Source organism: Corvus hawaiiensis, chromosome Z, assembly GCF_020740725.1.
Source record: "Corvus hawaiiensis isolate bCorHaw1 chromosome Z, bCorHaw1.pri.cur, whole genome shotgun sequence".
NCBI classification, from domain to species: domain Eukaryota; kingdom Metazoa; phylum Chordata; class Aves; order Passeriformes; family Corvidae; genus Corvus; species Corvus hawaiiensis.
This window is the reverse complement of record NC_063255.1, coordinates 26,856,566-26,925,375: the sequence shown is the minus strand read 5'-3', so window position 1 is coordinate 26,925,375 and position 68,810 is coordinate 26,856,566. Positions and strand designations below refer to the sequence as shown.

The following is a 68,810-nucleotide window of genomic DNA, read 5'->3' as shown; positions in this document are numbered from 1 at the left end:
GCTCCTGAGGGACCTTCAACCAGACTTCCCTAAATGCCTACATGACAGTGCTCGCCACAAGTGCCCTTGCATCCCCTGCCAAGCATCCCCTCCCTGCACCCAAGGGCTTTAGACAGTGCAGCAGGTGACACTTTTGTCTTTTGGTCTCTTGGTTTGTGTGTTTGCTAGGAGGAGAAGCCCTGTTTATTTTCTCTTTCTCCAGCAAGCAAAGGTGCTTTTGCTCAACCTTTCCTGCCCTTTTCCAGCACTGGGAGAGATTCTGATCCAGTTTTAGTTCTCCATGTCTGCAGCAGCAGTAGCAAAGGCATCGCTGTGGAATACCTGCTTTTGCATTTCAGAGCTGTGGAAGACTAAAAGCCGGGTTTTGCAGAGAGAACGTTGCTTGCTGAGAGTAGCCAGGGTGGAATATCTAGTTCAGAGCAATATGCAGTACTGTTGAATTAGCCCATTTTACTTTAGTTGGATGCACTTGGAATGCCATTGCTATCCAAGGTTATGATTGCTCCTTAGTAGAGCCGGTTGTAGAGCTGAAGAGAGATAAGGTTAGAAATGATAGGTAACTGCCTGTCCCTCACGCTACAACCTGTCCACAGAGCACAGAACCAACTGCAGGCTCTCCTCTGGCTCCCTCTGCTCCTGGAGAAGAGGCCGAAAAGGAGCAAAATGTCCTGAACTCTCCAGCCGTGGTCAGACGCGAACCTGAACGTCGTGAGCCAGTAAGTGCCAGTTCTGGTTGGTGCTGTCTTTAGAGGAAATGAGAGCTGCAAGTTTCTGAGCGGCCAGCACTTGCTGGTGGTGGCCGAGGATGCTGAGTGCTGGAGTCGTGCCAGGACCTAGGGATTCCCCCCAGCCAGTGAGAGCTGGAACATGGCCTTTGACCTGTCATGTTTAGGCCCCAGCTTGCTGGGATTCCAAGAGGGGCAAACGTGAATCATGAAGGCTCCCCTGTCCCCAGAGGAGGGAGTGGTCAAAGGACACCGCTCTCAGCCTTGCCAGACACGTAGGGGACACGGTGGCCTGGAGAGACGTGTCCCACTCCACAGGCTGGCCAGGTAGCTGCTGGCACAAAAGCTGTTGATGTGAGCACACAAGTTCTTTGGGGTGGTTTGTCGACATGAGCTTCTTGGGTGGGCCTACCTGGGAGTATTTCAGAGACGCACTGGGGACGGGGAGCTGCTGCTTGAAGTCAGGGACTTTGGTGCCTTTGTTGCCAGGTTGTTCTTTCGCCTCTTCAGGCAGAGCAGTCAGGAGCAGAGCTGACAGGGGCTCTGAGTGCGCCTGTGGTTTTGCTTGTGATAAGCTGCAAAGAGATGGTTGTGTTGTCCATGGACCTGTGTGAGGCCACTGTTCTCCCGTGTGGCAAAAGAAACAAAGTGCGCAGTTGGGAACCCTTCTTCCGTGGCAGAAGTCAGAGGCTGCCATGTTTCTGCAGCTACTTTCTGTTGTGAAGTCCGCTTTTAAAACTCCATTTGAAAACTGCATTGGAGCTTTGAGCTGGGCCAAAGCTGCAGCGCTACGAGTGCTGACTCGTAGGGCAAAGAACAGGAAGGAGATCTTGAAGTTCTGGCTGCTGTATTTGAAGTCAAATGTGCAACTTTGTGCCTGGGGAGCTGCATGGGAGAAAAGGAGCCAGGGGCGCCGGTCCACAGTAGCTGAACGTGAGCCAGCGTGTGCCCAGGTGGCCAGGAAGGCCAAGGGCATCCTGGCCTGTGCCAGTAATAGTGGGGCAGCAGGAGCAGGGCAGTGACCGTCCCCCTGTGCTGGGCACCGGTGAGGCCGCAGCTCGAGTGCTGGGTCCAGTTCTGGGCCCCTGTGAAGAAGCAAGACCTTGAGGGACTGCAGCGTGTGCAGAGAAGGGCAAGGGAGCTGGGGAAGGGTGTGGAGCCCAAGTCCCATGAGGAGGTGCTGAGGCAGCTTTAGGCTGGAGAAAGGGAGGCTCCTGAGGGACCTTCAACCAGACTTCCCTAAATGCCTACATGACAGTGCTCGCCACAAGTGCCCTTGCATCCCCTGCCAAGCATCCCCTCCCTGCACCCAAGGGCTTTAGACAGTGCAGCAGGTGACACTTTTGTCTTTTGGTCTCTTGGTTTGTGTGTTTGCTAGGAGGAGAAGCCCTGTTTATTTTCTCTTTCTCCAGCAAGCAAAGGTGCTTTTGCTCAACCTTTCCTGCCCTTTTCCAGCACTGGGAGAGATTCTGATCCAGTTTTAGTTCTCCATGTCTGCAGCAGCAGTAGCAAAGGCATCGCTGTGGAATACCTGCTTTTGCATTTCAGAGCAGTGGAAGACTAAAAGCCGGGTTTTGCAGAGAGAACGTTGCTTGCTGAGAGTAGCCAGGGTGGAATATCTAGTTCAGAGCAATATGCAGTACTGTTGAATTAGCCCATTTTACTTTAGTTGGAGGCACTTGGAATGCCATTGCTATCCAAGGTTATGATTGCTCCTTAGTAGAGCCGGTTGTAGAGCTGAAGAGAGATAAGGTTAGAAATGATAGGTAACTGCCTGTCCCTCACGCTACAACCTGTCCACAGAGCACAGAACCAACTGCAGGCTCTCCTCTGGCTCCCTCTGCTCCTGGAGAAGAGGCTGAAAAGGAGCAAAATGTCCTGAACTCTCCAGCCGTGGTCAGACGCGAACCTGAACGTCGTGAGCCAGTAAGTGCCAGTTCTGGTTGGTGCTGTCTTTAGAGGAAATGAGAGCTGCAAGTTTCTGAGCGGCCAGCACTTGCTGGTGGTGGCCGAGGATGCTGAGTGCTGGAGTCGTGCCAGGACCTAGGGATTCCCCCCAGCCAGTGAGAGCTGGAACATGGCCTTTGACCTGTCATGTTTAGGCCCCAGCTTGCTGGGATTCCAAGAGGGGCAAACGTGAATCATGAAGGCTCCCCTGTCCCCAGAGGAGGGAGTGGTCAAAGGACACCGCTCTCAGCCTTGCCAGACACGTAGGGGACACGGTGGCCTGGAGAGACGTGTCCCACTCCACAGGCTGGCCAGGTAGCTGCTGGCACAAAAGCTGTTGATGTGAGCTCACAAGTTCTTTGGGGTGGTTTGTCGACATGAGCTTCTTGGGTGGGCCTACCTGGGAGTATTTCAGAGACGCACTGGGGACGGGGAGCTGCTGCTTGAAGTCAGGGACTTTGGTGCCTTTGTTGCCAGGTTGTTCTTTCGCCTCTTCAGGCAGAGCAGTCAGGAGCAGAGCTGACAGGGGCTCTGAGTGCGCCTGTGGTTTTGCTTGTGATAAGCTGCAAAGAGATGGTTGTGTTGTCCATGGACCTGTGTGAGGCCACTGTTCTCCCGTGTGGCAAAAGAAACAAAGTGCGCAGTTGGGAACCCTTCTTCCGTGGCAGAAGTCAGAGGCTGCCATGTTTCTGCAGCTACTTTCTGTTGTGAAGTCCGCTTTTAAAACTCCATTTGAAAACTGCATTGGAGCTTTGAGCTGGGCCAAAGCTGCAGCGCTACGAGTGCTGACTCGTAGGGCAAAGAACAGGAAGGAGATCTTGAAGTTCTGGCTGCTGTATTTGAAGTCAAATGTGCAACTTTGTGCCTGGGGAGCTGCATGGGAGAAAAGGAGCCAGGGGCGCCGGTCCACAGTAGCTGAACGTGAGCCAGCGTGTGCCCAGGTGGCCAGGAAGGCCAAGGGCATCCTGGCCTGTGCCAGCAATAGTGGGGCAGCAGGAGCAGGGCAGTGACCGTCCCCCTGTGCTGGGCACCGGTGAGGCCGCAGCTCGAGTGCTGGGTCCAGTTCTGGGCCCCTGTGAAGAAGCAAGACCTTGAGGGACTGCAGCGTGTGCAGAGAAGGGCAAGGGAGCTGGGGAAGGGTGTGGAGCCCAAGTCCCATGAGGAGGTGCTGAGGCAGCTTTAGGCTGGAGAAAGGGAGGCTCCTGAGGGACCTTCAACCAGACTTCCCTAAATGCCTACATGACAGTGCTCGCCACAAGTGCCCTGGCATCCCCTGCCAAGCATCCCCTCCCTGCACCCAAGGGCTTTAGACAGTGCAGCAGGTGACACTTTTGTCTTTTGGTCTCTTGGTTTGTGTGTTTGCTAGGAGGAGAAGCCCTGTTTATTTTCTCTTTCTCCAGCAAGCAAAGGTGCTTTTGCTCAACCTTTCCTGCCCTTTTCCAGCACTGGGAGAGATTCTGATCCAGTTTTAGTTCTCCATGTCTGCAGCAGCAGTAGCAAAGGCATCGCTGTGGAATACCTGCTTTTGCATTTCAGAGCAGTGGAAGACTAAAAGCCGGGTTTTGCAGAGAGAACGTTGCTTGCTGAGAGTAGCCAGGGTGGAATATCTAGTTCAGAGCAATATGCAGTACTGTTGAATTAGCCCATTTTACTTTAGTTGGAGGCACTTGGAATGCCATTGCTATCCAAGGTTATGATTGCTCCTTAGTAGAGCCGGTTGTAGAGCTGAAGAGAGATAAGGTTAGAAATGATAGGTAACTGCCTGTCCCTCACGCTACAACCTGTCCACAGAGCACAGAACCAACTGCAGGCTCTCCTCTGGCTCCCTCTGCTCCTGGAGAAGAGGCTGAAAAGGAGCAAAATGTCCTGAACTCTCCAGCCGTGGTCAGACGCGAACCTGAACGTCGTGAGCCAGTAAGTGCCAGTTCTGGTTGGTGCTGTCTTTAGAGGAAATGAGAGCTGCAAGTTTCTGAGCGGCCAGCACTTGCTGGTGGTGGCCGAGGATGCTGAGTGCTGGAGTCGTGCCAGGACCTAGGGATTCCCCCCAGCCAGTGAGAGCTGGAACATGGCCTTTGACCTGTCATGTTTAGGCCCCAGCTTGCTGGGATTCCAAGAGGGGCAAACGTGAATCATGAAGGCTCCCCTGTCCCCAGAGGAGGGAGTGGTCAAAGGACACCGCTCTCAGCCTTGCCAGACACGTAGGGGACACGGTGGCCTGGAGAGACGTGTCCCACTCCACAGGCTGGCCAGGTAGCTGCTGGCACAAAAGCTGTTGATGTGAGCACACAAGTTCTTTGGGGTGGTTTGTCGACATGAGCTTCTTGGGTGGGCCTACCTGGGAGTATTTCAGAGACGCACTGGGGACGGGGAGCTGCTGCTTGAAGTCAGGGACTTTGATGCCTTTGTTGCCAGGTTGTTCTTTCGCCTCTTCAGGCAGAGCAGTCAGGAGCAGAGCTGACAGGGGCTCTGAGTGCGCCTGTGGTTTTGCTTGTGATAAGCTGCAAAGAGATGGTTGTGTTGTCCATGGACCTGTGTGAGGCCACTGTTCTCCCGTGTGGCAAAAGAAACAAAGTGCGCAGTTGGGAACCCTTCTTCCGTGGCAGAAGTCAGAGGCTGCCATGTTTCTGCAGCTACTTTCTGTTGTGAAGTCCGCTTTTAAAACTCCATTTGAAAACTGCATTGGAGCTTTGAGCTGGGCCAAAGCTGCAGCGCTACGAGTGCTGACTCGTAGGGCAAAGAACAGGAAGGAGATCTTGAAGTTCTGGCTGCTGTATTTGAAGTCAAATGTGCAACTTTGTGCCTGGGGAGCTGCATGGGAGAAAAGGAGCCAGGGGCGCCGGTCCACAGTAGCTGAACGTGAGCCAGCGTGTGCCCAGGTGGCCAGGAAGGCCAAGGGCATCCTGGCCTGTGCCAGCAATAGTGGGGCAGCAGGAGCAGGGCAGTGACCGTCCCCCTGTGCTGGGCACCGGTGAGGCCGCAGCTCGAGTGCTGGGTCCAGTTCTGGGCCCCTGTGAAGAAGCAAGACCTTGAGGGGCTGCAGCGTGTGCAGAGAAGGGCAAGGGAGCTGGGGAAGGGTGTGGAGCCCAAGTCCCATGAGGAGGTGCTGAGGCAGCTTTAGGCTGGAGAAAGGGAGGCTCCTGAGGGACCTTCAACCAGACTTCCCTAAATGCCTACATGACAGTGCTCGCCACAAGTGCCCTTGCATCCCCTGCCAAGCATCCCCTCCCTGCACCCAAGGGCTTTAGACAGTGCAGCAGGTGACACTTTTGTCTTTTGGTCTCTTGGTTTGTGTGTTTGCTAGGAGGAGAAGCCCTGTTTATTTTCTCTTTCTCCAGCAAGCAAAGGTGCTTTTGCTCAACCTTTCCTGCCCTTTTCCAGCACTGGGAGAGATTCTGATCCAGTTTTAGTTCTCCATGTCTGCAGCAGCAGTAGCAAAGGCATCGCTGTGGAATACCTGCTTTTGCATTTCAGAGCAGTGGAAGACTAAAAGCCGGGTTTTGCAGAGAGAACGTTGCTTGCTGAGAGTAGCCAGGGTGGAATATCTAGTTCAGAGCAATATGCAGTACTGTTGAATTAGCCCATTTTACTTTAGTTGGAGGCACTTGGAATGCCATTGCTATCCAAGGTTATGATTGCTCCTTAGTAGAGCCGGTTGTAGAGCTGAAGAGAGATAAGGTTAGAAATGATAGGTAACTGCCTGTCCCTCACGCTACAACCTGTCCACAGAGCACAGAACCAACTGCAGGCTCTCCTCTGGCTCCCTCTGCTCCTGGAGAAGAGGCTGAAAAGGAGCAAAATGTCCTGAACTCTCCAGCCGTGGTCAGACGCGAACCTGAACGTCGTGAGCCAGTAAGTGCCAGTTCTGGTTGGTGCTGTCTTTAGAGGAAATGAGAGCTGCAAGTTTCTGAGCGGCCAGCACTTGCTGGTGGTGGCCGAGGATGCTGAGTGCTGGAGTCGTGCCAGGACCTAGGGATTCCCCCCAGCCAGTGAGAGCTGGAACATGGCCTTTGACCTGTCATGTTTAGGCCCCAGCTTGCTGGGATTCCAAGAGGGGCAAACGTGAATCATGAAGGCTCCCCTGTCCCCAGAGGAGGGAGTGGTCAAAGGACACCGCTCTCAGCCTTGCCAGACACGTAGGGGACACGGTGGCCTGGAGAGACGTGTCCCACTCCACAGGCTGGCCAGGTAGCTGCTGGCATAAAAGCTGTTGATGTGAGCACACAAGTTCTTTGGGGTGGTTTGTCGACATGAGCTTCTTGGGTGGGCCTACCTGGGAGTATTTCAGAGACGCACTGGGGACGGGGAGCTGCTGCTTGAAGTCAGGGACTTTGGTGCCTTTGTTGCCAGGTTGTTCTTTCGCCTCTTCAGGCAGAGCAGTCAGGAGCAGAGCTGACAGGGGCTCTGAGTGCGCCTGTGGTTTTGCTTGTGATAAGCTGCAAAGAGATGGTTGTGTTGTCCATGGACCTGTGTGAGGCCACTGTTCTCCCGTGTGGCAAAAGAAACAAAGTGCGCAGTTGGGAACCCTTCTTCCGTGGCAGAAGTCAGAGGCTGCCATGTTTCTGCAGCTACTTTCTGTTGTGAAGTCCGCTTTTAAAACTCCATTTGAAAACTGCATTGGAGCTTTGAGCTGGGCCAAAGCTGCAGCGCTACGAGTGCTGACTCGTAGGGCAAAGAACAGGAAGGAGATCTTGAAGTTCTGGCTGCTGTATTTGAAGTCAAATGTGCAACTTTGTGCCTGGGGAGCTGCATGGGAGAAAAGGAGCCAGGGGCGCCGGTCCACAGTAGCTGAACGTGAGCCAGCGTGTGCCCAGGTGGCCAGGAAGGCCAAGGGCATCCTGGCCTGTGCCAGCAATAGTGGGGCAGCAGGAGCAGGGCAGTGACCGTCCCCCTGTGCTGGGCACCGGTGAGGCCGCAGCTCGAGTGCTGGGTCCAGTTCTGGGCCCCTGTGAAGAAGCAAGACCTTGAGGGGCTGCAGCGTGTGCAGAGAAGGGCAAGGGAGCTGGGGAAGGGTGTGGAGCCCAAGTCCCATGAGGAGGTGCTGAGGCAGCTTTAGGCTGGAGAAAGGGAGGCTCCTGAGGGACCTTCAACCAGACTTCCCTAAATGCCTACATGACAGTGCTCGCCACAAGTGCCCTTGCATCCCCTGCCAAGCATCCCCTCCCTGCACCCAAGGGCTTTAGACAGTGCAGCAGGTGACACTTTTGTCTTTTGGTCTCTTGGTTTGTGTGTTTGCTAGGAGGAGAAGCCCTGTTTATTTTCTCTTTCTCCAGCAAGCAAAGGTGCTTTTGCTCAACCTTTCCTGCCCTTTTCCAGCACTGGGAGAGATTCTGATCCAGTTTTAGTTCTCCATGTCTGCAGCAGCAGTAGCAAAGGCATCGCTGTGGAATACCTGCTTTTGCATTTCAGAGCAGTGGAAGACTAAAAGCCGGGTTTTGCAGAGAGAACGTTGCTTGCTGAGAGTAGCCAGGGTGGAATATCTAGTTCAGAGCAATATGCAGTACTGTTGAATTAGCCCATTTTACTTTAGTTGGAGGCACTTGGAATGCCATTGCTATCCAAGGTTATGATTGCTCCTTAGTAGAGCCGGTTGTAGAGCTGAAGAGAGATAAGGTTAGAAATGATAGGTAACTGCCTGTCCCTCACGCTACAACCTGTCCACAGAGCACAGAACCAACTGCAGGCTCTCCTCTGGCTCCCTCTGCTCCTGGAGAAGAGGCCGAAAAGGAGCAAAATGTCCTGAACTCTCCAGCCGTGGTCAGACGCGAACCTGAACGTCGTGAGCCAGTAAGTGCCAGTTCTGGTTGGTGCTGTCTTTAGAGGAAATGAGAGCTGCAAGTTTCTGAGCGGCCAGCACTTGCTGGTGGTGGCCGAGGATGCTGAGTGCTGGAGTCGTGCCAGGACCTAGGGATTCCCCCCAGCCAGTGAGAGCTGGAACATGGCCTTTGACCTGTCATGTTTAGGCCCCAGCTTGCTGGGATTCCAAGAGGGGCAAACGTGAATCATGAAGGCTCCCCTGTCCCCAGAGGAGGGAGTGGTCAAAGGACACCGCTCTCAGCCTTGCCAGACACGTAGGGGACACGGTGGCCTGGAGAGACGTGTCCCACTCCACAGGCTGGCCAGGTAGCTGCTGGCACAAAAGCTGTTGATGTGAGCACACAAGTTCTTTGGGGTGGTTTGTCGACATGAGCTTCTTGGGTGGGCCTACCTGGGAGTATTTCAGAGACGCACTGGGGACGGGGAGCTGCTGCTTGAAGTCAGGGACTTTGATGCCTTTGTTGCCAGGTTGTTCTTTCGCCTCTTCAGGCAGAGCAGTCAGGAGCAGAGCTGACAGGGGCTCTGAGTGCGCCTGTGGTTTTGCTTGTGATAAGCTGCAAAGAGATGGTTGTGTTGTCCATGGACCTGTGTGAGGCCACTGTTCTCCCGTGTGGCAAAAGAAACAAAGTGCGCAGTTGGGAACCCTTCTTCCGTGGCAGAAGTCAGAGGCTGCCATGTTTCTGCAGCTACTTTCTGTTGTGAAGTCCGCTTTTAAAACTCCACTTGAAAACTGCATTGGAGCTTTGAGCTGGGCCAAAGCTGCAGCGCTACGAGTGCTGACTCGTAGGGCAAAGAACAGGAAGGAGATCTTGAAGTTCTGGCTGCTGTATTTGAAGTCAAATGTGCAACTTTGTGCCTGGGGAGCTGCATGGGAGAAAAGGAGCCAGGGGCGCCGGTCCACAGTAGCTGAACGTGAGCCAGCGTGTGCCCAGGTGGCCAGGAAGGCCAAGGGCATCCTGGCCTGTGCCAGCAATAGTGGGGCAGCAGGAGCAGGGCAGTGACCGTCCCCCTGTGCTGGGCACCGGTGAGGCCGCAGCTCGAGTGCTGGGTCCAGTTCTGGGCCCCTGTGAAGAAGCAAGACCTTGAGGGGCTGCAGCGTGTGCAGAGAAGGGCAAGGGAGCTGGGGAAGGGTGTGGAGCCCAAGTCCCATGAGGAGGTGCTGAGGCAGCTTTAGGCTGGAGAAAGGGAGGCTCCTGAGGGACCTTCAACCAGACTTCCCTAAATGCCTACATGACAGTGCTCGCCACAAGTGCCCTTGCATCCCCTGCCAAGCATCCCCTCCCTGCACCCAAGGGCTTTAGACAGTGCAGCAGGTGACACTTTTGTCTTTTGGTCTCTTGGTTTGTGTGTTTGCTAGGAGGAGAAGCCCTGTTTATTTTCTCTTTCTCCAGCAAGCAAAGGTGCTTTTGCTCAACCTTTCCTGCCCTTTTCCAGCACTGGGAGAGATTCTGATCCAGTTTTAGTTCTCCATGTCTGCAGCAGCAGTAGCAAAGGCATCGCTGTGGAATACCTGCTTTTGCATTTCAGAGCAGTGGAAGACTAAAAGCCGGGTTTTGCAGAGAGAACGTTGCTTGCTGAGAGTAGCCAGGGTGGAATATCTAGTTCAGAGCAATATGCAGTACTGTTGAATTAGCCCATTTTACTTTAGTTGGAGGCACTTGGAATGCCATTGCTATCCAAGGTTATGATTGCTCCTTAGTAGAGCCGGTTGTAGAGCTGAAGAGAGATAAGGTTAGAAATGATAGGTAACTGCCTGTCCCTCACGCTACAACCTGTCCACAGAGCACAGAACCAACTGCAGGCTCTCCTCTGGCTCCCTCTGCTCCTGGAGAAGAGGCTGAAAAGGAGCAAAATGTCCTGAACTCTCCAGCCGTGGTCAGACGCGAACCTGAACGTCGTGAGCCAGTAAGTGCCAGTTCTGGTTGGTGCTGTCTTTAGAGGAAATGAGAGCTGCAAGTTTCTGAGCGGCCAGCACTTGCTGGTGGTGGCCGAGGATGCTGAGTGCTGGAGTCGTGCCAGGACCTAGGGATTCCCCCCAGCCAGTGAGAGCTGGAACATGGCCTTTGACCTGTCATGTTTAGGCCCCAGCTTGCTGGGATTCCAAGAGGGGCAAACGTGAATCATGAAGGCTCCCCTGTCCCCAGAGGAGGGAGTGGTCAAAGGACACCGCTCTCAGCCTTGCCAGACACGTAGGGGACACGGTGGCCTGGAGAGACGTGTCCCACTCCACAGGCTGGCCAGGTAGCTGCTGGCACAAAAGCTGTTGATGTGAGCACACAAGTTCTTTGGGGTGGTTTGTCGACATGAGCTTCTTGGGTGGGCCTACCTGGGAGTATTTCAGAGACGCACTGGGGACGGGGAGCTGCTGCTTGAAGTCAGGGACTTTGGTGCCTTTGTTGCCAGGTTGTTCTTTCGCCTCTTCAGGCAGAGCAGTCAGGAGCAGAGCTGACAGGGGCTCTGAGTGCGCCTGTGGTTTTGCTTGTGATAAGCTGCAAAGAGATGGTTGTGTTGTCCATGGACCTGTGTGAGGCCACTGTTCTCCCGTGTGGCAAAAGAAACAAAGTGCGCAGTTGGGAACCCTTCTTCCGTGGCAGAAGTCAGAGGCTGCCATGTTTCTGCAGCTACTTTCTGTTGTGAAGTCCGCTTTTAAAACTCCATTTGAAAACTGCATTGGAGCTTTGAGCTGGGCCAAAGCTGCAGCGCTACGAGTGCTGACTCGTAGGGCAAAGAACAGGAAGGAGATCTTGAAGTTCTGGCTGCTGTATTTGAAGTCAAATGTGCAACTTTGTGCCTGGGGAGCTGCATGGGAGAAAAGGAGCCAGGGGCGCCGGTCCACAGTAGCTGAACGTGAGCCAGCGTGTGCCCAGGTGGCCAGGAAGGCCAAGGGCATCCTGGCCTGTGCCAGCAATAGTGGGGCAGCAGGAGCGGGGCAGTGACCGTCCCCCTGTGCTGGGCACCGGTGAGGCCGCAGCTCGAGTGCTGGGTCCAGTTCTGGGCCCCTGTGAAGAAGCAAGACCTTGAGGGACTGCAGCGTGTGCAGAGAAGGGCAAGGGAGCTGGGGAAGGGTGTGGAGCCCAAGTCCCATGAGGAGGTGCTGAGGCAGCTTTAGGCTGGAGAAAGGGAGGCTCCTGAGGGACCTTCAACCAGACTTCCCTAAATGCCTACATGACAGTGCTCGCCACAAGTGCCCTTGCATCCCCTGCCAAGCATCCCCTCCCTGCACCCAAGGGCTTTAGACAGTGCAGCAGGTGACACTTTTGTCTTTTGGTCTCTTGGTTTGTGTGTTTGCTAGGAGGAGAAGCCCTGTTTATTTTCTCTTTCTCCAGCAAGCAAAGGTGCTTTTGCTCAACCTTTCCTGCCCTTTTCCAGCACTGGGAGAGATTCTGATCCAGTTTTAGTTCTCCATGTCTGCAGCAGCAGTAGCAAAGGCATCGCTGTGGAATACCTGCTTTTGCATTTCAGAGCAGTGGAAGACTAAAAGCCGGGTTTTGCAGAGAGAACGTTGCTTGCTGAGAGTAGCCAGGGTGGAATATCTAGTTCAGAGCAATATGCAGTACTGTTGAATTAGCCCATTTTACTTTAGTTGGAGGCACTTGGAATGCCATTGCTATCCAAGGTTATGATTGCTCCTTAGTAGAGCCGGTTGTAGAGCTGAAGAGAGATAAGGTTAGAAATGATAGGTAACTGCCTGTCCCTCACGCTACAACCTGTCCACAGAGCACAGAACCAACTGCAGGCTCTCCTCTGGCTCCCTCTGCTCCTGGAGAAGAGGCTGAAAAGGAGCAAAATGTCCTGAACTCTCCAGCCGTGGTCAGACGCGAACCTGAACGTCGTGAGCCAGTAAGTGCCAGTTCTGGTTGGTGCTGTCTTTAGAGGAAATGAGAGCTGCAAGTTTCTGAGCGGCCAGCACTTGCTGGTGGTGGCCGAGGATGCTGAGTGCTGGAGTCGTGCCAGGACCTAGGGATTCCCCCCAGCCAGTGAGAGCTGGAACATGGCCTTTGACCTGTCATGTTTAGGCCCCAGCTTGCTGGGATTCCAAGAGGGGCAAACGTGAATCATGAAGGCTCCCCTGTCCCCAGAGGAGGGAGTGGTCAAAGGACACCGCTCTCAGCCTTGCCAGACACGTAGGGGACACGGTGGCCTGGAGAGACGTGTCCCACTCCACAGGCTGGCCAGGTAGCTGCTGGCACAAAAGCTGTTGATGTGAGCACACAAGTTCTTTGGGGTGGTTTGTCGACATGAGCTTCTTGGGTGGGCCTACCTGGGAGTATTTCAGAGACGCACTGGGGACGGGGAGCTGCTGCTTGAAGTCAGGGACTTTGATGCCTTTGTTGCCAGGTTGTTCTTTCGCCTCTTCAGGCAGAGCAGTCAGGAGCAGAGCTGACAGGGGCTCTGAGTGCGCCTGTGGTTTTGCTTGTGATAAGCTGCAAAGAGATGGTTGTGTTGTCCATGGACCTGTGTGAGGCCACTGTTCTCCCGTGTGGCAAAAGAAACAAAGTGCGCAGTTGGGAACCCTTCTTCCGTGGCAGAAGTCAGAGGCTGCCATGTTTCTGCAGCTACTTTCTGTTGTGAAGTCCGCTTTTAAAACTCCACTTGAAAACTGCATTGGAGCTTTGAGCTGGGCCAAAGCTGCAGCGCTACGAGTGCTGACTCGTAGGGCAAAGAACAGGAAGGAGATCTTGAAGTTCTGGCTGCTGTATTTGAAGTCAAATGTGCAACTTTGTGCCTGGGGAGCTGCATGGGAGAAAAGGAGCCAGGGGCGCCGGTCCACAGTAGCTGAACGTGAGCCAGCGTGTGCCCAGGTGGCCAGGAAGGCCAAGGGCATCCTGGCCTGTGCCAGCAATAGTGGGGCAGCAGGAGCAGGGCAGTGACCGTCCCCCTGTGCTGGGCACCGGTGAGGCCGCAGCTCGAGTGCTGGGTCCAGTTCTGGGCCCCTGTGAAGAAGCAAGACCTTGAGGGGCTGCAGCGTGTGCAGAGAAGGGCAAGGGAGCTGGGGAAGGGTGTGGAGCCCAAGTCCCATGAGGAGGTGCTGAGGCAGCTTTAGGCTGGAGAAAGGGAGGCTCCTGAGGGACCTTCAACCAGACTTCCCTAAATGCCTACATGACAGTGCTCGCCACAAGTGCCCTTGCATCCCCTGCCAAGCATCCCCTCCCTGCACCCAAGGGCTTTAGACAGTGCAGCAGGTGACACTTTTGTCTTTTGGTCTCTTGGTTTGTGTGTTTGCTAGGAGGAGAAGCCCTGTTTATTTTCTCTTTCTCCAGCAAGCAAAGGTGCTTTTGCTCAACCTTTCCTGCCCTTTTCCAGCACTGGGAGAGATTCTGATCCAGTTTTAGTTCTCCATGTCTGCAGCAGCAGTAGCAAAGGCATCGCTGTGGAATACCTGCTTTTGCATTTCAGAGCAGTGGAAGACTAAAAGCCGGGTTTTGCAGAGAGAACGTTGCTTGCTGAGAGTAGCCAGGGTGGAATATCTAGTTCAGAGCAATATGCAGTACTGTTGAATTAGCCCATTTTACTTTAGTTGGAGGCACTTGGAATGCCATTGCTATCCAAGGTTATGATTGCTCCTTAGTAGAGCCGGTTGTAGAGCTGAAGAGAGATAAGGTTAGAAATGATAGGTAACTGCCTGTCCCTCACGCTACAACCTGTCCACAGAGCACAGAACCAACTGCAGGCTCTCCTCTGGCTCCCTCTGCTCCTGGAGAAGAGGCTGAAAAGGAGCAAAATGTCCTGAACTCTCCAGCCGTGGTCAGACGCGAACCTGAACGTCGTGAGCCAGTAAGTGCCAGTTCTGGTTGGTGCTGTCTTTAGAGGAAATGAGAGCTGCAAGTTTCTGAGCGGCCAGCACTTGCTGGTGGTGGCCGAGGATGCTGAGTGCTGGAGTCGTGCCAGGACCTAGGGATTCCCCCCAGCCAGTGAGAGCTGGAACATGGCCTTTGACCTGTCATGTTTAGGCCCCAGCTTGCTGGGATTCCAAGAGGGGCAAACGTGAATCATGAAGGCTCCCCTGTCCCCAGAGGAGGGAGTGGTCAAAGGACACCGCTCTCAGCCTTGCCAGACACGTAGGGGACACGGTGGCCTGGAGAGACGTGTCCCACTCCACAGGCTGGCCAGGTAGCTGCTGGCACAAAAGCTGTTGATGTGAGCACACAAGTTCTTTGGGGTGGTTTGTCGACATGAGCTTCTTGGGTGGGCCTACCTGGGAGTATTTCAGAGACGCACTGGGGACGGGGAGCTGCTGCTTGAAGTCAGGGACTTTGATGCCTTTGTTGCCAGGTTGTTCTTTCGCCTCTTCAGGCAGAGCAGTCAGGAGCAGAGCTGACAGGGGCTCTGAGTGCGCCTGTGGTTTTGCTTGTGATAAGCTGCAAAGAGATGGTTGTGTTGTCCATGGACCTGTGTGAGGCCACTGTTCTCCCGTGTGGCAAAAGAAACAAAGTGCGCAGTTGGGAACCCTTCTTCCGTGGCAGAAGTCAGAGGCTGCCATGTTTCTGCAGCTACTTTCTGTTGTGAAGTCCGCTTTTAAAACTCCACTTGAAAACTGCATTGGAGCTTTGAGCTGGGCCAAAGCTGCAGCGCTACGAGTGCTGACTCGTAGGGCAAAGAACAGGAAGGAGATCTTGAAGTTCTGGCTGCTGTATTTGAAGTCAAATGTGCAACTTTGTGCCTGGGGAGCTGCATGGGAGAAAAGGAGCCAGGGGCGCCGGTCCACAGTAGCTGAACGTGAGCCAGCGTGTGCCCAGGTGGCCAGGAAGGCCAAGGGCATCCTGGCCTGTGCCAGCAATAGTGGGGCAGCAGGAGCAGGGCAGTGACCGTCCCCCTGTGCTGGGCACCGGTGAGGCCGCAGCTCGAGTGCTGGGTCCAGTTCTGGGCCCCTGTGAAGAAGCAAGACCTTGAGGGGCTGCAGCGTGTGCAGAGAAGGGCAAGGGAGCTGGGGAAGGGTGTGGAGCCCAAGTCCCATGAGGAGGTGCTGAGGCAGCTTTAGGCTGGAGAAAGGGAGGCTCCTGAGGGACCTTCAACCAGACTTCCCTAAATGCCTACATGACAGTGCTCGCCACAAGTGCCCTTGCATCCCCTGCCAAGCATCCCCTCCCTGCACCCAAGGGCTTTAGACAGTGCAGCAGGTGACACTTTTGTCTTTTGGTCTCTTGGTTTGTGTGTTTGCTAGGAGGAGAAGCCCTGTTTATTTTCTCTTTCTCCAGCAAGCAAAGGTGCTTTTGCTCAACCTTTCCTGCCCTTTTCCAGCACTGGGAGAGATTCTGATCCAGTTTTAGTTCTCCATGTCTGCAGCAGCAGTAGCAAAGGCATCGCTGTGGAATACCTGCTTTTGCATTTCAGAGCAGTGGAAGACTAAAAGCCGGGTTTTGCAGAGAGAACGTTGCTTGCTGAGAGTAGCCAGGGTGGAATATCTAGTTCAGAGCAATATGCAGTACTGTTGAATTAGCCCATTTTACTTTAGTTGGAGGCACTTGGAATGCCATTGCTATCCAAGGTTATGATTGCTCCTTAGTAGAGCCGGTTGTAGAGCTGAAGAGAGATAAGGTTAGAAATGATAGGTAACTGCCTGTCCCTCACGCTACAACCTGTCCACAGAGCACAGAACCAACTGCAGGCTCTCCTCTGGCTCCCTCTGCTCCTGGAGAAGAGGCTGAAAAGGAGCAAAATGTCCTGAACTCTCCAGCCGTGGTCAGACGCGAACCTGAACGTCGTGAGCCAGTAAGTGCCAGTTCTGGTTGGTGCTGTCTTTAGAGGAAATGAGAGCTGCAAGTTTCTGAGCGGCCAGCACTTGCTGGTGGTGGCCGAGGATGCTGAGTGCTGGAGTCGTGCCAGGACCTAGGGATTCCCCCCAGCCAGTGAGAGCTGGAACATGGCCTTTGACCTGTCATGTTTAGGCCCCAGCTTGCTGGGATTCCAAGAGGGGCAAACGTGAATCATGAAGGCTCCCCTGTCCCCAGAGGAGGGAGTGGTCAAAGGACACCGCTCTCAGCCTTGCCAGACACGTAGGGGACACGGTGGCCTGGAGAGACGTGTCCCACTCCACAGGCTGGCCAGGTAGCTGCTGGCACAAAAGCTGTTGATGTGAGCACACAAGTTCTTTGGGGTGGTTTGTCGACATGAGCTTCTTGGGTGGGCCTACCTGGGAGTATTTCAGAGACGCACTGGGGACGGGGAGCTGCTGCTTGAAGTCAGGGACTTTGATGCCTTTGTTGCCAGGTTGTTCTTTCGCCTCTTCAGGCAGAGCAGTCAGGAGCAGAGCTGACAGGGGCTCTGAGTGCGCCTGTGGTTTTGCTTGTGATAAGCTGCAAAGAGATGGTTGTGTTGTCCATGGACCTGTGTGAGGCCACTGTTCTCCCGTGTGGCAAAAGAAACAAAGTGCGCAGTTGGGAACCCTTCTTCCGTGGCAGAAGTCAGAGGCTGCCATGTTTCTGCAGCTACTTTCTGTTGTGAAGTCCGCTTTTAAAACTCCATTTGAAAACTGCATTGGAGCTTTGAGCTGGGCCAAAGCTGCAGCGCTACGAGTGCTGACTCGTAGGGCAAAGAACAGGAAGGAGATCTTGAAGTTCTGGCTGCTGTATTTGAAGTCAAATGTGCAACTTTGTGCCTGGGGAGCTGCATGGGAGAAAAGGAGCCAGGGGCGCCGGTCCACAGTAGCTGAACGTGAGCCAGCGTGTGCCCAGGTGGCCAGGAAGGCCAAGGGCATCCTGGCCTGTGCCAGCAATAGTGGGGCAGCAGGAGCAGGGCAGTGACCGTCCCCCTGTGCTGGGCACCGGTGAGGCTGCAGCTCGAGTGCTGGGTCCAGTTCTGGGCCCCTGTGAAGAAGCAAGACCTTGAGGGACTGCAGCGTGTGCAGAGAAGGGCAAGGGAGCTGGGGAAGGGTGTGGAGCCCAAGTCCCATGAGGAGGTGCTGAGGCAGCTTTAGGCTGGAGAAAGGGAGGCTCCTGAGGGACCTTCAACCAGACTTCCCTAAATGCCTACATGACAGTGCTCGCCACAAGTGCCCTTGCATCCCCTGCCAAGCATCCCCTCCCTGCACCCAAGGGCTTTAGACAGTGCAGCAGGTGACACTTTTGTCTTTTGGTCTCTTGGTTTGTGTGTTTGCTAGGAGGAGAAGCCCTGTTTATTTTCTCTTTCTCCAGCAAGCAAAGGTGCTTTTGCTCAACCTTTCCTGCCCTTTTCCAGCACTGAACGAGATTGTGCTAGACTTTTAGTTTACAAGGTCGCGGTTCTGGAAGATGCTGTGTTTTTCATGAGAACACGTAGTTTGGGGCAGGGACGTTGGTGCAGAAGGAGCTGTTCTGGTGGCCGGCCAGCCAGTAGTGCCTTGCATATCACTTTCAGGTTATCAGCCCCTGTTCATTTTCGCATCCCAGGGGATCAGAATGTGTTGTATTTCAGGTATGGGATTTTTCAGCAGGAAATCAACGCCCTTGCATTCTGGCTGGTCTTCAGAGATCAGAGGGGCTGGGATGGGCCTCATTTCTGATTGCAGCCACTTTAACATTGTCAGTCTGGTTGAGTCCAAGAGAAGAACTTGCCCCAGTTCAGATGCACAAAGAGTGCAGTTCCCAGTGCAGTGCCCTGGGTCTGATCGCATTCCTTAAGGACCTTACTGCTCCAGGTTCTCCAAGAGTGAGGTTTATTGAGGCAACAGGAGAGCAAGTTCAGGATTGCCGCTGATCAGGGCACTGCCTACCGAATGTTGTTGTGTGTAGTGATGGAAAGTATAGGAAAAGTGAGATGATAACAGTGAGATAGATCTATCTATCTATCTGTCTATCTAAATGAAACTCCCTGGCTCTGCTCCAAGGCAATTGGAGGTGCAAACTCACCTAAAGACATCCTTTCAGGAGAGGAGGAGAGACATGTTCCATCGATCGATCCCGAGCAGGCAGAGATGTTTCCCCCTCCAGAGATGGTTGTTTCTTCCCCTCAGAGGTGTTTTCCTCCCCCTGTTTATCCTTTAAAGTTTGGTCTGTCCTATGGGTGTGGAACAATCCCAGCCTCTTGTTGGGGTTTGGTGACTCTGGTCAAACATGCATTACAGGACACATGGTTTCCTTCATTGGCATCCTGAAGGGTGTCTAAGTTAATTTGTTAATAGGGCCTTATGAGGGTCTCTGTTACTGCCGGTCAGAATTCTCAGTTGACAAAAAAGGGAGGACAATAAACACCTTGGTCCTCCTCCATATACTGAGGTGGCCATAGAGGCCCTCTGACCTCCATTGGAGGGTCTTTGTGCGCATCCTCATCTCCTGAATAATCCAGGATCTGTAACAAGAGTGTAGATGTCAGAAAGGCAGGAATGGCAGTGCAGGCCTGAAGAGAACATGAACTCCAGAAGTGTCTCTCACAAGGAGCAAGCTCACACAGGAAGCCACCTGCAGAGCCAGGGTGGGGCTGTGGGACAGGGCTGGGTGTCAGTCACTTCTAAAAAACAAACAGGACACGGCAGAAGAGGAGCGAGGTCCTCAGCAGAGCCTTGAGAAATGCCCCACGTTCCCTGTCAGATGCCTAAGAGTCTGTTGGAGCTTCAGTCCCAGATGGACCCTGATTGTATTGCCAATGTCACTTTGGAATCTGTGCCTCCCCATGGGCAGAGAAGGACCCAGGAGAGCAGCAGCACATTGCTTTGGGAATGTGTGAGCCCATCAGTCTTTGAGTCCTTCCCCACAAATGTTTTATGGGAAGTTGAAACCCATCTTCTCTTGCTTTCTGTGCAGCTCCTTCTAGAGAAAGAGCATGAGCAGATTGCTCTATCAGAGTTGCCATGCCAGACTTGGGGAGAGCTGTTCCCAGCCCGAGAGCAGCTGGAGCAGCTCAGGCAGCAGGTGGAAGAGCCACAAGAGAATGGCCAGGTGAGCCTGACTAGCCAGGTGAGAGAGTGAAGGGCAGGAACGGGGACATAAAACGGAGCTCTTGGGACTGAGGAGGCCAGGAGTCCCACAGGCACTGAAAGCACAGAGCCTTGTCATCTGCAGAGACCAGCCCTGGGACGGGAGGGTTCCAATGGAAGCAGAGCTGGGTAGGGAAGCAGAAGGGAGTGGCTGAATGAATGTGATTTTGAGGCCAAAAGAGGAAAAAGCTGAGCCTGATGGCAGCTCCCAGTCACTTGCTCTGCATTTGTGTGTACAGAACATCAAGGCAGAGCCACAAGCAGAGCTGCCCGAAGCCCAGAGTGACATCAAGGCAGCGAAGAGGAGGAACAAGGAAGACATCGGAATCATCCAAGAGAAGAATCTCCATCAGCAGAGGGGCGATCTACAAGACCAGGTGAGTGTAAGAGTGGAAGCCACTCCACTCATGAAATATCCTCTCTCTTGTTTTTTACAGAACTTCAACAAACAGCTGCAGGCAGAGCTGCAGGCAACTGAGACTAGGTTAAGAGCAAGGGAGAAGAGACTGGATGGAAAAACAAAAGTAGCCCGAGAGAAACTGAATGTCCTCCTTCAGGAGCAAGAGGCTCTAGAAAAGCAAGTGAGTGAAGCAGAGATAGCCGCTGCAGTCACCAAACTGGTGGTTTCTGCCCTTCCTACCTTTCCTCTGCAGAGCAGCAGGCGGGCTGGGTGATGTCTCTGAGTGCCATCCTGCTGTGGTCTCTATCACAGCCACTCTGAAGGACACGTCCTGGGCTGCTGAATCTCAGCTGCTGCCCTGGACAGTGCGACTAGTCCTTTGGCCTGTTGGCCAGCAGTCATCCAAATGGATTCCTGCTGGCCTGTTCCTGCTCTCCTTGTTTCTTGAGGTGTTTTTGCAGGTCAACTTGGTGACCCTGATGGATCTTGAAACAAGCTGTCTGTATCCCTTGTGAACCTGTTCTTTCCCTTCCCTCACAGTCTGTGACCCATGGCTGACAGGGATAAGCTGTAGTGTCTGACTGCTTTGTTCTGTTTGACTTGAGGTGGAAGTGTTGACATCTCACCTGGCAGCCTGCAAAGACTTCCAGCAAGTGATTGGCCACAAAGAGCCCCAAGGCTGGTGTGGGGCACAGGAGCTGTCCCAGCCAGACCTGCTGCAGCTTGAGCCCGTCCTGAAGATGGCTGAGGAAAAGAGGACTCAATGGGAGGAGGTAGAACATTAGAACAAGGAGGTGCAAGTGTGTCCATAGCCCTTGGAGGGGGAAAAGAGTGCTTGGGAGGAAGTGGAATAGTCATTGCGGCAGTCATCCTTCAGAAAATCCATGAAAATGGAACATGAATCTGGCCATGAACTCAAGTAAAATCAGCCTTTGGTTTTGACCCATCTGGTTTGAGAAGTGGACATCCAAAAAAATCCATTTTAAGAGCCCTGCATGTGGCTGACAGCATCTTCCTATGGGCTTGCATTTGAAATGTGATCCCAGGGCCATCTCTGCCAGCCACACTTTCTGACACAAACTCATTTCTTGTCTCAGATCTACACAGGCTCTCTCATGGAACCTGCTCCAGCAGCAGCAGCAGCATTGTCTAAAGGAGCCTTTGCACCCCAGCCTGAGAAGTGGAGCCTGGGCAGTTTGCTCAGCTCCAACACTGACACAGCTTCTTCCCATCAACAGGAGATGGAGGATGACTCCCTGGAGCTACTGAGTACGTCTTGTGTATTTCTTGTGTGAGGGACAGTGTATTGTGTGCATGTGTCAGCATAGCTGTGCCAAATGTTCCTCCGCAGTTTGGCGTCACAGGGACATTTAGGACTCCTCACAGGAACTGCTGCAGAAAATCAGTCTCCGTGCCAGCAACGTGTTCTGCAGAGCTGCCTGGCTTGTTGCTGTTGCTGTTGTGGTTCTTGTTGCTGTTGTTGTTGTTACCCAGATGACCACAAAAGGCTCAGAGCCCCAGACAGTGGGGCTGCCTTTTGTATCTCCTGGAAGGTGGCATCTCTGCTTTAAAGTGAGCATCTTGCACTTTGTTTCCCTCAGGGAAAATGGTGAGCATGGAAAATCCGGTGATGAAATACACTGAACTGGAAAATATCGGCAGCGGGTGAGTCCAACCGCAGTTCCTTCTACAAAACCATGGGCCGGGTGTTCTGCTGCTGGAATATCTACCAAGTGTGAAGTCAGGCAAGCTGCAAACATGTTCAGACACTGGGGTTAGATTGGCCCATCCCTCAGTGCTGGTCAGAATTTGTAAGTGTGGTCAGAAGGCATTGTCAGAGACATCTCCATGCTGCCACGGTCTTGCCTGCAGCAAGGAACAGGAGCTGGAAGATCTCCTGTCTCTCAAGTGTGGGACAGCTGTGTGTTAATTTCCTTAGCATTTTTGTATGTCTCAAAATCATACGGCCACACTAATGAAAGGAGAAGAATCTTGCTTGCCTGAAAGAGCAGCCTACCCCCTGGTAGCTGTCAGATAACAGTTCTCAGGAACAGTTCTTTCCAAGAGTTTGCTGAAGGAAATACTCGGTGGTCAGGATTAGAACCACACAGTTTAGAAACTGAAACTCAAGATGAAAGAATAAGCTCTCTTTTTGAGCTGAGGCACTAAAGCCCAAAGCTTCAGGAACAGGCCCAGTGCCCATGCACTTGAGAGGAAAATGCATCATGTGCCCTCTGGCAGACCCCTCATGCCTCCTGCAGGTTTTAGGCACTTACAGCAGAGATCTCCTGTCCGGGCTGGCTTTCACTCCAAGATCTAAACGGCTTCTCCTTTCTTTGCTGCTGTTTTGTTTCTAGGGGTTTCGGAAGTGTTTGTAGAGCATTCGACAATGCCACAGGAGGAGAGGTAAATGTCAACAGTCCCTGCAGATTCTGCAGCTCTTGAGGGCTTTCCCCTCTGGTGTGAGTTGTGGCTGGAGCTTTGGGTCACCGGGAGAGCTGTGCTGCAAAGGCACAAGAAGCACAGACTGGTGCCAGCCTGCAAAATACATTTGGGACAGTCTTTGTCCTTCTCAGCTGCCAGAAGGAAGGCAAGGAGAGCAGTGGTTCCTTTTGGAGAAGGAAGTGCTCACTCGCTCTCAGTGGCTAGAACAAAGGTGGTGCCTTAGAGCATCTCACTGCTTTTTTGTGGCTACAGCTTCAGAGTCCTGAATTCTCATTTCTGGCTGCCAGCAAATACATCTGAATCTTACTGGTAGTTCCTTAGCAACCTGCAGTGCTGCACTTGGGAACTGCACGTAGGGAGGGATCTGCAAGACGTCCCTAAAAGCCCTAAGCCCTGCTTATAGCCCAGGATGTAGCCATAGAGTAGCAAGGCTTGGATTACTTCTCTGGATCCCAGGCAGAGCAGCAGAGAGTGTGGGCAGAGCTTTGTGGGTGGTAGCTGAGACACCATTGATACCAAGTGGACAAGGCAAAACGTCAGTGGCCATGTGTCCTGTTTCTGGCCCCAAGGGAGCGGAGACATGGGCTGTTGGAATGTCAGTTCCTAATTACTCCAGTGTCTAATCACAAGGCACTTTGGCACAGCTTGGCTGTGTCATTCCAAAATCACTCGCTCCATGTGCATTGTGGTCTCGTGCCACCAACTTCTCAGGTACTGATTGTCATTGTCATTGTCATTTTAGGTGGCCATAAAGAAAATTAATCTCCAAGGACTGACCAGCAAGGAACTAACTGTCAATGAACTCATGGTCATGAAGATGAATAGGAATCCCAACCTGGTCAACTATTTAGACAGGTGAGTGGTCGTGGTCTTATCCCATGAATGTTTGTTTACCTACTGCAAGCATGAGAGGTCAAAAGCCCACTTTGGTCTGTGGCAGAAAATAGAGCCATTAATTACTGATCAATTATTATTTCTCTACTCATCTCCAATGGATGGGAAGAGAGTGCATTTTGTCTGCATTAGTCTTCCCTGGCACACATAGTTTGAAAATTCTTCAAAAGCCTGGACCAGCGCTATCTTACTAAGTCAATACCCTCTAAGTTCACTGCCACCACGTTGTCTTGGGGCTTGATTTTTCTCAAGAGTCTTAAATGCTGATGAACCATCCGAGAGAGGATTTCCCTTGGATTGCAGCCCCTCTTTTCCATTGCTGTGCATGCCAGGAAGACTAGGTGCTTTTTTTCCATAAAAAACACACAGCTGTGTGTGACAGCTTTTTATCTGGGCTGTTAGTAAACTGCGTTTTTCACTTGCTGGCCATCTAAGACATCTCCTTTTTCACAGCTGTGCTTTTCTCCTTGACACAGCACAGACTGCAATCACTGCACAGCCTAGAGGGAACGTCTATTCCTTTGAGTCTGTCCTCGTTTCAAAGGGACCTGGAAACAAGAATCAATCGTTGTCTGTTCCAAACAGTAGCGTAGCCATGCACGTTCATTTCCATAGCCTGGTTTCCTTCTTTCAGCTACCTTGTGGACGATGAACTCTGGCTGGTGATGGAGTACATGGATGGAGGCAGTCTGCGCGATGTCATCAGCAAGACCTACCTGTCTGAAGATGAGATGGCCGCCGTCAGTCGGGAGGTCAGGGATCCCACCTGTGCTTCCGAGGGCTTGGGCAGGATTGTCTGGGAAACAGGGGCTGAGAACTGGAGTGGTTCCATGTGCCAAACTTTGCTTCTGTGTGGCTGCTATGCTATGGGGAAGCAGGTGAACTGCGTGGCAGTGTGCCTGCACTCACTGTACTCTGTTCTTGTACTCTTATCTCCTGCTGTTGCATTCTCACTCTGTCTCTTGTATTTGTATTTACTGTTCTCCACCCTGCCTCTCTGAATGTTTGCCTGGAGCCTGTCTGCACTGCATTCCTTGCCTGTAAAAGCAAAGGTGCTGGTGGCAGAATTTGAAACTAATGGTAAAAGAGACTCATTTCTCAGAGTCCTCAGCTGAAAAGGATAGTAGTGCACCCAAAATGCTGTTTGCTTCTGAAAGGTGACTCATGTGATACTTCCAAGTCTGTGCTGAGGCCAGCAATAAAACCTTTGCCATGCAGCCTCCCACCCAAAAGTGACCCACTTCACAGCAAAGGGAGGGACTCTTTCTTTCTTGGCAACCCCTTGTTTGTCCTCTGGATGAAGAAAGCACATCCACTGCAGCAGCAGTCATTCTGGCTGGTTTGCAGAGGACAGTCTAGAACAGCAATTCCCGTTGGCTCTCTCAAAAGCTGATGTGCCTTCCCTTAGAAAGGTAGTGTTGGAGCAGCAAGCTCTTCCTCTCAATGGCACTGTGTTCTGCCATTACACTCTATTCCCCTGGAAAGGGAATATTTTAGAGCTGTTTCCTTTCTTGTGTGCTCAAATCACACCACTAATTTTTATCCTCCTGTCTCTGTTTTCTCTCTCAGTGCCTGCAAGGACTGGATTTTCTTCACTCAAACCATGTCATCCATCGAGATGTGAAGAGCTGCAACATCCTTCTCAGAACTGACGGCTCTGTCAAGCTGGGTTGGTATATTCTTGGCCAGGCACAGCGTTCCGGGGATGTGGGGTTTGGGGCTGCTTTTGAGTGACTGCCAGTTCCCCCAAAGTGGTGCTGGTGGCAGTGCAGGGACCCCTGCAGCGAGCTGAAGGCACAGTTGCAACATGCACAGAGGTATGGCGAGGAAAAAGCAGTCCAGAGTGGCACTGGTTTGGGTCTGTGTGTGTCCCTTCCAGAGGGAGGGAGCTACAATCTAAAGGTTCCAGGGAATAAAAGCCACTTCTGGGGGCAGCATTAAAAGATGTGGGGATTTTTGGAAGCAGCCACTTCCATATTTCCTTGGCTAAAGTCCTGAGGAAACAGAGCAGGGACGGATTTCCAGGAGATTCAACAGCGCATTCGCAGACTTACAGTGGGGAGTTCTTTTGCTTGGTTTCCTAATTGTACAGAATTTTTTTGTTCTCCTCAGCTGATTTTGGCCTCTCTGCTCAGCTCACCGCTGAGCAGAATCAAAGGAGCTCAGTGGTCGGGACGTCTTGGTGGATGGCGCCTGAGGTTGTGACAGGTCAACCATATGGCCCCAAAGTGGACATATGGTCTCTTGGAATTGTGGGAATCGAAATGGTGGAACGAGAAGTTCCTCACTGGAATGAAAGTCCTATCTCGGTAAGGAGCAAATACTCACTGATCCCTCTGTCTTTTTCACCTATCCTGTGTTCTGTCCTCCATCAGACAAAATCCCATTGCCATCTGCTGGCACTGCTTCCACCAAGGTCCCCTTCTAAAAATGGCCCTGCAGCACATCAGCATCTGCTGTAGTTTTGGTTGCATCAGAAGGGAAGTTTCATGTAGCCAGTTCAGAAACCTGCCATTTTGGCCTTCAGCCATGCCTGACATTTCTCATGTGCTTTTTGAACACTCTTGGAGCTCCGTCTCTGAAGGACAAGAATTTTTCAGTGGGGAGGTTAGACGTCTGCTAAATACCCTTTGAAATGGAGGTAGGACCTTCCCAGTTTCAATTTTATAGAAAAAGTAGGAGAAAAGAAAAAAGAAAAAAAGAAAAAAGAAAGAAAGAAAAAGGGAAAAAGGGAAAAAGAAAAAGGGAAAATGAAAAAAAGAAAAAGAGAAAAAAAACAACCTCCAAAGAAATCTCCAAGCAGTTACACTTTCTTCTTCCTTTTTTTAACCAGAGCACATCAATTTTCCTCCAAACTGTAGCATCTTATCCAAATCCTGTGGGTCTTTGAAAGTTTCAGCCTATCAAACCATCTGTACATTGTTCTGTCATGTGTCTGGGTGGCCTGGATAAGTTCAGCATGTTTTTTTCTCAGACTGCGGTTAGAATTGTGTGCCGAACCCTTGGTGTTTGTTGGTACGTTAAACAAGTTGAAGAGCTTGCAGCCAGGTGACTGGGGCTGGGATCCAAGGTCTGTGGTTGACCCCGGTGCCTGTTCCTTTCCTGCGGGAGCAGGGACGTCCCTGGGTTGCACAGTTATAATGACAGCGAGGGCTCCAGCTCCCCACTGTGTCCAGTGGCTGAGCTCAGCTGCAGAGGGACAGGATAAAACCCCCTTTGTGACCTCTGGTGGTGTGGGAAAACAAAAGAAAACTGCCGTAATTCTTTTTACTCAGGGGGAGTGCGTTTGCCATTTTAGGCTTAGAAATTTTCCTTTAGGCTTAGAAATTTTCCTCTGGGAGAAGAGGAAAGTAACAAAGTCTCTTTGGTCACCATCTATTTCAGTGCCACTAGCGTAGAGTTATTATTATTCTGGTGGGTGTTTTTATGATGACTCCTAGGCCTCTTTCCATTGTTATTTTAGATTTAGATTTAGCTCCAAGTCTGTGTCTTATGTTTCCAAATACCATCTTTCAAAAGCAGAATGAGCTCTCTCCCTCTGGCTTGTCAGCATGTTAGACCTTGGTTCCACGTGAACCACTTGGGTAATGCTCACCCGATGTCTTGCCAAATTACACTGTAATTCCTTGGCCTGAGGAATATCAGGGTGTTGGGGTTTTAGTTTAGTCTTAGGTTTTCCTGTTAAAGGAATTTTCTCCCATATGCATGTTGCTAGGGGACAAATAGCTGTACTTAAGAAAGACAAAAAGGGGAGTGGGGCAGGCCTGGCTACTCTTTTGTCTACACCTGGGTGTGGGGACAGTTCGCTCTGAGCGTCCGGAGAGAGAAGCTGCAGAGAAAGGAGCTGCTGCTTTCTTTCTTTTTGGCCGTTCTTTCTTCCTGCTGGAAGCAACGCCGGGACCCCAAAAGCCGCTTTTCCCTGCCCTGCTGGAGACCGAGCTGTGGCTGCCCTGCTCCGCTGCTGCTTCGAGCTTTCGCTACGCTGTAGCCCTGCTCACCCTGCCTGCCTGGGCCTCCGTGGTTTTTTCCCATCTGGATACATCTCGTCTGCCACCTGGGATTTGCGTTCGTCCCTGCCATTCCAGCCTGCTGTTCCTGAGAGTCCGGGATCGGCTGCCCAGGGGTTTGTGAAGCTTTTGTTCCATCCCTTCCCGGGATCCCAGGGCACCAGAGCCGCGGGTTTCCCGAGCTCGCTCCGGAGCGCCCCCTGCAGCCGCGGGGGAACCATCGCACCTGCCCTGCTCACCGGGAGCCGCCAGCGCCCCTGCCGGCTGCGAGCGGAACTGCACCCGAGGGGAAAGGGCCCGACAGCCGAGAAGGCTGGCACTGGGTTTGTGATTGCTGTTACTGCCAGAGTTGTTGTTGTTTTGTTTGACTGGTTATATACATATATATATATAGAGTAAAGAACTGTTATTCCTATTTCCCACATCTTTGCCTAAAGGCCCTTGATTTCAAAATATAATAACTTGGAGGGAAAAGGGGTTATATCTGCCACTTCAAGGGGGGCCTCTGCCTTCCTTAGCAGACACCTGTCTTTCAAAACCAAGACAGATCTTGGCGCCCAATGTGGGGCCTGAGGGCATTAAGAGATAGAGGTGAAAAAGGAATAACAGTTCCTCGATAACTTTATTTTGTGTGCTGGATATTGGAACCTTGTTAGGCAGCACTATGTGGTCTAGTTTACCCTGGTTTGGGTGGCATGTAGCCGTGGCTATATTCTTCCCCTTTGCAGCTCCTTACTTGAATATGTGTCCTCTGACTAAGGCTACCATTGCTGTTATCCAGCTTGCGTTATGGGTCGAGAAGGTGAGGAATTCATGGGTTTTTAACTTCCTCCGGAATGTGGGCACATGGATAAACAGCTATCACACACTGAGCACATGTTTTTGGGGTTATGTTAACAATGGTACCTTCTATGAGGAAATGACACCAGGGGAAGTTTTCTCCCAACCCCTCAACCAGTTCTTTGGGCCCACCCCATCAATTTTCGAAGGGTTTAAATTCCCTCTGAATACTAACCATCTGCTGCTGATAGGCCTACTCTATTTAGCATTCAAGGATAAGTTGAGATTGGCTTGGATATCTACCCGGACACCAGCCCCAGAGACTAGAGATCCTGCCCCAGAACCTGACATGGCCCCAGAGAGTAGAGTTCCTACCCCAGAGCCTGATCCTGCCCCAGAGCCTGACACGGCCCCAGACACTAGAGATCCTACCCCAGAGCCAGAGCCTGCCACAGCCCCAGACACTAGAGATCCCGCCCCACAGACTGATACTGCCCAACAGTCCACCTCAGAAATGGACTACCCAAACTGGGTGGGGGTACTGGAAAAAGGGATGCAGGAGATGTGCCAAGAGATGGGTCAGGTGCGCCAGGGGATATGCCAGGAGATGGGTCAGGTGCGCCAGGAGATGTGCCAGGAGATGGGCCAGGTGCGCCAGGGGATATGCCAGGAGATGGGTCAGGTGCGCCAGGAGATATGCCAGGAGATGGGCCAGGTGCGCAAGGAGATGTGCCAGGAGATGGGCCAGGTGCGCCAGGAGATATGCCAATTGCTAAGGGAATACACCTCCTCAGCTAGTGAAAAACCCTCTCCCTGCCCCAAAGAGGGTGAGTCCGATGGTGCAGCAGTGGAACCCACGGATGTTACAACCGTCCAGGCTTCAGCTGAACCACAAGGACAACCACAGCCAGCAGCAGTCGCCCCTGTGCAAAGGAGGAAGTATAAGACCAAATCAGTACGACCAGTTAATGATGATGGGCAACCAGGGCCCTCACAACCAGCAGGAGAGCCAGAGCCAGAAGTCATCACGGAGTCCCTGTCGCACGACAGTCTCCATGCTATGCGAAACGACATTGTGCGAAGGGGGCGTGAGCCTTATACCACCTGGCTGCTTCGGGTTTGGGACCTTATGGGCACAAGTGTGCAACTGGATAATGGTGAGGCAAGGTATCTGGGATCGTTGACCCAGGACCCAGGTGTGGACCAGATATTTGTGAGGGAGCCAGGGCCTCTCTCTCTCTGGGAGCGGCTCTTAATGAGTGTGAGAGAAAGGTTCATTCACAAAGAAAGAATGCAGGAGTATCATCATAGAATGCAGTGGAAGACACTCGAGCAAGGGATCCAACAGCTAAGAGAGGTGGCAATATTAGACGTACTCTTTGGGAAGGATGGACAGCATGATAATGACCCTGATAAGGTCAGGTGCACAGGACAGATGATGTGGAACCTGGCAAGGCTAGGGCCATCGCAATACACCACCTTCATTGCAACGATTGATGCTGACAATACCCGAGAAACAGTGGGCTCTGTTGCCAACAGGCTCAGGCATTATGACAGCATGATCAATGGCCCGCTGAAAGCTCATGTCTCTGCTGTGGTCCAGGACCTCAAAGAGGAGATGAAGGAGAAGATGGAGGAGATGAGGGAGGAGATGAGGAGGGTCAGTGTGGCACCAGTGCGAGTCACAGGCCCCCAAGTCAGAGCCCGTCGTCCCCTTGCTAGAGAGAGAGGGTACACCCCACGAGCTGAGCTGTGGTTTTTCCTGTGTGAGCATGGGGAAGACATGAGAAGGTGGGATGGGAAACCCACCTCTGCCCTGGCAGCGCGGGTGCGTGAACTCAAGGAGGGAGGCACTAACCGAGGGGGTTCCGCTAAGGTGAAGGTAGCCTCAGCCTCCCGTGACCGAGCTGCCAGGTATTACAGAAGGGAGGATGATATGTCGGATCCCCTTGAAGGTACCTCGAGCATGTACGCCCAGGGAAAGAATGATAACCAGGGCTAGAGGGGCCCTGCCTCTAGCCAGGAAGAGGCACGGGAGAACCGAGTTTTCTGGACGGTGTGGATCCGATGGCCTGGCACATCAGAGCCACAAAAATATGATGCATTGGTTGATACTGGGGCACAATGTACTTTAATGCCATCGGGACATGTGGGGGCAGAACCTGTATCCATCGCTGGGGTGACCGGGGGATCACAGCAGTTGACCCTTTTGGAAGCTGAGGTGAGCCTGACTGGGAAGGAGTGGCAAAAGCATCCGATTGTGACCGGCCCAGAGGCCCCGTGTATTCTGGGCATAGACTTCCTCCGGAATGGCTACTACAAAGACCCAAAAGGACTCAGGTGGGCATTTGGGATTGCTGCTGTGGAGGCAGAGGGCATTAGGCAATTGAACACCCTGCCCGGACTATCTGAGAATCCTTCTGCAGTTGGGCTCCTGAAAGTGGAAGAGCAACGAGTGCCAATTGCCACCTCGACAGTGCACCGCCGGCAGTATCGGACAAATCGAGATGCTGTGATCCCCATCCACAAGATGATCCGCGAGCTGGAGAGTCAAGGGGTGGTCAGCAAGACCCACTCACCCTTCAACAGCCCCATCTGGCCTGTGCGCAAGTCTGACGGGGAATGGAGATTGACTGTGGACTATCGTGCCCTGAATGAAGTGACTCCACCGTTGAGCGCTGCCGTGCCAGACATGTTGGAGCTCCAGTACGAGCTGGAGTCCAAAGCAGCAAAGTGGTACGCCACTATTGACATTGCCAATGCATTCTTCTCCATTCCTCTGGCAGCAGAGTGCAGGCCTCAGTTTGCCTTCACCTGGAGGGGCGTGCAGTACACCTGGAACCGACTGCCCCAGGGGTGGAAGCACAGTCCCACCATCTGTCATGGACTGATCCAGACTGCACTAGAAAAGAGTGAGGCTCCAGAACATCTGCAGTACATTGATGACATCATTGTGTGGGGGAACACTGCAACCGAAGTGTTTGAGAAAGGAGAGAGAATAATTCAAATTCTCCTGCAAGCTGGTTTTGCCATCAAGAAGAGCAAGGTCAAGGGACCTGCCCGAGAGATCCAGTTCCTGGGAGTAAAGTGGCAAGATGGACGACGTCAGATTCCCACTGAGGTCATCAATAAGATCACAGCAATGTCTCCGCCGACCAACAAGAAGGAAACACAAGCTTTCCTAGGTGCTATAGGTTTCTGGAGGATGCACATTCCCGAGTACAGCCAGATTGTGAGTCCTCTCTACCTGGTTACCCGCAAGAAGAATGATTTCCACTGGGGCCCTGAACAGCAGCAAGCCTTCGCCCAGATCAAACAGGAAATTGCTCACGCCGTAGCCCTTGGCCCAGTCAGGACAGGACCAGAGGTGAAGAACGTGCTCTACTCTGCAGCCGGGAACAATGGTCTGTCCTGGAGCCTCTGGCAGAAGGTGCCTGGTGAGACTCGGGGCCGACCACTGGGATTCTGGAGCCGAAGCTACAGAGGATCTGAAGCCAACTACACTCCCACAGAGAAGGAAATCCTCGCAGCTTATGAAGGAGTCCAGGCTGCCTCAGAAGTAATCGGCACTGAGGCACAACTCCTCCTGGCACCCCGACTACCGGTGCTGGGGTGGATGTTCAAAGGAAAGGTTCCCTCCACGCATCACGCCACCGACGCTACTTGGAGCAAATGGATTGCCCTCATCACGCAGCGCGCCCGAATTGGAAACCCAAGTCGCCCTGGGATCTTGGAAATAATTACAAACTGGCCAGAAGGTGAGACTTTTGGGTTATCTTCTGAAGAAGAAGAGGAGCAGGTGACACGTGCCGAAGAAGCCCCACCATATAACGAGCTACCAGAGAGTGAAAGACAATACGCCCTCTTCACTGATGGTTCCTGCCGAATTGTAGGCGCTAGCCGGAAATGGAAAGCCGCTGTATGGAGCCCCACACGACAAGTTGCACAGGCCACTGAAGGAGAAGGTGGATCGAGCCAATTTGCTGAGTTCAAAGCTGTCCAATTAGCTCTGGACATAGCTGAAAGAGAGAAGTGGCCAAAGCTCTACCTCTACACCGATTCATGGATGGTAGCCAATGCTCTGTGGGGTTGGCTGGAAAGGTGGAAGAAGGCAAACTGGCAGCGCAGAGGAAAACCAATCTGGGCTGCTGAAGAGTGGAAAGACATTGCCACTCGGGTAGAGAAGCTATCCGTGAAGGTCCGTCATGTAGATGCTCACATCCCCAAGAGCCGGGCTAATGAAGAACATCGTAACAACAAACAGGTAGATCAGGCTGCGAAAATAGAGGTGTCCCAGATAGACTTGGATTGGCAACATAAAGGAGAACTGTTCCTAGCTCGATGGGCCCATGATGCCTCAGGCCATCAGGGCAGAGATGCCACCTATAAGTGGGCACGAGACCGAGGGGTGGATCTAACCATGGACAGTATCTCCCAGGTTATCCATGACTGTGAGACATGCGCTGCGATCAAGCAGGCCAAGCGGGTGAAGCCTCTGTGGTATGGCGGGCGATGGTCCAAATACAAGTATGGGGAGGCCTGGCAGATTGATTACATCACACTGCCTCAAACCCGCCAAGGCAAGCGCTATGTGCTCACAATGGTAGAAGCCACCACTGGGTGGCTGGAGACCTACCCTGTGCCTCACGCTACTGCCCGGAACACCATCCTGGGCCTGGAAAAGCAAGTCCTTTGGAGGCATGGCACCCCTGAGAGAATCGAGTCTGACAATGGGACTCATTTCAAGAACAGCCTTATAAACACCTGGGCTAGAGAACATGGCATTGAGTGGGTGTACCACATCCCTTACCATGCACCAGCAGCTGGGAAGGTTGAGCGGTGTAATGGACTGCTTAAAACCAACTTGAAGGCACTGGGTGGGGGGACTTTCAAAAACTGGGAGATGCATTTAGCAAGAGCCACCTGGTTAGTTAACACTCGAGGTTCCACCAGCCGAGCAGGCCCTGCCCAATCCGAACCCCTACAAACAACAGATGGAGATAAGGTTCCAGTGGTGCACATGAGAGGTATGCTTGGAAAAACTGTTTGGGTAAAGTCTGCCTTGAGCAAAGACAAACCCATCCGTGGGGTTGTTTTTGCTCAGGGACCAGGTTGCACCTGGTGGGTGATGCAAAAGGATGGAGAGACCCGATGCTTACCTCAAGAGGACCTTGTTTTAGGGTGAACTACCCATGGCTCTGCACTTGTATCAATATCAGCATGTATATTTGTATATAATTTGGGTAATGCATAGATTTATATGGTTAAAAAAAAAAAAAAAAAAAAGTTAAGTTTCATGTAACATGTTAGTATGGGAAAAAATTCGGGGTGGATAATGTTGGGGTTTTAGTTTAGTCTTAGGTTTTCCTGTTAAAGGAATTTTCTCCCATATGCATGTTGCTAGGGGACAAATAGCTGTACTTAAGAAAGACAAAAAGGGGAGTGGGGCGGGCCTGGCTACTCTTTTGTCTACACCTGGGTGTGGGGACAGTTCGCTCTGAGCGTCCGGAGAGAGAAGCTGCAGAGAAAGGAGCTGCTGCTTTCTTTCTTTTTGGCCGTTCTTTCTTCCTGCTGGAAGCAACGCCGGGACCCCAAAAGCCGCTTTTCCCTGCCCTGCTGGAGACCGGGCTGTGGCTGCCCTGCTCCGCTGCTGCTTCGAGCTTTCGCTACGCTGTAGCCCTGCTCACCCTGCCTGCCTGGGCCTCCGTGGTTTTTTCCCATCTGGATACATCTCGTCTGCCACCCGGGATTTGCGTTCGTCCCTGCCATTCCAGCCTGCTGTTCCTGAGAGTCCGGGATCGGCTGCCCAGGGGTTTGTGAAGCCTTTGTTCCATCCCTTCCCGGGATCCCGGGGCACCAGAGCCGCGGGTTTTCCGAGCTCGCTCCGGAGCGCCCCCTGCAGCCGCGGGGGAACCATCGCACCTGCCCTGCTCACCGGGAGCCGCCAGCGCCCCTGCCGGCTGCGAGCGGAACTGCACCCGAGGGGAAAGGGCCTGACAGCCGAGAAGGCTGGCACTGGGTTTGTGTTTGCTGTTACTGCCATAGTTGTTGTTGTTTTGTTTGACTGGTTATATACATATATATATATAGAGTAAAGAACTGTTATTCCTATTTCCCACATCTTTGCCTAAAGGCCCTTGATTTCAAAATATAATAACTTGGAGGGAAAAGGGGTTATATCTGCCACTTCAAGGGGGGCCTCTGCCTTCCTTAGCAGACACCTGTCTTTCAAAACCGAGACACAGGGTGACCTGCTAAGCTCCATGAACACTACCAGCTGCATTGAAGTGAGCATCTTTGGCTTTGCTGAAGAAACTGGAGTTCAGCTTAGGTTAGATGCTCTTGAGGAGAAAGGCTGGAATCTTCAAGTGTTTCCAGAGGCCTGTGTGCCCAGAAGGACTGAGTTCTGGGGAGCAGCTGGATCTTACTGCACATCATGGAAGGGGAACCCCAGACAACTCAAGCCTTACCACAGGCAAACACTCCCCAGCTCTTCTCAGACAACACTTTGCTCTGGGTTCCCAGTTGTTTTCGCTTGTCTGTCTGTGAAGATGTCCTATAAAACCTGAAGCAAGCGTCTCAGAACTGGTGTTATCTTTCCAGAAAAGAAGGGAAGAAATCAAACCCAACAAAGTTTCTAAAACAGTGGTTTTCTGGAGAACACTGCACTCCCTGTACGGTTTCTTGTCACTTGCCTAAAACCTGGGCATGAGGGTATAAAGGCCACATAGTCTCTTCTGCTTCCTGTGCAATGTTGCTGTGTTGTAACCGCTGGACTCTGCCTAGCAGGCTGCTGTGGCCTGAAAGCTCAGCGAGGGTTTCCTAGGGCCATGCGATTAATCGCATCCCCGAGTCCAATTCGGACAGCCCTACGATCTGGCTCCGGCAGCTGGCAGCGTTACAACGCAGTGGATGGTAAAGAAGGTAGAGAAGGGTCTCTCATGAGGGCTTGAGATGACTTTAATCGCATCTTGCCCCCACGATGTTCAGAGGTGCAGAGACAGCGTGGTCTGAGTGCAGGATGATTTTGTCAGGGGCCCAGGGGCGGTCCCTGGGTGGGGTTGGGGTACAGAAGCAAATAGGAAGAAACCGAGGGAGTGGCCAAGGCCAGGGAGGGAACAAGGGGAGCATGTGAAATAGGAGAAGCAATGGATTAACAGATCCCCACACTGCTGAAACACTTAGTGACCGTATTTCTGTCATAGCCCAAGCCATGTTCTCTACGTGACCAAGCTGGAGCCTGGTGACATGGAGAGCCTGCCAAAACCTCCCATTTCTTACCTGGCACTTTCTGGGATGGGCACATCATTAATGCATTGACTTGAGTATCCAGAGGAGCAGAGGGTTACCATAGGGATGGCATTTCTCCTTCTGCTGATTTGACCATGAAAAGTTTTTCATTTGCCACATCAGAGAAGCTGGAACTTGCAGACTGCTGCGAGACAGAGCTGCAGGTGGCTCCTGTGTGCCCAAACAGGCATTTTCATCCCAATACATTTCTGCATGCATCTTAATGTGTCTGTGTTCAACATGAGTTTCCAAATGTTTGTTTCCTTACCTGAGGAAAATCTGATGGATTTCCTTTCTTTTCTTCCAATTACCATTGTTTTCAAGAACAGGATAAAAAGCTTGATGAGTTTTGTTTAATGGAAGCTGTGCTTAAGGGACCAACAAGCACTGCAGAAATCCTTTTCATGTAATAATCCTTAGAGATAGTATAGATAGTTAGTATAGCAAAGTCCCTCTTCCAAACTGCCTGTCAAGCTGGTGTGAATCCTCAGAGAAGCAAAACGTGCTTCTGCTGACGTAGTTGCCCCTAACTAGGTCAGCCAATCAAATCAGCTGCCAAGGCAAGATCTGCTGACTGTTAGAAAAGCTGCAGCTGCTTTGGGGTTTGGGTTTTTTGTTGGTATAGGAAAGTCATCTCTGCATCTCTGCCAGGGCACAAACTGCCACTGCACAGTGGAGCTTAAGTAATGGGCTCTGGGAGAGCATTTACAGATGTGAAAGAAGCAGGTGGAGCCTCATGTTTCCTTTTTCTCCAGGCTGAACTCCTGTTAGCCACAGGAGGGACCCCACAGCTGCGGCAGCCCAAGCTATTCTCGGCTTCGCTGCGTGACTTCCTGAGCTGCTGCCTGCAGGCAAACGAGGAGTGGCGCTGGTCTGCCAAGGAGCTCCTGCAGGTAAAATGCAAAGGGGCTGCAGGTCAAACAGTGTCCGAGGATGGGCTCCTCCTCCACTGAAGTCCAAGGCATCAGATGAGTCCTCCTGACCTCCCTCTTGGTGCTTTTCAAATGACAACAGTGAGGAATCCTAGACTGGGCTGGGCTGGCAGGAACCTGTAAAGGTCATCTGGTCCAAGCACCCTGCAATGAGCAGGGACAACTTTAAAGAGATCAGGTTGCTCAGAGCCCCTTCCCACCTGACCTGGAATGTTTCCAGGGATGGGGCACCTACCAGCTCTCAGGACAATCTGTGCCACTGTTGCACCATGCTCAGAGTAAACAAAGTATTCCTTACACCTAATCTGACTCAATCCCCTTTCTGTTTAAAAATATTACCCCACATCCTATTGTAACTGGCCCTGTTTGAAAAGGTGTCCTCCATTTCCTCAGAAGCCACTTTGAAGATTTGGAAACTTACAATAAAGTCTCAGTGGGGCCTGTTCTTCTCCAGGCTGAATAACCCCAACTCTCTCCACATATCCTCAGAGGAGAGGTGCTTTGTCCTGATTGTTTCTGCCACCCTTTTTTGTGATTTGGTGGGGTAGTATTCAGTTCTATCTGATGGCAAATGTATTGAAGTAGAGCAATGCGGGGTACAGATGCTTGAAATGGTGGTGGAGGAACCCAAGGAAACCAGTCCCAGCCCAGTGGTCAGAGATTTGGCTGTGGGAAGGAGGGGCTGGGGGAGGCTCACTGTGAGCCTCTGAGGGGCCCTGGCTTGTGCCCCCTGCCCCACTCTTACAGGTTTCTGCCACCCAAACAGGGAAGCTGAGAGGGACTTGTCACAGCCCCATCTGCTGCCTGGAACGGTCAAGCAGATGGGAACTGGCCCAGGGTTACTGTCAGGCTGAGTGGCAGAGAGGGAGCTGCTGGACTCCCTGCCACTTGGCCGTCCCTGCTGGGAAGGAAGGTGCCATCCAGCACAGGAGGGGCAGGGGATGGAAAGGTAGACACTGCTCTGTCTCCCTGTGGAAATTAGCACAGTGCCGTCTTTCAAAGAGAGGGACCTATGTGAGGCTTTGGAGTTTCCTGAAAGGAAGAAACCCCGGGGACAGAAAGCACCATTTCTAGAGCACTGGCAGGGCAAAAATGCCAGCAAGATGAAGACACCTGGATGAGTGGATGAGTGGGATTCTGGGCCAGGTTTGCCTGTGATGGCAAGGTCCTGCACATGAAGATGGAGGTGCAGATGGTCCCATCAGTCCTCGTTCAGCATCTTTCTAAGGACCTGAGGAATCCTGATTGAGCCTGTGAAGCCCTGAGCTTGGAAAATCATGGCTCTTTTTTCTTTGTTGTTTTTTTTCCTTTGGGCAGCATCAATTTATAACATCAGTCAAGTCTGTGTCCAGCCTGGTGCCACTGATTATTTCAGTGAAGAAGAGGAAGGAGGGGGAAGGACTGTGACAATCACGTCAGGACCATTTATTCCAAAAGCAGCTTGGATTCGGATTGTAGAGTAGTATTCTGAATAAATAAAGTTTCTGAAACCCCAACTCATCTGTAAGATTCCTTTCTTTCTCACCCTGTGATTAAGCTCAACTTTTCCTTCTGAATTGTCAGTTGTTCCTTAAAGGTGGAAAGTGACACTTATGGCTTCTTTGGTGTGGTTTGTAAGTGGGGCAGGCTCTTCTTCATTCATCCTCTCCAGACCACACTGCCTTTGGAATACGGCACACTGGCCGGTTTTTGTCCAGCCATTGTGCTTGTAGTTGAGGCAGAAAGGGCAATGGCATTTGCAGGCAAAACCAGAGGAGGAGTGCTGCAGCCAAGACATCCTGTGCAGATGCAGGCGTTCAGCTGTGACTCGAGAGCATTGGGGTTCCTGCCACTTGGATTTGTATCCCTGGGTGCAATCTCTTTGGCTCGGGGAGAGTCTTGCTCAGCTGAGAAAGCAGAAAGGTCAGCGAGGGTGCTCTGAAAGGTCTCGTCTGATGCAGAGCTGTCGGCGACCGTGAGGTGAGAGCGGCCCGGCCTTGCCCAGGCCGGAGCCCCAGCAGAGCCCTGGCAGAGCCCAGAGCAGCCTGAGGCTCGGCAGAGGCAGGCTGGCAGGAGGCCCTTGTAGCTGCAAGAGGCAGCAGCCTGGCACTGGGTGCCTCTTCCAGGGAGCGGGCACATCCTCCCATCTCAGAGCCAAAGCGGCAGCTGGCTGCTCCCGAGGGAAGCGTAGCCGTGCTGGGCACAGCGCAGACTGGTGCCATTGGCCGTCTGGAGGTGGCACAGGAGGAGAGAAAGGCAAAAGGCAGCCGAGGGCTGGTGCCCCGGCTGAGGATTGCTACTCTTCTGCCGGCTGCCCTGTAACTCCTGGGAAAGGTTAGCAGTGTGTGCAGCAGCCTGGGCACAGCGGGAGGGAGCCGGGCTGCTCCGCAGGCTCGAGCACAGGGCAGCGTCCTTCAGGCACGGCAGTTCTGCCAGGGGCACCGAGGCCAACGGGAGGCAGCGACAGATCTGCAGGAGCCAGTGCCTCACACAGCTCTGGGAGGAAGCGCCCGCAATCCCGGAGTTCTGCACTGAGTCAGAGCAAAGGTGTGAAATGCAGAGCGTTCTGCAGAAATATTCGGGGCCACCAGGCCAGCCTGCTTTGTGCTCTCCGGTGCACGGCAAGCACGGCACCATGCAGCTCTGAGTTGCTGGCAGAGAGGGAATTGGGGATGTTCCCGAGGCTTGTGCTTGTGTAGTGAGCTGATTTAGAAAGGAGCAGAATAAATTTAATTGGCAATCTATGTTTTCTTTATTCCTGTCTGAAAGACAGACGCATCGTGTCTTCATTTAGCAAAAACACAGCCTTTTTTTACTGTATTTTAGGACAACAACTTAGGCAAGACCTTCAAAACAGCAACTGAAGCAACTCCCATGCAGTGAGCAAAAAAATCCAACCCCCCCACATCTTTCTGCTGTAGATCTTGATGTTTTGGTCCTGCAAAGGTCTTGCAAAGGGCTAAGCAGCCTTTAAGGTGTGAAGAGCCTTCTTGTCTTGCCAGCAGGCATGAAGGTTGCTTGGGCTGTTCTGGAATCAGGCCATGAGCTTGTTTGCCTTTGACTTCCCGTTTTGTTGCAGCCCCTCTGTGGCAAATGTCCATAACCCTGTGAGCTTACCGAGCCTTGCTCACTCTGTCCGTCTGTACTGGTTTTGCTCAGCCTGGTTTTTGGTAGCAGGAGGGCCACAGAGGTGGCTCCTGGTAGAAGCTCCTGGAAGTTTCCACCATGTTCAGCAGAGCCAATCTCTGATGGCTCTGAAAGATAGACATGCTGCTGGCCAAAACTGGGTCAATGACAGAGGTGGGTAAAACCTCTGTGATAACATCTTTAAGAAGAAAATCAAAACAAAGTCACGGGGTTTTTGCTTCTAGTAAGAGAAGAGAATGAAGTGAGAACACGTGAGGGAAACAACATGGCAACACCAGGGTCAGTGAAGAAGGAGGGGCAGGAGGTGCTCCAGGAGCCAGAGCCGAGATTCCTCTGCAGGCTGTGGTGCAGACCATGGTGAAGCAGCTGTGCCCCTGCAGCCCATGGGTCCATGGAGGATGTAGAGATCCACCCACAGCCCGTGGGGGAGGTGCCCACGCTGGAGCAGGTGGGTGCCTGGAGGAGGCTGTGATCCAGCGGGAGACCCGATGCAGAGAGAGGGCCCTGCTTCCAGGCGGGAGCAGCCTGGCCTTGAAGGACTGTACCCTGTGGAAGAGTGACCCACGCTGCAGCAGTTTTGGGAGGACTGCTGCTCATGAGGGTGGACCCACGTCAGAGAGGTTCGTGGAGAACTGTCTCCCATGGGAGAGACCCCACAGCCTCCCAGGGGAAGGACTCCTCTCCCGGAGAAGTAGAAGAAAATCGTGGTGATGAACTGACCAAACCCCCATGCCCTGTCTCCCTGCGCTGTCAGGGGGAAGGAGGGAGGGGCTGAGGTGTTTTAAGGGCTTATTTTACTTCTCATTATCTTCCTCTGATTCTGTTACCAAAAAATTCACTTTGTAACTTTAAGTTAAGCCTGTTTTGCCCTTGAAGTGTTTCTCCTGGTCCTTATCTCACTCATGAAGAGTTCATTCATTTTTTTTTCCTTCCACAAGGAAAGAAAGGGCTTCTGCATTCTGTGGCTGGGAGAGCGGGAGCCGAGAAAGCACCCTGCTTGCTTGTTCAGCCATTTTTTGGGCTTTTTCCCTCCGGAGAGTTGAACTTTGTTTTTCCAGGAATTTTGGATTTTTTCCCTTTTTCTGATGGACTGCTTCAATATCAGAACACATTGGGAGGACTTTCCACCGAGCACAGAGGGCCTGGTCCTGGGCCAAGTCGCAGCTCCAAGGAAGAGGGAGACCAAAGGGAGGACTCTAACATTTCCCAGGTTTTTCTCTACAGCGAGAGATTTTTATTATTTAGCAGTATTATCCTTTTCCCCTGTGTTTGTTAGATAAATAGTTTTTTCTTTCACTTTCCTTCAAGGAAAAAGTTTCTTTTTTTTCCCCGAACCTGGTGGGAGAGGGGTGGTTTATAACCAGCCTTCTCTCAGAGGATATATTTCTTCTCTCAGAGGATATATTTCTAAATTTGGCCAAACCGGCACAAAATTTAGTGGCAGCCGTGGCAGGGGAGGGTGAGCGAGCGACCCTCATGGGCGCCGGCATCAGGTCAGTGTCAAACCACGACACCATCCCAGTGCCCCTCCCCTCCCTTCCCCTCCCCTCCCCGGGTCCTTCTCTCTCTTTCAAGCCCTCCCCCTTCTCTCGGGCTCTCCCAGGGCTCTCCCAGCATCTCCCCCCTCTCCCAGTCACTCCTCCCTCTCCCAGGTCTCTCTCCCCTCTCCTGGGATGTCCGACCGTTCCTGGACCCCCTCCGGCCCCTCGCAGCCCGTCCCCCGCCGCCTCGCCCGGGCCGCGCCGGGGCCGCGCTCGGAGCCCAGCGGGGTCGGGCCGGGGCCGCCGGGGCCGGGTCAGCTCCGCCCCGCGGAGGAGCCGCGACACCGCCCCGGCAGCGGCCCCGCGCAGGCGGAGCGGCCCCGGCTGCGCCCAGGCTGTGCCTGGCGAGGGGCTGCGGGATGTGGGAGCTCGTCGGGGCTCGCTCAGGACAGTAAGAGCTCCGAGCTGTGCTCGCTTTGTACCTTCAAGGCTGGCGGATGCCTTGCAGTGAAGCTGGAGTGCCCGCGGGATTCCGGTCGCTCCTTGTCCTCAGCTCAGCAGGAAGATGGTTCTAAGTGCGAGTGAAAGGGATGTGTGCGCATCCAGGAGAGGGAGAGAGTGTGTGTGTGTGTGTGTGTGTGTGTGTGTGTGTGTTTGTGTGTCTGTCTGTCTGTCTGTGTCTGTGTGTCGGAGCTTGATGTGCTCACCCTGGCGGTAACTTCTTGGATAGCATGAGTGTGAGCCTGGCTTTACCTGGGCTTTTAAGTAAGAAAACTTGGAGACATTTTTCTGTGCAGTCCCTAGAAAACAAAGCTAAATTTTCTGTGGTGGTTCTGTCGTATTTTGATTCATCTCTGATGTACTCGTGGGTTTATTTGCTGCTGGAGCAGTTGCTGAATATGAATCATTTTGAGTAATGTGCTAGAAGAAAATAATACTGAGAGGTTGAGCATCTTATGTTCACAAATAGTAGTGGCTTTCCAAAATGTTGTTTGGATTAATTAATTCTATCCTTTGTATTATTAGTTTAGTTTTGTTTGGGGGCTTTTCTTTCCCAGTGGTTTATGAATAGCTGGCATAGGGTTTTGAAGAGGAGACTGCTGATGAGGCTGACAGCTGGTCTGGAGGCCTCACAGAATCAGACCTGAAATCGGTCAGAACTTACCCATGAGAATTTTACAGTGGAAGTTTTGCAGCTTCAGTGAAACCCACAGAGAAGGCCAAGAAGATAATCAATGAGAGAAGATGTTCTGGACACAAGGAGATGTTCTTGTTATGGGACGTTAAAGAGTGTACAAGGAAGAACTTGCAGATCATATGTAACAACTATACCTTTGCTTGTATAGCTAATTGTTTTACTGCCTGAATGGTCATTGTTTGTTAGACAGCCTTGTCATTGTTTGCTAAGCAGCCAATCTCAATAGGCCACAGCCACTGTGAAGAGGTATAAGAATAGCAGTAGAGAAAATAAAAACTCTTATGACTTTGGATTACAAGAAGTGTGTGCTGTTATGTCCGTCTCGACAAAGCCACAGATTGCCCATTGTGGTACTTTAAAATAGAAAAAGGTTCCATGAAATAATGGAAGCTGGAGTTTTTCTTACAGTACTGTAAAAATGTATTTAGTGGTGTAGTCAGTCACTTCAGTGTACAAATATTCAATAATATATTGTCACTGTTGGGGCGGTCACAACACACACAGACAGTGCCTCTTTCAAGGGCCAAAAAGCCGTTTATTAAACAAAGCAGCCTATTTCATACACCTTTTGTATGTTATCACTCGTGTTACATATTCATTGGCTGCTAAACTACTACAATAGACTCATTGGCTATTATTAACTGCAATATACTACCATTGGCTACCTATAGCATAAGCATTCAAGCATTCAGAAAAATAACAGGAGCAGATATGTTGCTGGTTTTCTCCTTCTGTTGTTTCACGTTCATGCTTCTGTTGATACTACATTTTCATGAGTAAAAGCTGATTGTTTTTCTTCTCATGGACTTTTCTCACAGTCCTTCTCTAGCCAAAGTAACAGGCCTGAGCCATAATTTCACACAGGCAACAAGGCCTTCATTTTATAAGGTTTTACTTAAATGCCACAATATATCATTAAGAAAGAACTATTGTAGGTATATAGACAACCTATTATTAAAAAGATTTTCTGTGTCCTGAAGTTGGTGCATCAAGGATCTCTATTTATTGCTTGCTTTTAATTATTACTGTTTCCAGTTTGGGGTTGCTCTTTTATCATTGTTTTATTTCAATCTCAACATTTGAGTAAAATCTGCCTGCAGTGATCTTGTCCTTATGTTTTAGGCTGTAGTAGATCTGAGTCACTGCCTGTCGCTGTTATCCCCAGAGACACAGCAAAAATCACGACGTAAGTCCAGGTCAGATGATATGGCCAAAGTGACCTCGTTTAATCACCCATACCTTTTATAGCATGGTTCGCAGAAGAGAAATTACATGATTGGCCTATTGACCCACCATCTCTCAAGGTGATAGGTTGAGCAGTAAGACACCCATTTCCAAATACTATTCTTAGAGAAGGAAAATAATTTTCCCAGTTCTCATGACAACCTGCAGGTGTAGAAATGGTTTACATTCTCTCAAACTGTTGTCCATCCAGTTCACATGAGAACGAAAGCTTTCACAGAGAAGCTGTGAGAAGCTGGATTTCTCTAACTGCCGTCTCATGAGAAAGAAAAGTTTCACAGGAAAATTCCTCTGCCAGCCCTTGCTAGCATTCACAGTTCCCCCTTTTTGTTTTAAAAGGACTGAAAGGTCGTGTTTGTAATCTTCTGCGGGACCCCGTGCAGCAAGGAGAACAAACACAGCATAAGGGGTCTGTTTAGTACCGGCCAGTTACCAAACATAATCCAAACCAGATACCAATTTAAAGCAGGCAGAGGGGGAGGGGAGGGGAGGGGAGGGGAGGCACTGACCTGATGCCGGCGCCCATGAGGGTCGCTCGCTCACCCTCCCCTGCCATGGCTGCCACTAAATTTTGTGCTGGTTTGGCCAAATTTAGAAATATATCCTCTGAGAGAAGGGTGGTTATAAACCACCCCTCTCCCACCAGGTTCGGGGAAAAAAAAGAAACTTTTTCCTTGAAGGAAAGTGAAAGAAAAAACTATTTATCTAACAAACACAGGGGAAAAGGATAATACTGCTAAATAATAAAAATCTCTCGCTGTAGAGAAAAACCTGGGAAATGTTAGAGTCCTCCCTTTGGTCTCCCTCTTCCTTGGAGCTGCGACTTGGCCCAGGACCAGGCCCTCTGTGCTCGGTGGAAAGTCCTCCCAATGTGTTCTGATATTGAAGCAGTCCATCAGAAAAAGGGAAAAAATCCAAAATTCCTGGAAAAACAAAGTTCAACTCTCCGGAGGGAAAAAGCCCAAAAAATGGCTGAACAAGCAAGCAGGGTGCTTTCTCGGCTCCCGCTCTCCCAGCCACAGAATGCAGAAGCCCTTTCTTTCCTTGTGGAAGGAAAAAAAAATGAATGAACTCTTCATGAGTGAGATAAGGACCAGGAGAAACACTTCAAGGGCAAAACAGGCTTAACTTAAAGTTACAAAGTGAATTTTTTGGTAACAGAATCAGAGGAAGATAATGAGAAGTAAAATAAGCCCTTAAAACACCTCAGCCCCTCCCTCCTTCCCCCTGACAGCGCAGGGAGACAGGGCATGGGGGTTTGGTCAGTTCATCACCACGATTTTCTTCTACTTCTCCGGGAGAGGAGTCCTTCCCCTGGGAGGCTGTGGGGTCTCTCCCATGGGAGACAGTTCTCCACGAACCTCTCTGACGTGGGTCCACCCTCATGAGCAGCAGTCCTCCCAAAACTGCTGCAGCGTGGGTCACTCTTCCACAGGGTACAGTCCTTCAAGGCCAGGCTGCTCCCGCCTGGAAGCAGGGCCCTCTCTCTGCACCAGGTCTCCCGCTGGATCACAGCCTCCTCCAGGCACCCACCTGCTCCAGCGTGGGCACCTCCCCCACGGGCTGTGGGTGGATCTCTACATCCTCCATGGACCCATGGGCTGCAGGGGCACAGCTGCTTCACCATGGTCTGCACCACAGCCTGCAGAGGAATCTCGGCTCTGGCTCCTGGAGCACCTCCTGCCCCTCCTTCTTCACTGACCCTGGTGTTGCCATGTTGTTTCCCTCACGTGTTCTCACTTCATTCTCTTCTCTTACTAGAAGCAAAAACCCCGTGACTTTGTTTTGATTTTCTTCTTAAAGATGTTATCACAGAGGTTTTACCCACCTCTGTCATTGACCCAGTTTTGGCCAGCAGCATGTCTATCTTTCAGAGCCATCAGAGATTGGCTCTGCTGAACATGGTGGAAACTTCCAGGAGCTTCTACCAGGAGCCACCTCTGTGGCCCTCCTGCTACCAAAAACCAGGCTGAGCAAAACCAGTACAGACGGACAGAGTGAGCAAGGCTCGGTAAGCTCACAGGGTTATGGACATTTGCCACAGAGGGGCTGCAACAAAACGGGAAGTCAAAGGCAAACAAGCTCATGGCCTGATTCCAGAACAGCCCAAGCAACCTTCATGCCTGCTGGCAAGACAAGAAGGCTCTTCACACCTTAAAGGCTGCTTAGCCCTTTGCAAGACCTTTGCAGGACCAAAACATCAAGATCTACAGCAGAAAGATGTGGGGGGGTTGGATTTTTTTGCTCACTGCATGGGAGTTGCTTCAGTTGCTGTTTTGAAGGTCTTGCCTAAGTTGTTGTCCTAAAATACAGTAAAAAAAGGCTGTGTTTTTGCTAAATGAAGACACGATGCGTCTGTCTTTCAGACAGGAATAAAGAAAACATAGATTGCCAATTAAATTTATTCTGCTCCTTTCTAAATCAGCTCACTACACAAGCACAAGCCTCGGGAACATCCCCAATTCCCTCTCTGCCAGCAACTCAGAGCTGCATGGTGCCGTGCTTGCCGTGCACCGGAGAGCACAAAGCAGGCTGGCCTGGTGGCCCCGAATATTTCTGCAGAACGCTCTGCATTTCACACCTTTGCTCTGACTCAGTGCAGAACTCCGGGATTGCGGGCGCTTCCTCCCAGAGCTGTGTGAGGCACTGGCTCCTGCAGATCTGTCGCTGCCTCCCGTTGGCCTCGGTGCCCCTGGCAGAACTGCCGTGCCTGAAGGACGCTGCCCTGTGCTCGAGCCTGCGGAGCAGCCCGGCTCCCTCCCGCTGTGCCCAGGCTGCTGCACACACTGCTAACCTTTCCCAGGAGTTACAGGGCAGCCGGCAGAAGAGTAGCAATCCTCAGCCGGGGCACCAGCCCTCAGCTGCCTTTTGCCTTTCTCTCCTCCTGTGCCACCTCCAGACGGCCAATGGCACCAGTCTGCGCTGTGCCCAGCACGGCTACGCTTCCCTCGGGAGCAGCCAGCTGCCGCTTTGGCTCTGAGATGGGAGGATGTGCCCGCTCCCTGGAAGAGGCACCCAGTGCCAGGCTGCTGCCTCTTGCAGCTACAAGGGCCTCCTGCCAGCCTGCCTCTGCCGAGCCTCAGGCTGCTCTGGGCTCTGCCAGGGCTCTGCTGGGGCTCCGGCCTGGGCAAGGCCGGGCCGCTCTCACCTCACGGTCGCCGACAGCTCTGCATCAGACGAGACCTTTCAGAGCACCCTCGCTGACCTTTCTGCTTTCTCAGCTGAGCAAGACTCTCCCCGAGCCAAAGAGATTGCACCTAGGGATACAAATCCAAGTGGCAGGAACCCCAATGCTCTCGAGTCACAGCTGAACGCCTGCATCTGCACAGGATGTCTTGGCTGCAGCACTCCTCCTCTGGTTTTGCCTGCAAATGCCATTGCCCTTTCTGCCTCAACTACAAGCACAATGGCTGGACAAAAACCGGCCAGTGTGCCGTATTCCAAAGGCAGTGTGGTCTGGAGAGGATGAATGAAGAAGAGCCTGCCCCACTTACAAACCACACCAAAGAAGCCATAAGTGTCACTTTCCACCTTTAAGGAACAACTGACAATTCAGAAGGAAAAGTTGAGCTTAATCACAGGGTGAGAAAGAAAGGAATCTTACAGATGAGTTGGGGTTTCAGAAACTTTATTTATTCAGAATACTACTCTACAATCCGAATCCAAGCTGCTTTTGGAATAAATGGTCCTGACGTGATTGTCACAGTCCTTCCCCCTCCTTCCTCTTCTTCACTGAAATAATCAGTGGCACCAGGCTGGACACAGACTTGACTGATGTTATAAATTGATGCTGCCCAAAGGAAAAAAAACAACAAAGAAAAAAGAGCCATGATTTTCCAAGCTCAGGGCTTCACAGGCTCAATCAGGATTCCTCAGGTCCTTAGAAAGATGCTGAACGAGGACTGATGGGACCATCTGCACCTCCATCTTCATGTGCAGGACCTTGCCATCACAGGCAAACCTGGCCCAGAATCCCACTCATCCACTCATCCAGGTGTCTTCATCTTGCTGGCATTTTTGCCCTGCCAGTGCTCTAGAAATGGTGCTTTCTGTCCCCGGGGTTTCTTCCTTTCAGGAAACTCCAAAGCCTCACATAGGTCCCTCTCTTTGAAAGACGGCACTGTGCTAATTTCCACAGGGAGACAGAGCAGTGTCTACCTTTCCATCCCCTGCCCCTCCTGTGCTGGATGGCACCTTCCTTCCCAGCAGGGACGGCCAAGTGGCAGGGAGTCCAGCAGCTCCCTCTCTGCCACTCAGCCTGACAGTAACCCTGGGCCAGTTCCCATCTGCTTGACCGTTCCAGGCAGCAGATGGGGCTGTGACAAGTCCCTCTCAGCTTCCCTGTTTGGGTGGCAGAAACCTGTAAGAGTGGGGCAGGGGGCACAAGCCAGGGCCCCTCAGAGGCTCACAGTGAGCCTCCCCCAGCCCCTCCTTCCCACAGCCAAATCTCTGACCACTGGGCTGGGACTGGTTTCCTTGGGTTCCTCCACCACCATTTCAAGCATCTGTACCCCGCATTGCTCTACTTCAATACATTTGCCATCAGATAGAACTGAATACTACCCCACCAAATCACAAAAAAGGGTGGCAGAAACAATCAGGACAAAGCACCTCTCCTCTGAGGATATGTGGAGAGAGTTGGGGTTATTCAGCCTGGAGAAGAACAGGCCCCACTGAGACTTTATTGTAAGTTTCCAAATCTTCAAAGTGGCTTCTGAGGAAATGGAGGACACCTTTTCAAACAGGGCCAGTTACAATAGGATGTGGGGTAATATTTTTAAACAGAAAGGGGATTGAGTCAGATTAGGTGTAAGGAATACTTTGTTTACTCTGAGCATGGTGCAACAGTGGCACAGATTGTCCTGAGAGCTGGTAGGTGCCCCATCCCTGGAAACATTCCAGGTCAGGTGGGAAGGGGCTCTGAGCAACCTGATCTCTTTAAAGTTGTCCCTGCTCATTGCAGGGTGCTTGGACCAGATGACCTTTACAGGTTCCTGCCAGCCCAGCCCAGTCTAGGATTCCTCACTGTTGTCATTTGAAAAGCACCAAGAGGGAGGTCAGGAGGACTCATCTGATGCCTTGGACTTCAGTGGAGGAGGAGCCCATCCTCGGACACTGTTTGACCTGCAGCCCCTTTGCATTTTACCTGCAGGAGCTCCTTGGCAGACCAGCGCCACTCCTCGTTTGCCTGCAGGCAGCAGCTCAGGAAGTCACGCAGCGAAGCCGAGAATAGCTTGGGCTGCCGCAGCTGTGGGGTCCCTCCTGTGGCTAACAGGAGTTCAGCCTGGAGAAAAAGGAAACATGAGGCTCCACCTGCTTCTTTCACATCTGTAAATGCTCTCCCAGAGCCCATTACTTAAGCTCCACTGTGCAGTGGCAGTTTGTGCCCTGGCAGAGATGCAGAGATGACTTTCCTATACCAACAAAAAACCCAAACCCCAAAGCAGCTGCAGCTTTTCTAACAGTCAGCAGATCTTGCCTTGGCAGCTGATTTGATTGGCTGACCTAGTTAGGGGCAACTACGTCAGCAGAAGCACGTTTTGCTTCTCTGAGGATTCACACCAGCTTGACAGGCAGTTTGGAAGAGGGACTTTGCTATACTAACTATCTATACTATCTCTAAGGATTATTACATGAAAAGGATTTCTGCAGTGCTTGTTGGTCCCTTAAGCACAGCTTCCATTAAACAAAACTCATCAAGCTTTTTATCCTGTTCTTGAAAACAATGGTAATTGGAAGAAAAGAAAGGAAATCCATCAGATTTTCCTCAGGTAAGGAAACAAACATTTGGAAACTCATGTTGAACACAGACACATTAAGATGCATGCAGAAATGTATTGGGATGAAAATGCCTGTTTGGGCACACAGGAGCCACCTGCAGCTCTGTCTCGCAGCAGTCTGCAAGTTCCAGCTTCTCTGATGTGGCAAATGAAAAACTTTTCATGGTCAAATCAGCAGAAGGAGAAATGCCATCCCTATGGTAACCCTCTGCTCCTCTGGATACTCAAGTCAATGCATTAATGATGTGCCCATCCCAGAAAGTGCCAGGTAAGAAATGGGAGGTTTTGGCAGGCTCTCCATGTCACCAGGCTCCAGCTTGGTCACGTAGAGAACATGGCTTGGGCTATGACAGAAATACGGTCACTAAGTGTTTCAGCAGTGTGGGGATCTGTTAATCCATTGCTTCTCCTATTTCACATGCTCCCCTTGTTCCCTCCCTGGCCTTGGCCACTCCCTCGGTTTCTTCCTATTTGCTTCTGTACCCCAACCCCACCCAGGGACCGCCCCTGGGCCCCTGACAAAATCATCCTGCACTCAGACCACGCTGTCTCTGCACCTCTGAACATCGTGGGGGCAAGATGCGATTAAAGTCATCTCAAGCCCTCATGAGAGACCCTTCTCTACCTTCTTTACCATCCACTGCGTTGTAACGCTGCCAGCTGCCGGAGCCAGATCGTAGGGCTGTCCGAATTGGACTCGGGGATGCGATTAATCGCATGGCCCTAGGAAACCCTCGCTGAGCTTTCAGGCCACAGCAGCCTGCTAGGCAGAGTCCAGCGGTTACAACACAGCAACATTGCACAGGAAGCAGAAGAGACTATGTGGCCTTTATACCCTCATGCCCAGGTTTTAGGCAAGTGACAAGAAACCGTACAGGGAGTGCAGTGTTCTCCAGAAAACCACTGTTTTAGAAACTTTGTTGGGTTTGATTTCTTCCCTTCTTTTCTGGAAAGATAACACCAGTTCTGAGACGCTTGCTTCAGGTTTTATAGGACATCTTCACAGACAGACAAGCGAAAACAACTGGGAACCCAGAGCAAAGTGTTGTCTGAGAAGAGCTGGGGAGTGTTTGCCTGTGGTAAGGCTTGAGTTGTCTGGGGTTCCCCTTCCATGATGTGCAGTAAGATCCAGCTGCTCCCCAGAACTCAGTCCTTCTGGGCACACAGGCCTCTGGAAACACTTGAAGATTCCAGCCTTTCTCCTCAAGAGCATCTAACCTAAGCTGAACTCCAGTTTCTTCAGCAAAGCCAAAGATGCTCACTTCAATGCAGCTGGTAGTGTTCATGGAGCTTAGCAGGTCACCCTGATATTCCTCAGGCCAAGGAATTACAGTGTAATTTGGCAAGACATCGGGTGAGCATTACCCAAGTGGTTCACGTGGAACCAAGGTCTAACATGCTGACAAGCCAGAGGGAGAGAGCTCATTCTGCTTTTGAAAGATGGTATTTGGAAACATAAGACACAGACTTGGAGCTAAATCTAAATCTAAAATAACAATGGAAAGAGGCCTAGGAGTCATCATAAAAACACCCACCAGAATAATAATAACTCTACGCTAGTGGCACTGAAATAGATGGTGACCAAAGAGACTTTGTTACTTTCCTCTTCTCCCAGAGGAAAATTTCTAAGCCTAAAGGAAAATTTCTAAGCCTAAAATGGCAAACGCACTCCCCCTGAGTAAAAAGAATTACGGCAGTTTTCTTTTGTTTTCCCACACCACCAGAGGTCACAAAGGGGGTTTTATCCTGTCCCTCTGCAGCTGAGCTCAGCCACTGGACACAGTGGGGAGCTGGAGCCCTCGCTGTCATTATAACTGTGCAACCCAGGGACGTCCCTGCTCCCGCAGGAAAGGAACAGGCACCGGGGTCAACCACAGACCTTGGATCCCAGCCCCAGTCACCTGGCTGCAAGCTCTTCAACTTGTTTAACGTACCAACAAACACCAAGGGTTCGGCACACAATTCTAACCGCAGTCTGAGAAAAAAACATGCTGAACTTATCCAGGCCACCCAGACACATGACAGAACAATGTACAGATGGTTTGATAGGCTGAAACTTTCAAAGACCCACAGGATTTGGATAAGATGCTACAGTTTGGAGGAAAATTGATGTGCTCTGGTTAAAAAAAGGAAGAAGAAAGTGTAACTGCTTGGAGATTTCTTTGGAGGTTGTTTTTTTTCTCTTTTTCTTTTTTTCATTTTCCCTTTTTCTTTTTCCCTTTTTCCCTTTTTCTTTCTTTCTTTTTTCTTTTTTTCTTTTTTCTTTTCTCCTACTTTTTCTATAAAATTGAAACTGGGAAGGTCCTACCTCCATTTCAAAGGGTATTTAGCAGACGTCTAACCTCCCCACTGAAAAATTCTTGTCCTTCAGAGACGGAGCTCCAAGAGTGTTCAAAAAGCACATGAGAAATGTCAGGCATGGCTGAAGGCCAAAATGGCAGGTTTCTGAACTGGCTACATGAAACTTCCCTTCTGATGCAACCAAAACTACAGCAGATGCTGATGTGCTGCAGGGCCATTTTTAGAAGGGGACCTTGGTGGAAGCAGTGCCAGCAGATGGCAATGGGATTTTGTCTGATGGAGGACAGAACACAGGATAGGTGAAAAAGACAGAGGGATCAGTGAGTATTTGCTCCTTACCGAGATAGGACTTTCATTCCAGTGAGGAACTTCTCGTTCCACCATTTCGATTCCCACAATTCCAAGAGACCATATGTCCACTTTGGGGCCATATGGTTGACCTGTCACAACCTCAGGCGCCATCCACCAAGACGTCCCGACCACTGAGCTCCTTTGATTCTGCTCAGCGGTGAGCTGAGCAGAGAGGCCAAAATCAGCTGAGGAGAACAAAAAAATTCTGTACAATTAGGAAACCAAGCAAAAGAACTCCCCACTGTAAGTCTGCGAATGCGCTGTTGAATCTCCTGGAAATCCGTCCCTGCTCTGTTTCCTCAGGACTTTAGCCAAGGAAATATGGAAGTGGCTGCTTCCAAAAATCCCCACATCTTTTAATGCTGCCCCCAGAAGTGGCTTTTATTCCCTGGAACCTTTAGATTGTAGCTCCCTCCCTCTGGAAGGGACACACACAGACCCAAACCAGTGCCACTCTGGACTGCTTTTTCCTCGCCATACCTCTGTGCATGTTGCAACTGTGCCTTCAGCTCGCTGCAGGGGTCCCTGCACTGCCACCAGCACCACTTTGGGGGAACTGGCAGTCACTCAAAAGCAGCCCCAAACCCCACATCCCCGGAACGCTGTGCCTGGCCAAGAATATACCAACCCAGCTTGACAGAGCCGTCAGTTCTGAGAAGGATGTTGCAGCTCTTCACATCTCGATGGATGACATGGTTTGAGTGAAGAAAATCCAGTCCTTGCAGGCACTGAGAGAGAAAACAGAGACAGGAGGATAAAAATTAGTGGTGTGATTTGAGCACACAAGAAAGGAAACAGCTCTAAAATATTCCCTTTCCAGGGGAATAGAGTGTAATGGCAGAACACAGTGCCATTGAGAGGAAGAGCTTGCTGCTCCAACACTACCTTTCTAAGGGAAGGCACATCAGCTTTTGAGAGAGCCAACGGGAATTGCTGTTCTAGACTGTCCTCTGCAAACCAGCCAGAATGACTGCTGCTGCAGTGGATGTGCTTTCTTCATCCAGAGGACAAACAAGGGGTTGCCAAGAAAGAAAGAGTCCCTCCCTTTGCTGTGAAGTGGGTCACTTTTGGGTGGGAGGCTGCATGGCAAAGGTTTTATTGCTGGCCTCAGCACAGACTTGGAAGTATCACATGAGTCACCTTTCAGAAGCAAACAGCATTTTGGGTGCACTACTATCCTTTTCAGCTGAGGACTCTGAGAAATGAGTCTCTTTTACCATTAGTTTCAAATTCTGCCACCAGCACCTTTGCTTTTACAGGCAAGGAATGCAGTGCAGACAGGCTCCAGGCAAACATTCAGAGAGGCAGGGTGGAGAACAGTAAATACAAATACAAGAGACAGAGTGAGAATGCAACAGCAGGAGATAAGAGTACAAGAACAGAGTACAGTGAGTGCAGGCACACTGCCACGCAGTTCACCTGCTTCCCCATAGCATAGCAGCCACACAGAAGCAAAGTTTGGCACATGGAACCACTCCAGTTCTCAGCCCCTGTTTCCCAGACAATCCTGCCCAAGCCCTCGGAAGCACAAGTGGGATCCCTGACCTCCCGACTGACGGCGGCCATCTCATCTTCAGACAGGTAGGTCTTGCTGATGACATCGCGCAGACTGCCTCCATCCATGTACTCCATCACCAGCCAGAGTTCATCGTCCACAAGGTAGCTGAAAGAAGGAAACCAGGCTATGGAAATGAACGTGCATGGCTACGCTACTGTTTGGAACAGACAACGATTGATTCTTGTTTCCAGGTCCCTTTGAAACGAGGACAGACTCAAAGGAATAGACGTTCCCTCTAGGCTGTGCAGTGATTGCAGTCTGTGCTGTGTCAAGGAGAAAAGCACAGCTGTGAAAAAGGAGATGTCTTAGATGGCCAGCAAGTGAAAAACGCAGTTTACTAACAGCCCAGATAAAAAGCTGTCACACACAGCTGTGTGTTTTTTATGGAAAAAAAGCACCTAGTCTTCCTGGCATGCACAGCAATGGAAAAGAGGGGCTGCAATCCAAGGGAAATCCTCTCTCGGATGGTTCATCAGCATTTAAGACTCTTGAGAAAAATCAAGCCCCAAGACAACGTGGTGGCAGTGAACTTAGAGGGTATTGACTTAGTAAGATAGCGCTGGTCCAGGCTTTTGAAGAATTTTCAAACTATGTGTGCCAGGGAAGACTAATGCAGACAAAATGCACTCTCTTCCCATCCATTGGAGATGAGTAGAGAAATAATAATTGATCAGTAATTAATGGCTCTATTTTCTGCCACAGACCAAAGTGGGCTTTTGACCTCTCATGCTTGCAGTAGGTAAACAAACATTCATGGGATAAGACCACGACCACTCACCTGTCTAAATAGTTGACCAGGTTGGGATTCCTATTCATCTTCATGACCATGAGTTCATTGACAGTTAGTTCCTTGCTGGTCAGTCCTTGGAGATTAATTTTCTTTATGGCCACCTAAAATGACAATGACAATGACAATCAGTACCTGAGAAGTTGGTGGCACGAGACCACAATGCACATGGAGCGAGTGATTTTGGAATGACACAGCCAAGCTGTGCCAAAGTGCCTTGTGATTAGACACTGGAGTAATTAGGAACTGACATTCCAACAGCCCATGTCTCCGCTCCCTTGGGGCCAGAAACAGGACACATGGCCACTGACGTTTTGCCTTGTCCACTTGGTATCAATGGTGTCTCAGCTACCACCCACAAAGCTCTGCCCACACTCTCTGCTGCTCTGCCTGGGATCCAGAGAAGTAATCCAAGCCTTGCTACTCTATGGCTACATCCTGGGCTATAAGCAGGGCTTAGGGCTTTTAGGGACATCTTGCAGATCCCTCCCTACGTGCAGTTCCCAAGTGCAGCACTGCAGGTTGCTAAGGAACTACCAGTAAGATTCAGATGTATTTGCTGGCAGCCAGAAATGAGAATTCAGGACTCTGAAGCTGTAGCCACAAAAAAGCAGTGAGATGCTCTAAGGCACCACCTTTGTTCTAGCCACTGAGAGCGAGTGAGCACTTCCTTCTCCAAAAGGAACCACTGCTCTCCTTGCCTTCCTTCTGGCAGCTGAGAAGGACAAAGACTGTCCCAAATGTATTTTGCAGGCTGGCACCAGTCTGTGCTTCTTGTGCCTTTGCAGCACAGCTCTCCCGGTGACCCAAAGCTCCAGCCACAACTCACACCAGAGGGGAAAGCCCTCAAGAGCTGCAGAATCTGCAGGGACTGTTGACATTTACCTCTCCTCCTGTGGCATTGTCGAATGCTCTACAAACACTTCCGAAACCCCTAGAAACAAAACAGCAGCAAAGAAAGGAGAAGCCGTTTAGATCTTGGAGTGAAAGCCAGCCCGGACAGGAGATCTCTGCTGTAAGTGCCTAAAACCTGCAGGAGGCATGAGGGGTCTGCCAGAGGGCACATGATGCATTTTCCTCTCAAGTGCATGGGCACTGGGCCTGTTCCTGAAGCTTTGGGCTTTAGTGCCTCAGCTCAAAAAGAGAGCTTATTCTTTCATCTTGAGTTTCAGTTTCTAAACTGTGTGGTTCTAATCCTGACCACCGAGTATTTCCTTCAGCAAACTCTTGGAAAGAACTGTTCCTGAGAACTGTTATCTGACAGCTACCAGGGGGTAGGCTGCTCTTTCAGGCAAGCAAGATTCTTCTCCTTTCATTAGTGTGGCCGTATGATTTTGAGACATACAAAAATGCTAAGGAAATTAACACACAGCTGTCCCACACTTGAGAGACAGGAGATCTTCCAGCTCCTGTTCCTTGCTGCAGGCAAGACCGTGGCAGCATGGAGATGTCTCTGACAATGCCTTCTGACCACACTTACAAATTCTGACCAGCACTGAGGGATGGGCCAATCTAACCCCAGTGTCTGAACATGTTTGCAGCTTGCCTGACTTCACACTTGGTAGATATTCCAGCAGCAGAACACCCGGCCCATGGTTTTGTAGAAGGAACTGCGGTTGGACTCACCCGCTGCCGATATTTTCCAGTTCAGTGTATTTCATCACCGGATTTTCCATGCTCACCATTTTCCCTGAGGGAAACAAAGTGCAAGATGCTCACTTTAAAGCAGAGATGCCACCTTCCAGGAGATACAAAAGGCAGCCCCACTGTCTGGGGCTCTGAGCCTTTTGTGGTCATCTGGGTAACAACAACAACAGCGACAAGAACCACAACAGCAACAGCAACAAGCCAGGCAGCTCTGCAGAACACGTTGCTGGCACGGAGACTGATTTTCTGCAGCAGTTCCTGTGAGGAGTCCTAAATGTCCCTGTGACGCCAAACTGCGGAGGAACATTTGGCACAGCTATGCTGACACATGCACACAATACACTGTCCCTCACACAAGAAATACACAAGACGTACTCAGTAGCTCCAGGGAGTCATCCTCCATCTCCTGTTGATGGGAAGAAGCTGTGTCAGTGTTGGAGCTGAGCAAACTGCCCAGGCTCCACTTCTCAGGCTGGGGTGCAAAGGCTCCTTTAGACAATGCTGCTGCTGCTGCTGGAGCAGGTTCCATGAGAGAGCCTGTGTAGATCTGAGACAAGAAATGAGTTTGTGTCAGAAAGTGTGGCTGGCAGAGATGGCCCTGGGATCACATTTCAAATGCAAGCCCATAGGAAGATGCTGTCAGCCACATGCAGGGCTCTTAAAATGGATTTTTTTGGATGTCCACTTCTCAAACCAGATGGGTCAAAACCAAAGGCTGATTTTACTTGAGTTCATGGCCAGATTCATGTTCCATTTTCATGGATTTTCTGAAGGATGACTGCCGCAATGACTATTCCACTTCCTCCCAAGCACTCTTTTCCCCCTCCAAGGGCTATGGACACACTTGCACCTCCTTGTTCTAATGTTCTACCTCCTCCCATTGAGTCCTCTTTTCCTCAGCCATCTTCAGGACGGGCTCAAGCTGCAGCAGGTCTGGCTGGGACAGCTCCTGTGCCCCACACCAGCCTTGGGGCTCTTTGTGGCCAATCACTTGCTGGAAGTCTTTGCAGGCTGCCAGGTGAGATGTCAACACTTCCACCTCAAGTCAAACAGAACAAAGCAGTCAGACACTACAGCTTATCCCTGTCAGCCATGGGTCACAGACTGTGAGGGAAGGGAAAGAACAGGTTCACAAGGGATACAGACAGCTTGTTTCAAGATCCATCAGGGTCACCAAGTTGACCTGCAAAAACACCTCAAGAAACAAGGAGAGCAGGAACAGGCCAGCAGGAATCCATTTGGATGACTGCTGGCCAACAGGCCAAAGGACTAGTCGCACTGTCCAGGGCAGCAGCTGAGATTCAGCAGCCCAGGACGTGTCCTTCAGAGTGGCTGTGATAGAGACCACAGCAGGATGGCACTCAGAGACATCACCCAGCCCGCCTGCTGCTCTGCAGAGGAAAGGTAGGAAGGGCAGAAACCACCAGTTTGGTGACTGCAGCGGCTATCTCTGCTTCACTCACTTGCTTTTCTAGAGCCTCTTGCTCCTGAAGGAGGACATTCAGTTTCTCTCGGGCTACTTTTGTTTTTCCATCCAGTCTCTTCTCCCTTGCTCTTAACCTAGTCTCAGTTGCCTGCAGCTCTGCCTGCAGCTGTTTGTTGAAGTTCTGTAAAAAACAAGAGAGAGGATATTTCATGAGTGGAGTGGCTTCCACTCTTACACTCACCTGGTCTTGTAGATCGCCCCTCTGCTGATGGAGATTCTTCTCTTGGATGATTCCGATGTCTTCCTTGTTCCTCCTCTTCGCTGCCTTGATGTCACTCTGGGCTTCGGGCAGCTCTGCTTGTGGCTCTGCCTTGATGTTCTGTACACACAAATGCAGAGCAAGTGACTGGGAGCTGCCATCAGGCTCAGCTTTTTCCTCTTTTGGCCTCAAAATCACATTCATTCAGCCACTCCCTTCTGCTTCCCTACCCAGCTCTGCTTCCATTGGAACCCTCCCGTCCCAGGGCTGGTCTCTGCAGATGACAAGGCTCTGTGCTTTCAGTGCCTGTGGGACTCCTGGCCTCCTCAGTCCCAAGAGCTCCGTTTTATGTCCCCGTTCCTGCCCTTCACTCTCTCACCTGGCTAGTCAGGCTCACCTGGCCATTCTCTTGTGGCTCTTCCACCTGCTGCCTGAGCTGCTCCAGCTGCTCTCGGGCTGGGAACAGCTCTCCCCAAGTCTGGCATGGCAACTCTGATAGAGCAATCTGCTCATGCTCTTTCTCTAGAAGGAGCTGCACAGAAAGCAAGAGAAGATGGGTTTCAACTTCCCATAAAACATTTGTGGGGAAGGACTCAAAGACTGATGGGCTCACACATTCCCAAAGCAATGTGCTGCTGCTCTCCTGGGTCCTTCTCTGCCCATGGGGAGGCACAGATTCCAAAGTGACATTGGCAATACAATCAGGGTCCATCTGGGACTGAAGCTCCAACAGACTCTTAGGCATCTGACAGGGAACGTGGGGCATTTCTCAAGGCTCTGCTGAGGACCTCGCTCCTCTTCTGCCGTGTCCTGTTTGTTTTTTAGAAGTGACTGACACCCAGCCCTGTCCCACAGCCCCACCCTGGCTCTGCAGGTGGCTTCCTGTGTGAGCTTGCTCCTTGTGAGAGACACTTCTGGAGTTCATGTTCTCTTCAGGCCTGCACTGCCATTCCTGCCTTTCTGACATCTACACTCTTGTTACAGATCCTGGATTATTCAGGAGATGAGGATGCGCACAAAGACCCTCCAATGGAGGTCAGAGGGCCTCTATGGCCACCTCAGTATATGGAGGAGGACCAAGGTGTTTATTGTCCTCCCTTTTTTGTCAACTGAGAATTCTGACCGGCAGTAACAGAGACCCTCATAAGGCCCTATTAACAAATTAACTTAGACACCCTTCAGGATGCCAATGAAGGAAACCATGTGTCCTGTAATGCATGTTTGACCAGAGTCACCAAACCCCAACAAGAGGCTGGGATTGTTCCACACCCATAGGACAGACCAAACTTTAAAGGATAAACAGGGGGAGGAAAACACCTCTGAGGGGAAGAAACAACCATCTCTGGAGGGGGAAACATCTCTGCCTGCTCGGGATCGATCGATGGAACATGTCTCTCCTCCTCTCCTGAAAGGATGTCTTTAGGTGAGTTTGCACCTCCAATTGCCTTGGAGCAGAGCCAGGGAGTTTCATTTAGATAGACAGATAGATAGATAGATCTATCTCACTGTTATCATCTCACTTTTCCTATACTTTCCATCACTACACACAACAACATTCGGTAGGCAGTGCCCTGATCAGCGGCAATCCTGAACTTGCTCTCCTGTTGCCTCAATAAACCTCACTCTTGGAGAACCTGGAGCAGTAAGGTCCTTAAGGAATGCGATCAGACCCAGGGCACTGCACTGGGAACTGCACTCTTTGTGCATCTGAACTGGGGCAAGTTCTTCTCTTGGACTCAACCAGACTGACAATGTTAAAGTGGCTGCAATCAGAAATGAGGCCCATCCCAGCCCCTCTGATCTCTGAAGACCAGCCAGAATGCAAGGGCGTTGATTTCCTGCTGAAAAATCCCATACCTGAAATACAACACATTCTGATCCCCTGGGATGCGAAAATGAACAGGGGCTGATAACCTGAAAGTGATATGCAAGGCACTACTGGCTGGCCGGCCACCAGAACAGCTCCTTCTGCACCAACGTCCCTGCCCCAAACTACGTGTTCTCATGAAAAACACAGCATCTTCCAGAACCGCGACCTTGTAAACTAAAAGTCTAGCACAATCTCGTTCAGTGCTGGAAAAGGGCAGGAAAGGTTGAGCAAAAGCACCTTTGCTTGCTGGAGAAAGAGAAAATAAACAGGGCTTCTCCTCCTAGCAAACACACAAACCAAGAGACCAAAAGACAAAAGTGTCACCTGCTGCACTGTCTAAAGCCCTTGGGTGCAGGGAGGGGATGCTTGGCAGGGGATGCAAGGGCACTTGTGGCGAGCACTGTCATGTAGGCATTTAGGGAAGTCTGGTTGAAGGTCCCTCAGGAGCCTCCCTTTCTCCAGCCTAAAGCTGCCTCAGCACCTCCTCATGGGACTTGGGCTCCACACCCTTCCCCAGCTCCCTTGCCCTTCTCTGCACACGCTGCAGTCCCTCAAGGTCTTGCTTCTTCACAGGGGCCCAGAACTGGACCCAGCACTCGAGCTGCGGCCTCACCGGTGCCCAGCACAGGGGGACGGTCACTGCCCTGCTCCTGCTGCCCCACTATTGCTGGCACAGGCCAGGATGCCCTTGGCCTTCCTGGCCACCTGGGCACACGCTGGCTCACGTTCAGCTACTGTGGACCGGCGCCCCTGGCTCCTTTTCTCCCATGCAGCTCCCCAGGCACAAAGTTGCACATTTGACTTCAAATACAGCAGCCAGAACTTCAAGATCTCCTTCCTGTTCTTTGCCCTACGAGTCAGCACTCGTAGCGCTGCAGCTTTGGCCCAGCTCAAAGCTCCAATGCAGTTTTCAAATGGAGTTTTAAAAGCGGACTTCACAACAGAAAGTAGCTGCAGAAACATGGCAGCCTCTGACTTCTGCCACGGAAGAAGGGTTCCCAACTGCGCACTTTGTTTCTTTTGCCACACGGGAGAACAGTGGCCTCACACAGGTCCATGGACAACACAACCATCTCTTTGCAGCTTATCACAAGCAAAACCACAGGCGCACTCAGAGCCCCTGTCAGCTCTGCTCCTGACTGCTCTGCCTGAAGAGGCGAAAGAACAACCTGGCAACAAAGGCATCAAAGTCCCTGACTTCAAGCAGCAGCTCCCCGTCCCCAGTGCGTCTCTGAAATACTCCCAGGTAGGCCCACCCAAGAAGCTCATGTCGACAAACCACCCCAAAGAACTTGTGTGCTCACATCAACAGCTTTTGTGCCAGCAGCTACCTGGCCAGCCTGTGGAGTGGGACACGTCTCTCCAGGCCACCGTGTCCCCTACGTGTCTGGCAAGGCTGAGAGCGGTGTCCTTTGACCACTCCCTCCTCTGGGGACAGGGGAGCCTTCATGATTCACGTTTGCCCCTCTTGGAATCCCAGCAAGCTGGGGCCTAAACATGACAGGTCAAAGGCCATGTTCCAGCTCTCACTGGCTGGGGGGAATCCCTAGGTCCTGGCACGACTCCAGCACTCAGCATCCTCGGCCACCACCAGCAAGTGCTGGCCGCTCAGAAACTTGCAGCTCTCATTTCCTCTAAAGACAGCACCAACCAGAACTGGCACTTACTGGCTCACGACGTTCAGGTTCGCGTCTGACCACGGCTGGAGAGTTCAGGACATTTTGCTCCTTTTCGGCCTCTTCTCCAGGAGCAGAGGGAGCCAGAGGAGAGCCTGCAGTTGGTTCTGTGCTCTGTGGACAGGTTGTAGCGTGAGGGACAGGCAGTTACCTATCATTTCTAACCTTATCTCTCTTCAGCTCTACAACCGGCTCTACTAAGGAGCAATCATAACCTTGGATAGCAATGGCATTCCAAGTGCCTCCAACTAAAGTAAAATGGGCTAATTCAACAGTACTGCATATTGCTCTGAACTAGATATTCCACCCTGGCTACTCTCAGCAAGCAACGTTCTCTCTGCAAAACCCGGCTTTTAGTCTTCCACTGCTCTGAAATGCAAAAGCAGGTATTCCACAGCGATGCCTTTGCTACTGCTGCTGCAGACATGGAGAACTAAAACTGGATCAGAATCTCTCCCAGTGCTGGAAAAGGGCAGGAAAGGTTGAGCAAAAGCACCTTTGCTTGCTGGAGAAAGAGAAAATAAACAGGGCTTCTCCTCCTAGCAAACACACAAACCAAGAGACCAAAAGACAAAAGTGTCACCTGCTGCACTGTCTAAAGCCCTTGGGTGCAGGGAGGGGATGCTTGGCAGGGGATGCAAGGGCACTTGTGGCGAGCACTGTCATGTAGGCATTTAGGGAAGTCTGGTTGAAGGTCCCTCAGGAGCCTCCCTTTCTCCAGCCTAAAGCTGCCTCAGCACCTCCTCATGGGACTTGGGCTCCACACCCTTCCCCAGCTCCCTTGCCCTTCTCTGCACACGCTGCAGCCCCTCAAGGTCTTGCTTCTTCACAGGGGCCCAGAACTGGACCCAGCACTCGAGCTGCGGCCTCACCGGTGCCCAGCACAGGGGGACGGTCACTGCCCTGCTCCTGCTGCCCCACTATTGCTGGCACAGGCCAGGATGCCCTTGGCCTTCCTGGCCACCTGGGCACACGCTGGCTCACGTTCAGCTACTGTGGACCGGCGCCCCTGGCTCCTTTTCTCCCATGCAGCTCCCCAGGCACAAAGTTGCACATTTGACTTCAAATACAGCAGCCAGAACTTCAAGATCTCCTTCCTGTTCTTTGCCCTACGAGTCAGCACTCGTAGCGCTGCAGCTTTGGCCCAGCTCAAAGCTCCAATGCAGTTTTCAAGTGGAGTTTTAAAAGCGGACTTCACAACAGAAAGTAGCTGCAGAAACATGGCAGCCTCTGACTTCTGCCACGGAAGAAGGGTTCCCAACTGCGCACTTTGTTTCTTTTGCCACACGGGAGAACAGTGGCCTCACACAGGTCCATGGACAACACAACCATCTCTTTGCAGCTTATCACAAGCAAAACCACAGGCGCACTCAGAGCCCCTGTCAGCTCTGCTCCTGACTGCTCTGCCTGAAGAGGCGAAAGAACAACCTGGCAACAAAGGCATCAAAGTCCCTGACTTCAAGCAGCAGCTCCCCGTCCCCAGTGCGTCTCTGAAATACTCCCAGGTAGGCCCACCCAAGAAGCTCATGTCGACAAACCACCCCAAAGAACTTGTGTGCTCACATCAACAGCTTTTGTGCCAGCAGCTACCTGGCCAGCCTGTGGAGTGGGACACGTCTCTCCAGGCCACCGTGTCCCCTACGTGTCTGGCAAGGCTGAGAGCGGTGTCCTTTGACCACTCCCTCCTCTGGGGACAGGGGAGCCTTCATGATTCACGTTTGCCCCTCTTGGAATCCCAGCAAGCTGGGGCCTAAACATGACAGGTCAAAGGCCATGTTCCAGCTCTCACTGGCTGGGGGGAATCCCTAGGTCCTGGCACGACTCCAGCACTCAGCATCCTCGGCCACCACCAGCAAGTGCTGGCCGCTCAGAAACTTGCAGCTCTCATTTCCTCTAAAGACAGCACCAACCAGAACTGGCACTTACTGGCTCACGACGTTCAGGTTCGCGTCTGACCACGGCTGGAGAGTTCAGGACATTTTGCTCCTTTTCAGCCTCTTCTCCAGGAGCAGAGGGAGCCAGAGGAGAGCCTGCAGTTGGTTCTGTGCTCTGTGGACAGGTTGTAGCGTGAGGGACAGGCAGTTACCTATCATTTCTAACCTTATCTCTCTTCAGCTCTACAACCGGCTCTACTAAGGAGCAATCATAACCTTGGATAGCAATGGCATTCCAAGTGCCTCCAACTAAAGTAAAATGGGCTAATTCAACAGTACTGCATATTGCTCTGAACTAGATATTCCACCCTGGCTACTCTCAGCAAGCAACGTTCTCTCTGCAAAACCCGGCTTTTAGTCTTCCACTGCTCTGAAATGCAAAAGCAGGTATTCCACAGCGATGCCTTTGCTACTGCTGCTGCAGACATGGAGAACTAAAACTGGATCAGAATCTCTCCCAGTGCTGGAAAAGGGCAGGAAAGGTTGAGCAAAAGCACCTTTGCTTGCTGGAGAAAGAGAAAATAAACAGGGCTTCTCCTCCTAGCAAACACACAAACCAAGAGACCAAAAGACAAAAGTGTCACCTGCTGCACTGTCTAAAGCCCTTGGGTGCAGGGAGGGGATGCTTGGCAGGGGATGCAAGGGCACTTGTGGCGAGCACTGTCATGTAGGCATTTAGGGAAGTCTGGTTGAAGGTCCCTCAGGAGCCTCCCTTTCTCCAGCCTAAAGCTGCCTCAGCACCTCCTCATGGGACTTGGGCTCCACACCCTTCCCCAGCTCCCTTGCCCTTCTCTGCACACGCTGCAGCCCCTCAAGGTCTTGCTTCTTCACAGGGGCCCAGAACTGGACCCAGCACTCGAGCTGCGGCCTCACCGGTGCCCAGCACAGGGGGACGGTCACTGCCCTGCTCCTGCTGCCCCACTATTGCTGGCACAGGCCAGGATGCCCTTGGCCTTCCTGGCCACCTGGGCACACGCTGGCTCACGTTCAGCTACTGTGGACCGGCGCCCCTGGCTCCTTTTCTCCCATGCAGCTCCCCAGGCACAAAGTTGCACATTTGACTTCAAATACAGCAGCCAGAACTTCAAGATCTCCTTCCTGTTCTTTGCCCTACGAGTCAGCACTCGTAGCGCTGCAGCTTTGGCCCAGCTCAAAGCTCCAATGCAGTTTTCAAATGGAGTTTTAAAAGCGGACTTCACAACAGAAAGTAGCTGCAGAAACATGGCAGCCTCTGACTTCTGCCACGGAAGAAGGGTTCCCAACTGCGCACTTTGTTTCTTTTGCCACACGGGAGAACAGTGGCCTCACACAGGTCCATGGACAACACAACCATCTCTTTGCAGCTTATCACAAGCAAAACCACAGGCGCACTCAGAGCCCCTGTCAGCTCTGCTCCTGACTGCTCTGCCTGAAGAGGCGAAAGAACAACCTGGCAACAAAGGCATCAAAGTCCCTGACTTCAAGCAGCAGCTCCCCGTCCCCAGTGCGTCTCTGAAATACTCCCAGGTAGGCCCACCCAAGAAGCTCATGTCGACAAACCACCCCAAAGAACTTGTGTGCTCACATCAACAGCTTTTGTGCCAGCAGCTACCTGGCCAGCCTGTGGAGTGGGACACGTCTCTCCAGGCCACCGTGTCCCCTACGTGTCTGGCAAGGCTGAGAGCGGTGTCCTTTGACCACTCCCTCCTCTGGGGACAGGGGAGCCTTCATGATTCACGTTTGCCCCTCTTGGAATCCCAGCAAGCTGGGGCCTAAACATGACAGGTCAAAGGCCATGTTCCAGCTCTCACTGGCTGGGGGGAATCCCTAGGTCCTGGCACGACTCCAGCACTCAGCATCCTCGGCCACCACCAGCAAGTGCTGGCCGCTCAGAAACTTGCAGCTCTCATTTCCTCTAAAGACAGCACCAACCAGAACTGGCACTTACTGGCTCACGACGTTCAGGTTCGCGTCTGACCACGGCTGGAGAGTTCAGGACATTTTGCTCCTTTTCGGCCTCTTCTCCAGGAGCAGAGGGAGCCAGAGGAGAGCCTGCAGTTGGTTCTGTGCTCTGTGGACAGGTTGTAGCGTGAGGGACAGGCAGTTACCTATCATTTCTAACCTTATCTCTCTTCAGCTCTACAACCGGCTCTACTAAGGAGCAATCATAACCTTGGATAGCAATGGCATTCCAAGTGCCTCCAACTAAAGTAAAATGGGCTAATTCAACAGTACTGCATATTGCTCTGAACTAGATATTCCACCCTGGCTACTCTCAGCAAGCAACGTTCTCTCTGCAAAACCCGGCTTTTAGTCTTCCACTGCTCTGAAATGCAAAAGCAGGTATTCCACAGCGATGCCTTTGCTACTGCTGCTGCAGACATGGAGAACTAAAACTGGATCAGAATCTCTCCCAGTGCTGGAAAAGGGCAGGAAAGGTTGAGCAAAAGCACCTTTGCTTGCTGGAGAAAGAGAAAATAAACAGGGCTTCTCCTCCTAGCAAACACACAAACCAAGAGACCAAAAGACAAAAGTGTCACCTGCTGCACTGTCTAAAGCCCTTGGGTGCAGGGAGGGGATGCTTGGCAGGGGATGCAAGGGCACTTGTGGCGAGCACTGTCATGTAGGCATTTAGGGAAGTCTGGTTGAAGGTCCCTCAGGAGCCTCCCTTTCTCCAGCCTAAAGCTGCCTCAGCACCTCCTCATGGGACTTGGGCTCCACACCCTTCCCCAGCTCCCTTGCCCTTCTCTGCACACGCTGCAGTCCCTCAAGGTCTTGCTTCTTCACAGGGGCCCAGAACTGGACCCAGCACTCGAGCTGCGGCCTCACCGGTGCCCAGCACAGGGGGACGGTCACTGCCCTGCTCCTGCTGCCCCACTATTGCTGGCACAGGCCAGGATGCCCTTGGCCTTCCTGGCCACCTGGGCACACGCTGGCTCACGTTCAGCTACTGTGGACCGGCGCCCCTGGCTCCTTTTCTCCCATGCAGCTCCCCAGGCACAAAGTTGCACATTTGACTTCAAATACAGCAGCCAGAACTTCAAGATCTCCTTCCTGTTCTTTGCCCTACGAGTCAGCACTCGTAGCGCTGCAGCTTTGGCCCAGCTCAAAGCTCCAATGCAGTTTTCAAATGGAGTTTTAAAAGCGGACTTCACAACAGAAAGTAGCTGCAGAAACATGGCAGCCTCTGACTTCTGCCACGGAAGAAGGGTTCCCAACTGCGCACTTTGTTTCTTTTGCCACACGGGAGAACAGTGGCCTCACACAGGTCCATGGACAACACAACCATCTCTTTGCAGCTTATCACAAGCAAAACCACAGGCGCACTCAGAGCCCCTGTCAGCTCTGCTCCTGACTGCTCTGCCTGAAGAGGCGAAAGAACAACCTGGCAACAAAGGCATCAAAGTCCCTGACTTCAAGCAGCAGCTCCCCGTCCCCAGTGCGTCTCTGAAATACTCCCAGGTAGGCCCACCCAAGAAGCTCATGTCGACAAACCACCCCAAAGAACTTGTGTGCTCACATCAACAGCTTTTGTGCCAGCAGCTACCTGGCCAGCCTGTGGAGTGGGACACGTCTCTCCAGGCCACCGTGTCCCCTACGTGTCTGGCAAGGCTGAGAGCGGTGTCCTTTGACCACTCCCTCCTCTGGGGACAGGGGAGCCTTCATGATTCACGTTTGCCCCTCTTGGAATCCCAGCAAGCTGGGGCCTAAACATGACAGGTCAAAGGCCATGTTCCAGCTCTCACTGGCTGGGGGGAATCCCTAGGTCCTGGCACGACTCCAGCACTCAGCATCCTCGGCCACCACCAGCAAGTGCTGGCCGCTCAGAAACTTGCAGCTCTCATTTCCTCTAAAGACAGCACCAACCAGAACTGGCACTTACTGGCTCACGACGTTCAGGTTCGCGTCTGACCACGGCTGGAGAGTTCAGGACATTTTGCTCCTTTTCGGCCTCTTCTCCAGGAGCAGAGGGAGCCAGAGGAGAGCCTGCAGTTGGTTCTGTGCTCTGTGGACAGGTTGTAGCGTGAGGGACAGGCAGTTACCTATCATTTCTAACCTTATCTCTCTTCAGCTCTACAACCGGCTCTACTAAGGAGCAATCATAACCTTGGATAGCAATGGCATTCCAAGTGCCTCCAACTAAAGTAAAATGGGCTAATTCAACAGTACTGCATATTGCTCTGAACTAGATATTCCACCCTGGCTACTCTCAGCAAGCAACGTTCTCTCTGCAAAACCCGGCTTTTAGTCTTCCACTGCTCTGAAATGCAAAAGCAGGTATTCCACAGCGATGCCTTTGCTACTGCTGCTGCAGACATGGAGAACTAAAACTGGATCAGAATCTCTCCCAGTGCTGGAAAAGGGCAGGAAAGGTTGAGCAAAAGCACCTTTGCTTGCTGGAGAAAGAGAAAATAAACAGGGCTTCTCCTCCTAGCAAACACACAAACCAAGAGACCAAAAGACAAAAGTGTCACCTGCTGCACTGTCTAAAGCCCTTGGGTGCAGGGAGGGGATGCTTGGCAGGGGATGCAAGGGCACTTGTGGCGAGCACTGTCATGTAGGCATTTAGGGAAGTCTGGTTGAAGGTCCCTCAGGAGCCTCCCTTTCTCCAGCCTAAAGCTGCCTCAGCACCTCCTCATGGGACTTGGGCTCCACACCCTTCCCCAGCTCCCTTGCCCTTCTCTGCACACGCTGCAGCCCCTCAAGGTCTTGCTTCTTCACAGGGGCCCAGAACTGGACCCAGCACTCGAGCTGCGGCCTCACCGGTGCCCAGCACAGGGGGACGGTCACTGCCCTGCTCCTGCTGCCCCACTATTGCTGGCACAGGCCAGGATGCCCTTGGCCTTCCTGGCCACCTGGGCACACGCTGGCTCACGTTCAGCTACTGTGGACCAGCGCCCCTGGCTCCTTTTCTCCCATGCAGCTCCCCAGGCACAAAGTTGCACATTTGACTTCAAATACAGCAGCCAGAACTTCAAGATCTCCTTCCTGTTCTTTGCCCTACGAGTCAGCACTCGTAGCGCTGCAGCTTTGGCCCAGCTCAAAGCTCCAATGCAGTTTTCAAGTGGAGTTTTAAAAGCGGACTTCACAACAGAAAGTAGCTGCAGAAACATGGCAGCCTCTGACTTCTGCCACGGAAGAAGGGTTCCCAACTGCGCACTTTGTTTCTTTTGCCACACGGGAGAACAGTGGCCTCACACAGGTCCATGGACAACACAACCATCTCTTTGCAGCTTATCACAAGCAAAACCACAGGCGCACTCAGAGCCCCTGTCAGCTCTGCTCCTGACTGCTCTGCCTGAAGAGGCGAAAGAACAACCTGGCAACAAAGGCATCAAAGTCCCTGACTTCAAGCAGCAGCTCCCCGTCCCCAGTGCGTCTCTGAAATACTCCCAGGTAGGCCCACCCAAGAAGCTCATGTCGACAAACCACCCCAAAGAACTTGTGTGCTCACATCAACAGCTTTTGTGCCAGCAGCTACCTGGCCAGCCTGTGGAGTGGGACACGTCTCTCCAGGCCACCGTGTCCCCTACGTGTCTGGCAAGGCTGAGAGCGGTGTCCTTTGACCACTCCCTCCTCTGGGGACAGGGGAGCCTTCATGATTCACGTTTGCCCCTCTTGGAATCCCAGCAAGCTGGGGCCTAAACATGACAGGTCAAAGGCCATGTTCCAGCTCTCACTGGCTGGGGGGAATCCCTAGGTCCTGGCACGACTCCAGCACTCAGCATCCTCGGCCACCACCAGCAAGTGCTGGCCGCTCAGAAACTTGCAGCTCTCATTTCCTCTAAAGACAGCACCAACCAGAACTGGCACTTACTGGCTCACGACGTTCAGGTTCGCGTCTGACCACGGCTGGAGAGTTCAGGACATTTTGCTCCTTTTCGGCCTCTTCTCCAGGAGCAGAGGGAGCCAGAGGAGAGCCTGCAGTTGGTTCTGTGCTCTGTGGACAGGTTGTAGCGTGAGGGACAGGCAGTTACCTATCATTTCTAACCTTATCTCTCTTCAGCTCTACAACCGGCTCTACTAAGGAGCAATCATAACCTTGGATAGCAATGGCATTCCAAGTGCCTCC

General features: G+C 51.9%; 2 protein-coding genes across 2 annotated transcripts; one reads left to right on the top strand and one right to left on the bottom strand.

Annotated features, from left to right (window-relative positions):
* Positions 1–16,162: 16,162 nt before the first annotated feature.
* LOC125319482 (serine/threonine-protein kinase PAK 3-like) lies at positions 16,163–37,618 on the top strand. The gene is made up of 13 exons (XM_048290701.1): positions 16,163–16,196; positions 19,202–19,336; positions 19,614–19,955; positions 20,380–20,547; positions 20,872–21,043; positions 21,376–21,439; positions 22,132–22,180; positions 22,962–23,074; positions 23,748–23,865; positions 24,683–24,782; positions 25,226–25,422; positions 35,946–36,083; positions 37,440–37,618. The coding sequence occupies exons 3-13, from the start codon at positions 19,782–19,784 to the stop codon at positions 37,527–37,529; spliced, it is 1,383 nt and encodes a 460-aa protein (XP_048146658.1). The 5' UTR covers positions 16,163–16,196; positions 19,202–19,336; positions 19,614–19,781; the 3' UTR covers positions 37,530–37,618.
* Positions 37,619–46,780: 9,162 nt separating this feature from the next.
* Positions 46,781–64,719, bottom strand: LOC125319483 (serine/threonine-protein kinase PAK 3-like). The gene is made up of 13 exons (XM_048290702.1): positions 64,686–64,719; positions 57,676–57,810; positions 57,057–57,398; positions 56,465–56,632; positions 55,969–56,140; positions 55,573–55,636; positions 54,832–54,880; positions 53,938–54,050; positions 53,147–53,264; positions 52,230–52,329; positions 51,590–51,786; positions 48,316–48,453; positions 46,781–46,959 (listed from the first exon to the last, which is right to left on the bottom strand). The coding sequence occupies exons 3-13, from the start codon at positions 57,228–57,230 to the stop codon at positions 46,870–46,872; spliced, it is 1,383 nt and encodes a 460-aa protein (XP_048146659.1). The 5' UTR covers positions 57,231–57,398; positions 57,676–57,810; positions 64,686–64,719; the 3' UTR covers positions 46,781–46,869.
* Between the last annotated feature and the right edge of the window lie 4,091 nt (positions 64,720–68,810).

Excerpts from the sequence above, each read along its gene's own strand:
- LOC125319483 (XM_048290702.1), bottom strand. The coding sequence starts at position 57,230 with ATGAAATATCCTCTCTCTTGTTTTTTACAGAACTTCAACAAACAGCTG. Across the intron at positions 54,881-55,572 it reads CTGGAAAATATCGGCAGCGG|GGGTTTCGGAAGTGTTTGTA; the intron begins GTGAGTCCAACC and ends TTTTGTTTCTAG. Across the intron at positions 54,051-54,831 it reads ACAATGCCACAGGAGGAGAG|GTGGCCATAAAGAAAATTAA; the intron begins GTAAATGTCAAC and ends TTGTCATTTTAG.
- LOC125319482 (XM_048290701.1), top strand. The coding sequence starts at position 19,782 with ATGAAATATCCTCTCTCTTGTTTTTTACAGAACTTCAACAAACAGCTG. Across the intron at positions 19,956-20,379 it reads AAGAGGCTCTAGAAAAGCAA|GTGGAAGTGTTGACATCTCA; the intron begins GTGAGTGAAGCA and ends GTTTGACTTGAG. Across the intron at positions 24,783-25,225 it reads TGACGGCTCTGTCAAGCTGG|CTGATTTTGGCCTCTCTGCT; the intron begins GTTGGTATATTC and ends TGTTCTCCTCAG.